The sequence below is a fragment of the Strix aluco genome, chromosome 5 (genome assembly GCF_031877795.1).
Source record: "Strix aluco isolate bStrAlu1 chromosome 5, bStrAlu1.hap1, whole genome shotgun sequence".
NCBI classification, from domain to species: Eukaryota; Metazoa; Chordata; class Aves; order Strigiformes; family Strigidae; genus Strix; species Strix aluco.
The window spans coordinates 36,860,941-36,931,971 of record NC_133935.1 but is presented as its reverse complement, the minus strand read 5'-3'; the positions used below and the strand labels follow the sequence as shown (position 1 = coordinate 36,931,971).

General features: G+C 42.5%; 3 protein-coding genes and 1 non-coding gene across 4 annotated transcripts in view; 2 read left to right on the top strand and 2 right to left on the bottom strand.

The window, feature by feature from the left end:
- The window catches only part of AMDHD1 (amidohydrolase domain containing 1), a 12,982-nt gene extending 5,271 nt beyond the window's left edge, over positions 1–7,711 (top strand). The window contains exons 5-9 of the mRNA XM_074825412.1: positions 2,652–2,877; positions 3,832–3,956; positions 6,337–6,430; positions 6,836–6,996; positions 7,450–7,711. Coding sequence (XP_074681513.1) covers positions 2,652–2,877; positions 3,832–3,956; positions 6,337–6,430; positions 6,836–6,996; positions 7,450–7,564 — 721 coding nt within the window. The 3' untranslated portion in view covers positions 7,565–7,711. The remainder of the gene's footprint in view (positions 1–2,651; positions 2,878–3,831; positions 3,957–6,336; positions 6,431–6,835; positions 6,997–7,449) is intronic.
- A 3,198-nt stretch (positions 7,712–10,909) lies between these two features.
- On the bottom strand, positions 10,910–25,847 carry HAL (histidine ammonia-lyase). The gene is made up of 20 exons (XM_074827019.1): positions 25,486–25,847; positions 24,978–25,038; positions 24,777–24,804; positions 24,409–24,483; positions 24,237–24,309; positions 24,083–24,149; positions 23,871–23,908; positions 23,665–23,790; positions 22,204–22,343; positions 20,665–20,712; positions 19,478–19,625; positions 19,303–19,398; positions 19,127–19,185; positions 18,269–18,349; positions 17,313–17,378; positions 17,050–17,215; positions 14,499–14,633; positions 12,916–13,024; positions 12,742–12,811; positions 10,910–11,692 (listed from the first exon to the last, which is right to left on the bottom strand). The coding sequence occupies exons 1-20, from the start codon at positions 25,730–25,732 to the stop codon at positions 11,543–11,545; spliced, it is 1,983 nt and encodes a 660-aa protein (XP_074683120.1). The 5' UTR covers positions 25,733–25,847; the 3' UTR covers positions 10,910–11,542.
- Positions 25,848–27,258: 1,411 nt separating this feature from the next.
- On the bottom strand, positions 27,259–45,176 carry LTA4H (leukotriene A4 hydrolase). Its single transcript, XM_074827018.1, has 19 exons — positions 44,981–45,176; positions 43,770–43,900; positions 41,557–41,677; positions 40,992–41,060; positions 40,229–40,333; positions 36,930–36,982; positions 36,216–36,288; positions 35,773–35,913; positions 35,548–35,571; positions 34,451–34,521; positions 34,226–34,337; positions 33,128–33,272; positions 32,944–33,047; positions 32,530–32,600; positions 31,904–31,958; positions 30,982–31,077; positions 30,384–30,466; positions 29,073–29,177; positions 27,259–28,919 (listed from the first exon to the last, which is right to left on the bottom strand). Exons 1-19 carry the CDS (start codon positions 45,125–45,127, stop codon positions 28,799–28,801), a joined length of 1,827 nt encoding a protein of 608 aa, XP_074683119.1. The 5' UTR covers positions 45,128–45,176; the 3' UTR covers positions 27,259–28,798.
- A 256-nt stretch (positions 45,177–45,432) lies between these two features.
- TRNAD-GUC (transfer RNA aspartic acid (anticodon GUC)) lies at positions 45,433–45,504 on the top strand. Its single transcript has one exon. It is a non-coding gene; the product is annotated as a tRNA-Asp (tRNA).
- Positions 45,505–71,031: the final 25,527 nt, after the last annotated feature.

Sequence of the window (71,031 nt, the reverse complement as noted above, 5' to 3'; positions counted from 1 at the left end):
TTTTCATTCAAATGTTCATGTCTAGAATATCTTGCATTAATTTTCTGCTACCCTTCAAACCTAGTCACTGCCTCAGGTTTTTATTTTGACCAGGAGGAATTCTGCAGCTCTTCCCTGATTTGTGGCCTGATGTTCAGAGCTGTGGTCCTCAGCCTTTGGCTGGCTCCTGAACGTCTGGGACAGTAACATGCTGAGGGAAGCATCCTGCTTTGTTGAGCTTCAGTTTTAAACTCTGAATTTCCTGCAGTTTCCGTAACAGTGGAGGATTGCAAAGGGAATATGTTGCCTGCAGGCTTGGGGCTAGGAATTGCTCTTTCATTTATGCAAATAAGATGATGATCTTGCGGATTCTAGAAGCTGTTAAACAGACATCTTCCAAGTCACTTAAGCTCATGCCAGTTTTCTTTCATCATTGTCTTCCATAAAACTGCCCTGTAGTTCAGTTATGCATAAATCATACAAACAAAAGAGTAAGATTGATTTAACTGTTTTTATTTAAATCTTCTTGATTTATGTAGATCTTAAAATGTAATGCCCTTTTTTGTTGTAGGTACTTCATGGCAACTCTCGATGAGATTGCCATTAAAAGTCTAATAACCTGATGATTTTGGAACGATCATAGTCATGCAAGTTTGTTACTGCTGATCTGCTAACACTGCATCAATTTAAAATAATTCTATTTAGTGTGAAACAAAAGAGCAGTGTTACACTTGCTGCTTAGACACCTGTGGAGCTGCTGCCTAGGAGCTTTGTTAAATTCTTGCTAAGCCACTTGCTTGCTTCTTACACTTGGCTTAATTTACTGTTGCAAGTCTGGCCTCTTAGAGCAGAAGCATCACCAGAAAGTTCATTTAATTGATAAAGGTGTCAACTCTTTCATATTGCCAAGTCTTGCAGTATGTGGCACGTCTTGTAAAGCTTCAGTATGTTGGGTCTTAAGAGGAGCCTACCTCCGGACTTGCCAGCACTGGTTTTTCTTTTTTCCCACTTGGAAATTAGCTTTGGGCAGATGTTGAGAACTTGCTGCGTGTATCCGTTTGTGATTTCTAGGTATATGGTAATTCAGTCTGATTTTCTGCTTCTAAAAGGTACCATTGACACATGATTCATACTGACCCTGCTCTGTACCAGGGGTTGGATCAGATGAGCTCCAGAGGTCCCTATAAACACAGTTATTCTGTGGGACTGTGATACGGTGTATTGGTAATAGGCAGTACTTCCTGAAGTATGTGCTGAATGGTGCAGGCTACTTTAGCCTGAGCCATCCTAGAGAAAAATAAGGCTGCTGTGTTTATACTGATCCTTGTTTCCATCCATTGCTTTTAAAAAATGTTTCCAGCCTTGGAACTTCCAGACTCGGAGTATCTACAGTTCTTTAGGAAATGAACCTAAAAAGCTCACAGCTCACAGCAGGGGGGGCAAAGAAATAACTGATGTGTCATCCCTCTAGTCATCATTTGGAATCAAATTCATGATTTTGGGGATGTCTGATTCTAATTTTGGGGTTTTCTTGATTGGCAAAGATTCACTGGGTCCTTTTCGTCTTTAGGAAGACATTTTCAAACTCTAGCATTAAAACAACAGCAGTTTTGCATTCTTGGGCATTATGTCCCCAAAAAAGTGAAACCAAGACTTACCTTTCCCTCTGTTTTGTCTTGGCTCTGATCCTAATCTTTCAGTCCAAATTTCTCCAAAGGCTGCTGAGTAAAAGAAGAAAAGGGAGAGGGCTTGGCATCATAAAAGCCCGACCAACCCCAATGACTGTTTCAGTGAGAGGTGAACAAAAGAAGGGCCATAAGCCAGGTGTTGCTCTGCTTTTTAACTGCACAACCTCGTTTACAAATCCAGGCAGAATTTGGCTTCTTGAATTTCCTGCTGCTGTAAACCCCCCAGCTCGCCCCCATGTGGCACTCATGCCGGGCTGTGCGTGCCTTACAGTGCCTGAAAAGACGATTGAGATGTCACATTTAGCTGCAGTAGGTCACTTATCTTTAGATCGTAAAATTGCAAAATACTAACCCAACTGCATGTTTTGGGATTGTTCTCTCTTTCAAAGGCATTTACTGATCTCTCCTGGGTTATCTTTGTGTAATAGGGGGTTCATAAATGGTTCTGACTTTGGCAAATTGAACCTCGGAGGCCCCTCTGATTTAGAAACAAGTTATCTAGCTATCAGTCTGAATGATATAAAAGGAGGAGAGGTAAATTTAAAATAATGATTTGTGCTGCACGTCCCCTTTGAGCTTTGATATTTGCATAAAAATATCGCATGAATACCATTTAACATATTTAAATAATCATTTACATATTTTAAATAGTTGTGTTTTAGGATAGAGTATAAGGAGGTCAGAGTATATGAATAAGAAAGCAGAAGAATTAGTTTTCAAATATCACATATCTTGGTTAGCATCCGAGATGCTAACCTTATAAAAATAGATATAGTAATACAATCTAATATTCTTTGAATGGAAAGTAACTCATGTTTGAGAGTACATGAATTATAGTAGTTTTACATTTTTTAATCTGAAGGTTTTTGGAGTGATTTGTATTTGCATCATTTTGTAAATAATCTTGTAATTGCATGGATCTGAATGTTTGCCAGACTTCAAGGATGTTATTCTTATGTCTCCATAACATTTTCTTTTCATTAGAGGGAAAACTGCTACTGAAGCCACAGATGACATTATCAATAACCATCTCCCTAAACTGAAAGAACTCAAACTAAGTGGTGAAATACATGTTAACAATATAGATGTGTTCTGTGAGAAGGGAGTCTTTGATCTGGAGTCTACTAGGAGAATTCTTCAAGCTGGAAAAGATATAGGGTTACAGATTAACTTCCATGGTGATGAACTCCATCCGATGAAATCTGCTGAGGTATGTCTTTCTTAACATTCAGTTAAGCAGTTTCTGCTCTTGCGAGAGCTAAATCTTTGAAAGGATTGCAGTTTTCAAAACCGAGGTTTTCTTTTCTAAGACTTTATAAAATAGACCATTCATAGGCATCTATTTCTGTCAGATGATAGAAAGTGCAGCCCTTATGCAGCACATGGGAGGAAGCCTTGACCTCTGGGACTAGCATGCACTGCCTAATCAAACATTGACTTTGCTTATCTTCCCCATGGGATACAGATGGGGAAGGTGGATATCTGTGAACCCAAGAATGACAAAAATATGGTTTCTATGCAACTTGAAAAATCTTTTTTCCTTAAATGTCCTGTTAGCAGCAACAAGTTAGATGTGCAGTGAGCTCACTCAGATGGATGGGTTAGTCAAGAATAGGCTCCCTAATATCTTGATAAAGAAAGTGAGTCTGAGACCATGTTTCACCATCATGTAAACATTACTTCCTTCCTGTGGGGTCTGCGCAAGTTATTCTCTGCTGTATTTGAAAAAAACCAAAAAAACAAAACAAAAACTTGATTGATCATAAAAGCCTTTTTGGTGCTTCACCATTGAAGGCAGCAGTTGCACTACTAGTTCTGCAACCAGTGTCAGTTTTGTCAACCATTTTCTGCTGTATACCTTGTAAATGGGATTTGATGATGGTTTTATCCATATCTGTCCCATAGTTTGCATGTTAATCTGTTAAAAACACCACTGAAGGTATGCTTCCACTCAGTGGATAGTTAATACCTTTTTGTGATCAACTTTTCCTGCAGTAAATGAGGAAATATTTTGTCTCTGTATTCCATTTGTTCTTTCAAGCATTCTTTTTCTTTTAGTACATTTTACATTAATAGTGAATTGTCTCCTCCAGTCATTTGAAAACAACATTGCTTTGCTGAATTAATTGAGAATGGTGAGTAGTTTTCTTGAAAATTTGTTTAGCTTGGAGCTGAGCTAGGAGCCCGGGCTATCAGCCACCTGGAAGAAGTTAGTGATGAAGGTATCACAGCGATGGCAAGAGCTAAGTGTGCCGCTGTCCTCTTACCAACAACTGCCTACATGCTGAGGTAAGGCTACCTGATTGGAGGAAACCTTTAATAACAGCAAAAATTTTTAGTTTTAGGGTCTTTTACTGTAAAAGTGTAAGCTTGTATCTATGCCTTAAGGATCAGGCTGGATCAGTGAAGACACAAATACAAAGAGCTAAATGAGCCTCCTTATGTCTTGTTTCTAGTGGAAATCCTCAAAAATAGGCAATACCCCAGTTCTGGCAAGTCTCACAGTAGATCTGGAGTGGTTCAGTCAACACTGGAATTTATGACAGGCTAAGGTAATTATCAGGCATTTATTTAAGAAGAAAACTGGACTGGTTTGCTTTAATCCATTTAGACTTTGAAAACTGAGTTGGCTTCTTTTCAGGCAAATTATATCTACAGTATATGTATTTACTCACTTGCAGAAGGTTTTACTGGGAAATGAATCCTTTGGTTATCATAAGAGCTGAAAGACCATGGGTAGCATTTTTAAAATCTCATCTGATTTTACCCAGGCAACACTGACCAGAATTGCCTTAAGAATGCTATTTTCCATATGCAGATATTAGAGATAAGTATAGATGGATCACCTGCTTACGCCTAATGCCAAAAATAAGCCAACTAGATGATGAGGACCATGACCCAATAATACCTTCCCTCCTGAAAAGAGAAGATCCTTGAGCTGATTTTGGTTTATTTTCAACAGCCGACTTTCCTGTGCATTGAGGCTTGTGCCACCGCCACCTGTCCTCGCTTCTATGTCTGCGCTTGTGTTTCTGTTTGTGGTTAGCTGTTCATGTCCTGCACCAGTGCTTTTCAACCACTGACTGATTGCAACTACTTGCACCGCCAAAATACAGATCTCGGGGGGATTGTGTGGTCCTGCAGACTGATCCCGGGCAGGGAGGTAGAGGAGACAACAGAGACGCAGCCACCTGTGGAAAAGGCTGCGGCTGTATCTCACGTCTTACTCCAGAGACTCCATGTGGTGGAAAGTTTATAACCTCAGGATAAGCCTAAGGTGGGGATAAGAACAAGCTGTAGGAAATGAGGCCTCGTTTGTTGCAGTGTCCAGTGCACTATTTACTGAACACAGGCCTCCCAGTCTAATACACTCTAAAAATGATGAAGCCATGAATGAGATAAAGGTTAAAAGAGTATTAGAGGGCTGAAAGCTGTGCAGTGTATGAGAACTTGCTATGAGGTGATGTGGTACATCCTTTGCTGGCATCCCTCAACTCTTTCAGTATCACTTACAAGAGCTGAGAACTCAGGAGGTTCTGCGCCTAGACTATCCCCTGGTTTTAAGAAAAGCAGTAGTGGCCAAGGATTCACCTGATGACCAGAGCTGGGCTGGAGAGTGCAGCTGGAGAGTTGCTTAATGGTAAACACACTCTCATTTTGGTCTTTGGTAACTATTGCCTGCAGTACTCCTTAGGAGTCTGGCAGCAGAGCACAGCAGGGGATGCAGAGGCTCGAAAGACATGTGAGGATGTGGAACGGCTCTTCAGACAAATCTTTTTAAACACAGTTAACTCCTGGAGCATCGTGTTGTGCATGGACGGGTGGTAGTTTTCTCATAAATCTGTGAAGAGGCTTCTATAGGGAGAGGATTGTCTTATACCAAATGTAAGCACTTCATTGAGATCTCGTTTATTGTTCTTTTCTGTTAACTGCAGTGCTTTTAATACTACTTTTTGAGCAGTAGTTGCTCTAATGTTTCATTTTTATTGTTACACTGGTTTATTTTCAGACACGATGTTTGGCGCTATTGGCTTTACAGCAGTTATGGCTAAAAATTCTTAAGAGCGTATTATTTCCTAGTGTCTACCCTTGCAAACACCTATCCAGATTAATCCAGTGTCTGAAAAATTTTGAAATGGCTATTCCAGATACTGAAGTTATTGAAGATATCTTTTGCATTAAGACTAAGTGAGAAAATCCTCTAATGCATACAAATGAAATTCACAGCCTCAACTTACTATTTCAAATTGCCAACAGAATCGGGAAAGGACTACTGCGTTGCTTGTGCCACTGCTCATACGTGGGAGCCTGTCTCTGAAGCTATAAGGGCTAGAAAATTACTTTTTTGAGAAATGAAGATTTTCACCTTGTAAATCCTTAAGTGGCTGAGGTGTGAATAAATACCAGAATTTCAGTGGCCTGGAGCCTGATGGTTGATACTGGCTGCTGCCACATGCTGTTACTGCAAAAGCAGTGGATCACACTTCCCATTTATGCTGTCCATAGGTGATATGTAGGGAGCCAAGAGAAGAGTTTGGGCTTTTGTCTCCAGAAGGATTACTCTAACTGAATGCATGAACGTAGCCAAACTGAGTGATGACTTCTGCTCCTGTAAATCGTCATATATTAACTAAGTGAATCGTACTGACAAGTGTCTTCTTCCCACCAGACTGAAGCAACCTCAAGCTAGAAAAATGTTAGAAGAAGGAGTTATAGTTGCTCTTGGCAGTGACTTTAATCCCAATGCATACTGTTTTTCAATGGTAAGCTATTCCTAATACTTATGACACTACAAAATTATGAAATCTCTTACTAGTACAACTTGTGTATAGATCTTGCACACTTGAAACAGTCTTCATAGCCACAAAGAGAGCTGTATGCCCTGCTCAGACAACTGCTTGTGCTTATTTATGTGTGTTGGTAGTTTTTGCCAGGAATTCTTGAAACCAGAAGGGGTTCTATTCTTCATATGCACTGAGAGGCTTATAAAGAAGGCTCTCAAAGTTCCTGATTTTAGAGTTCTCATTTTGGAGTGGGCAAGATTTACATTATGCAGGACAACTCCTTCTGTTGCACAAGGAGGGAGGAGAGTGCTTAGGGATTTGAGGCACGAACAGCTTTATTTGTATTACTGGTAACTCTCATTTTCTACTTAACTTGCCTACTAGCCTATGGTGATGCATCTGGCCTGCGTAAACATGAAGATGTCGATGAATGAAGCACTAGCAGCTGCCACCATTAATGCGGCTTATGCCCTGGGAAAATCAGACACACATGGCTCCATAGAGACCGGCAAGCAAGGGGATCTTGTTATCATAAATTCATCAAGGTTTGTTCTTCCACTGTTGTTTGAAATGTGATTTAACATAAGGGGCTTTGTTTTTCACCATGTTTGGATAGTGGAGAGGTTAGTGAATTCCTCGTGCTTCAGAAGTTATTTTAATCTGAAAAAAGGGACATTGCTAGCATTTTAGACCAGCTTTCATGCTCCATAATCACTCCAGTGGAAAATAAAGCCTCAGAATTTTGGGGCCAATATTACAAATAATCCATGCCTGATTACAAATTATCTAAAGATAATACCTGTTTATTTTGTGGAAGGAATTCTCTACTGATTTGTACGTTAACTCACTGTATTCATGCAACAAGAGATCAACATGTAGACATGGAATAGTGGTTGTCCATGGTTCAAGCAAATCTTTTATAATTGCCAGGTATAGGAGGTACATGACCTGCTTTTATGCAAGTCTGGCTATTCTTAAACATCTTGTTGTCTTTTTAGGTGGGAGCACTTGATTTACCAGTTTGGGGGACATGAAGCATTGATCAACTACGTTATAGTTAAAGGAAAAGTCGTCTATGAAAATGAGAAGTGTGAGACAATGAGCAGTTACTGAGAGAAGACAACAATTTAGGAAGCTACTATAATCAAATTAGCATGAAGTATTTCAGAGCAACAGACAAATCAGTTTTGTATTTAGCGGTAAATTGTTTGGTGCTCACCTTACCAGCCCTCTTATTCAAATAAACTTTACCAAGCATTACCCATTTGGTGCATCTTCATGTCCATTCTCCTTCTCTCCACCGCATGAAAATAATTTCTAATTGTATTCATTTGAAATAAGACAGTTTCCAAAAATGGTTTCCTATACCATTTTAATCTATAAAATTATTATATTTGAAAATAACCCAAACAAACCACCAGTGAATGAAAAGTTTGGATCCAGGTAAGATTTATTGGGAGGACTGGTGTTAAGTAACCTGTGATGGAGGGCTGGGGTTCAGGTGTGCACATTTGGAATGGCCTTTCATGGTGCTGGGAGGCCACAGCATCCCAAGGCAATGTTCATAGCTCCCAGGTCTGCTCAGTCTCGCACTCAGCAGATACCAGGAACCACAGTCATGGTGGCAAGCACAGTATCTTACCTCTCCAAAATAACAAGTCTCCTGGCTTCTGCAGCCTTGAAACTCAGTGGGAGTGAGCAGCCGGGAGCCCAGCAAGGTGCTGCTTATCAGCTGATCTGCAACATCTCCCTTGCTGAGGATCTCACAGCTCCTTCAGGGCTGTAGGGGCACCAAAAGAAGGAGGAGAGGAGAATGCAATCAGGTACACCACTCACTGGGCTGCTAAAAGTAGGAGTGCACTGTAAGTTAGAGGTTGAATCAGGCCTACCGTTGGAAATCAGTGATGCCAAAATCTTACAGTTCACTCTTAGAGGCAGTTAGCTCAGTGAGGTCTGGTGAGTACAGCAACCTCTCAAAATTTCAATTACCCTGACATTTAAAAGATCACATGCAGTGTTGTACAGATGTTCTAAAAAAAGACCTGATTTCATTTATTCTAGGCTGAATCTGAAATAACATGAGACATGTTTGTTTATGGAAGTTTGAATGTACTTCTGATGAGAAGTTGAGTGTGAGTATGACAACTCCTACTCAGAGCAATGTCACAACTTAAGATCCTGGGTTTGTTTAAAGTTCTTTTTTCTTTCAGCTACTGTCTTTTTTCTGGGGATTGTACCATTATTTGGGGATGTGGTATGTAGAAAAAAGGAGGACACAGTTCTGGAGAGTTCAAGCTGTTGCAGTGTTGTTTAAGCAGAGGGTCTGGGGTAGGGAGGGTGTCTGGATACACACCAATGGAGACTTTTCTCCAACTTTTCAAATGGATGGTCGCTGCAGAAACAAAAGGGCTTAACTTTCTGAAGTTGAAGTCATAAAACTACAGCTGACAAGCATGAAGAACTTATCATAAAAATAATTATTGATATAAGCAGGTACCATAACCTGCGGTACAGGGCAGAGTGCTTTAGTGAACCAGACCCCTGAGGAAAGACAACAGTCTCATTCTGATTAACAGATACTTGGAAGCCATCATCACAAACACACATGAGCTTTATTATGACCTGATCTCCCTGAGCCTTAGGCACATGTGTTAACATCCAAAATATGTAAGCCACCCCATAAAGTATCTTTGTTCATGCTTTATTTGAGCCAGGCTAGCCAAGTAAATCAGTTTTTAAAACAATTTAATGGCATTCCTGCCACTAGACGCATTTTTCTGCAAGCAGCTGTTGTACCAGATGTGGGTGTGGACCTTTGTTTTTATAGAGTTTGGAAGAACATCTGAAGTATGTGATCACACAGTCTATTCTGCCCAAGATAGCCTTCATAAATAACATTTATGCAGGCAGTTGGGGAAAGCTGTCAGGGTACGAGTGCAGGCATTTCTGAAATGCAGCATGTGGCCGGAGCAGTGCCTCTTGGCTTTGCACAGGCATGATGCAAAGCTGAGACCACCATGCTGCATCATGTGCTGGTGGTCCCTTGCTCCCAGGCAGCCAGAAGCAGATGTGAGTGGGAAGCAACGCCCAGCATCTCCTCTCTGAAGTGCCTAAGGCATTTGGGGGCCCACGATTGCATTGGGAAAACAAATATTCTCTTGCTGGACAGGAATAGGCATTCATGGCCTGAAACTACTGACGTGAGGGGATTCTGCTCTTACGCACACCTTAGCTCTGACAGGAACCTCAAACCACATGCTTGCCCAACCCACTTGGCTGAATCTAGTAGCCATTTGGGAGTATGCCCCAGGGCTGTGATTAGTGGCAGATTTGCAGTTAAAGGATGTGGTTATACTTTGGTGGCACAGCTGGCTTAAGTGGTTCCTGACAGCCGATTACGTGGTCCTGCCATTGCGCAGTTTGCAGCGCTGTTACGTGCAGCTGCCGGGGAAGGCACACCCCACTGAAGCACAGGAAGATTTTTGTTTATTTGTTTTAACGTGGCTCATTTCAGCAATGATGTTCACCATGCCGGCTCCTGCAGCGGCTGGGTGCAGGACGTAAGTAACAGTGCAGTGGGTAGGAACTTCTGCTGGCTTTGCTGCTGAAGGAACTGTATTGTTTAGCCATAACGTGAGGCTGCAGGCAAATGGTTGACCCTACAAGATATAAGCCTTGGCTGTTCTTACACTTGATTTTAATTAACACCTGATTTTATAGAAAATGGAACAGATTCAGGAGAAGATTGAGATACACCTGCTACAGAGAGCCTCGAGCTGAAAGGGTAGGGACTTGGCACAGGAAGGAGACAGAGGCTGGAGATGCTGCAAAGCATGTGCAGAAGGAAGGAGCTGAACTGGGAGCTCACACACCATGGCTGGGTACCCTAGTTTCCAGGTCTTCTGGCCAGGTTAGGTGTCTCCCTGATAGCCTGCCAACAGGCAGGAGTCCTCTCCTCAGGGCACATTTAACACAGCAGGTCTCAGACACCTGAGAGTAGCACCATACTAGTGCTTTGGGTGCCCCTTGCAGCACATCTGATGGCCTGGGAAGATTTCCAGCTCATGCTGAACACCCCAAAGCCATGGGTATCAGGCCAGCAGTGGTTGTTAACCAGCCTTTACATGTCATCACTGCACCATTATGTAAAGTCTAAATCCTGACTCTTCCCTTGCAAAATAAAGTCTGTGCCAGAGGTCAGCGTGCTCCATGTTACAACACTATGACACGAGCCCCTCTGTGGGGACAGGGCCCTTGGCAGCCAGGCAGATACCCGGTGAGCCACAGGAATGTAGATCTTGATGCTATTGCTTCAGCATGGGTTCACATCCATCACTCCTACATCTCCTCCTCCCCCTTTCCTGGCCCCTGTTCCACCCATCCTCTGTATTTCCAAATTAGGCTTTTGCTTTACATTTTCATCATCATACATGACAGGAAAATAGATTGCTACATCCATATGTGAAGCTTGAGTTTATTTATTGCAGGTGTGAACCCATATCTCTTGGAAAGCTGCATTAAGTGTAGTTCATCACCAGAATACAATATATTTCTTCCGGAGCAACGATCTCCATAGCATATTTTTATGCACACAGCTTTTCTGATTTATGAAGCACCTGCTCTAAAAATGCTCTTGTTACACATGATCCTGTACCTCACATATGATCTGCAAAAGAGAGGAGAATTAAGTGTAAAGATAATTTTACTTGTGGCAGAATGAATGGGACCACAGCAGTTACCCAAAGGAAAAAAGAAAAAAAAGGTGAAAATATTACACCTAGGCTGTTTGGTATCATTGGCACAGATGAAGACAAAACAAGCAAAGAGCTGACGAAACAAATACAGGAGGTCCTGTATAAAACATCCACTGGTTTCAGCAGGAGTCTGAATGTTTTGTGTTTGGAAGCTCGGGAAATTCAGTCAAAACCACACTATCATGACAAAGCTGTCTTTGCTATCTTGTATGTGCTCCTGAGCTAGACCATCATGTCCTTTAGGTCACCTGAAGAAATCACGTTGAAGTCAAGTAGAACAGCCACCCTCAGGCAAGGCCCTGGACAGGATCCGCTCTCTACCAGAGGACCACAACTCTCAAAGTTCATCCTCATGTCTGTGGTCATGACCAACACCCATATTCATTTCCAATGATCCCAGGGAGAAAGCTGTTGGGGAAATGGGTCTCGATTCAGGGATATGTTCTCTCCTGTACTTTTCAATGTAAGGTTTAGCCACTTCCCACACCTGTGAAACAAGAAAGTGAAACAGCAGAGTCAGAGGCAAAACAAAAGGTCAGGTAAGACATCAATGCACAAGTTCAGGAAACCCTGTAGAAAAGTTTCTGGGGCAGAGGCGAGAATTAGAGACCTACGTAAATATGCTGTACATGATCAGCGGAACCAGAGACACAGGCAGAGTGAGGTTTAGGGAAGAGCGTGTGGATGGAGTTGACAGGGGATGGGAAAAGATACAGCTCCAGGGGGACAAGGTGAAAGGATTCAAGGTGAAAACATTGCATCTTGTCACCAGGTTAATGCTTTGTGTGTAATAGTTGGGAGAGGATCGCTGTCACTTGCTAGAAAACCACGTGGTCATGAAGGAGATGGGGAAGCAAAATGGCAGCTGGCATGGACAGAGAAAAAGGAAAGGGACAGTGGCTGGGGTTTAAGGCAGAAAAGGAAAATGTTCTAGTCTCCTTTGTCTCTCCTCCTGTAAGGGTTGCAAGGCAAAAAAAAAACCCCAACCAATCCACAAATGGGATTTTCTTTTCCCATTTGCTTACTCTCCTCAATTCTGCTACTTATATTTTACAAACAAATAAAACAGATCCCAGAGCTGTACAAACACTTGGCCCAGGTTAACGCATTTCACCACACTATTCCCTCATCCACATCCCCTTATTGTTTCCAGACAACGCCCAAGGTCCTCAAGGCTGGAGAACACTCACTGCCCCAGGAACGAGGATCACCATCTGTAGAGACTGCCAACTTCTTTGGACATCTGTGGGGTTATAGGACCCTTTCCTCAAACAATTCAAAGTTGGACCTATGTCTGGACCCTGACAGATTTAATAGTGTAAGCTATTTATTACACAGGGCAAGTTTAGGAACTGATTTCTAAATCTATCCCACTAAAAATAAGAAAAACCAAATCTCAGAAAATCTGGTGGGTTCGCTCCAGGCAGAGGAATGGTTTTAGTGAGGCCATCCAGTGAATGGAGGGTATTTCCAAACCAGAACTGCAGCATGGTCCTCCAGACAGTCCTACTGCACGTGCTGAAAGTCAACACTTGCCTTCTGCTCCACAAGCAGCCTGTGAGCTGCTTCGATGTCTGGGGCCATGAAGCGATCCTTCATCCAAGGCCTGTATTGAGACACATTGCAAACATTGGCCAAACATTAACCATCACTGCCAGCAGCCGGTCTCCAGATGGGTAACCTCTGGGGGAGCCATTTATCTGATCTTACCTCACAACGGAGCGCACAAGGTCATAGACCTTCTCCAATGGCGTTGTCGTTCTCAGAGGGCGTAGGAATTCAATGCCCTGGCAGGCCGCGAGCAGCTCAATAGCCAGAACTAGGAAATCAGAACAGTAAAAGGGATTTTCGGCAGGTACAGCTCAAGGTGAGGTTTCCCTTATAAAGCTATCCCTGGCATTTGATCTGGCACAGCTCAAGGTGAGGTTTCCCTTATAAAGCGATCCCTGGCGTTTGTTCTGGCCAATATGATGTGGTTTCAGGCAATGTGAAAAGACCAGCGGATTCACACGCCCCAGAGAGGCAGCCCAGCAGCAGGATCGTTTCATGGATGGTGCTGAGGGTAGTATCCTGCACTTCAGCAAGCAGATTTTGGGTGCTCTGCCATACAGACATTTCAGTGTGCCAGGAACTCCTGGTCACCAGTCTTAAATCCACAGGAATCATTTCCAGGGTATCTTGAATACTCAAATTAATGGCCATCATAAATCAGAAAACCTCTTTAGGACTGAGAAGAAAGGGACCTGAGCTATAAAAGAAAATTCTGCCTATGAAGCTTGCAAGAGCCCATGTGAAAGCACTAGTAAAATTAGAGCTTTGGAAGAGTCTTCTGTCTGGTGAAGTTTGCCCCATATCTGCCTACCTGTCCTGGTTTAGCCAGGATAGGGTTAAGTTTCCCCAGCAGTGGGGGGAAGCTCTAGCCGGGTTATTCATATATCATGCTGATGTCACATCCTGGCGTGAGCGCGGGGAAGAATCGGTGGACGCATGGGTTGGCGCCGCCGGTTCTCTCACTGCTGTATCGGTATATACCTTGCTCTGTTCATTGTTATCACTGTTACTGTTATTGTTGTTGTTTGTTGTGTCGCTGTTGCACTGTTGTATTAAACCTCTCCTTATCTCAGTCTCAGGGCTTTGTACAAAAGGGAGTGGCAGCGGCCGCGTGGTCTCAGACCCCGGCAGGGATTAAACCACCACACTACCTCACATCTGATCATTATTAGCATTAGTTCCTCGTTTTCACGAGCCAATTCACCCAAGGAACTGGGTGAACCAACTGGATCTAGGACACACTGTTTCTCAGCATGTCGTTGAAACACACGGTTTCTCAAACTCATTTCTCTGCACATGAAAAATGTATTTCTATAGAACTAAGTCTTCAGAGCACTCAAATGTATAAACTTAAGTGGGCTAGTTCAGTATTTGTGTGCCGTGTATTATTCTGCTCTTCCACTAACAGCTGACACCTGTATCTAAGCATACTATCTGCTAAATAAATTTTAAAAAAGGTAAAGGAGCAATCTGTCCTTGTAAGCATGAGAGGAAAGTTTCGCTGAGTGTCCTGCAGTAAGCAGTTTTGTTTCACAAGAAACACTTAGTGCTAGATTTACCTCATTTCTGTTAGAAAGATCCAAATACTTGTAAAAGAATGTACTTAACACAGTATTTTTTAGATAGTTCTTTCAGCTGCATTAACTTCTTTTTTCTTAAAATATATCTATAAGGAATGGCACTAATATCTTAATCTAGTTACATACATAATGCCTGTCTGGAAATCAGCATTTTTATTTTACCTTGTTCCACATGTTCAATAACTCTCAAAGCTTTTCTTGCAGCCCATCCTCCCATGGACACGTGATCCTCCGTAGCAGCACTGGTTGAGAGGGAATCCACAGAAGACGGGTGGCACAAGGCTTTGTTCTCAGAAACTGAAAAAAAGCAGCACAGTGAATGTAGGACAGAATGGGCACTAGACAGCAGAAGCAATGGCCAACCTGGAGCAAAGAACCTGTCCACTACCTAAGGTCCAACTATTGCTCCCCTTTCGAGGACACATCAGTGTTTTACCTGGACTGAGTAATCTGTAATAAACATTTGAAAATTACCATTGTCTCAGAAAACAGTAACCAATATCAGTCTTTAGATGCAAATATTAACCAAATATAGAAAGACTGCTCACTCCTCCATCTCTGGGGTTGGGTTGCTCTGGCTCAAAGGCCTGATGGAAACTGAAGAAAAAGAGTGGACAGCATAACTGAAATACAAGCCTGGTCTTGCCTGTTACTTCAAGGCAACTCTTTGTAAAGAGCACTGGTTCCCTCTGGTTTTGGTCACAGATACTGCCCCCACCCTGGTTTCAAGAAGAGAGATAGAGATCAGCATCTGGTCTCTACTCATCAGAGCTGAGGCACTTGCAGAACTTGCTCCAGGAAGATGCTGCAGGAGCGTGGTACAAATTCTCAGGGGTGTGTGTGCCCAGAGAAGGGACGTGGGCAGCCTCATAGCGAGGCAAGGAAGGGTGGGAGTGCTCCCGCTTTGAAAGCCAGGTGCAAGACCTGGAGTAAGTCTCATGCTGCACCCAAAAGCAAGGAGAATTTGGCTTCAGGAAGGGCTGTAGGCACCACCTGACAACAATCTGAGGTTGAGAATTGCTCTTTAGAAGAGAAGAAACAAAGTCTGCATTCACAGTACTCTGGCTGCATGCAGACCTTTTCTCTCTGAAGCCCAGCAGGATGCTGTGTAACACCCTCACCAAATTAGAGGCTTCAGAAAAGCAACAAGAGCAGCAGAGAGGTGGTGATACCAATTGCAAATAGGCTCAGAGTGACACAGTCCAGGGCCAGAGCCCAGCTGGTGCATTCAGGCAGGCAACAGCAGGTCCCAGAGAGGCTGCATGTGGATACTGCAAACAGTTTGGTCTGGCAGGAACAGTGTTATCAGAGAGGAAGGGAGAGACCCATCCAGCAGCATTGTGAAACATCTGCAAAATTTTTGCAGCTTTATCTATTAACCCTGTGAACAGGGTTAATAGAAGTGAACAACATTAGCTGGTACACAAACACCTTAGAAACTGGCAGAGTGGCTTAAAAATATTAGTAATACCTTGTTAAAAAAAGAAAAAGAGCTCAAACTTCACTTTTAGATAAATTCCTGGCTATTTTGACCAGGGAAAGATGGTTTTAACTCATGGACTTGTGGTGTCAATGCAGCGATGAGTTAGAAGGCAGGGCTGTCATTTTAATTCCCTGCAGCAGAGACCACAAACGCCCTAGAATCTCTTGCTGCAGATTGCAGTAGTGAGCTGCAAAACCTGAAGCCAAGCAACAGCTAAGGCCTGGAGCCATCCTAAACTCTGCCCAGCCAAAAGGAAATGTTTTCAGCCTTCGAACAAGGGGACAAGCATTTCAGGTCTTTTTCCAGCTCCACTTCCCAAAATGGCCCCTAGGCAGGATTGTTTTATCACATCGATTTAGTTCATTGACTTTTTTTTCTGCAGGATGTTTATCTACACATTCATCTGACATCTTCTGTTCTTTTGTCTGTTTGTATCTCTACTCATAGCATGTTTATCTTTATGTTGGCTCATGCCTTCCTGAACCTATGAACTGTAATATCCCAGTGGTCAGCAGGCTCTTTGTTGCCTTAGTCATGAGTACTAGAGGAAAAATGCACTAATGCTTATTTTCAGTGTGTTCCTCCGATAACCAGCCCTGAGAACTCCAGTCTCCTGAGGACTATGGAGTCTGATATTGATGTACAGACCTGGCCATCAAATGGAGACACCGAGTACTAAGGGTATCAGGCCCAGCTTTGAGACAAGTGGTGTCCCTGTGCTAGTGAGAAGTGAGGAATAGAGGTATATCCTGCTTACTGTTCAAGCAGAGGTTCTAGGTTCAGCAGAGTGGGTCAGACAGATGTATGTTTGTTGCCTGCAGTGTTTGCTGTTAATTACAGCCCTATCTGAGCTGATTTGCAGGCTCCTGGATACACAGCTGTCACTGATTTCAACCAAAGCTCTTATGTTGGTGACTGTAAATCAGAGCACTCTCTGCCAGCTCCATAAAGATGCAAGCTGACAAGCAATCCCACCAAACTCCACCTAAGGGTTTGCATGCTCAGAGCACTAAACATGCCCATGGGTCAGTGGAGAATAAAGAATCCCAAGCTGAAATAATTGCAGCTGCACTCAACGCTCAAACTTTGCACCCAGACAGCACGAAGCACATGGAGAAGAGATGGAAAACAGGAGTGAGATGCCTTTGTATCTACTATCAAATTACAACTGCCTTGATATAAATTGGTCTTTCTAGCTTGCTCTCTTGATGATATTGCTCAAGCACTTACCGAGGGCAGCTGCTGTGCAGTGTGCAATCATGAAGCCAGAGTTCAGACCTCCTTCAGTAACTAAAAATGCAGGCAGTTCGCTGAGGGAGGGGTTGCAAAGCCTCTCAATTCTTCTTTCACTAATTGCAGCGAGTTCGTGCACACCAATTGCCAAATAGTCCAGAGCCTATAAAAGAAGATCTCATTAAACCAGATGACAGAAAAAACAAATTAAAAAACCAAACCAGAAACAAATTTTTTTTTTTCTCTAAATGCTTAATTACCTTTGCAGGATATTCACCATGAAAATTTCCTCCAGAAATGGTCTCTGCTCTTTCAGCAAACACCATCTTTAAGGAGAAGTTAAGGCACAAACATGGGTGAAATACAGTTTACATGACAGATATATGTCAGTAATCAGAATATCTTAAGTGAAGGAATGTTTGTGCTAATAGACTTTTATTTGCAAGCACATTATATTACATCTGCATGTTCACTTTTCAGAAAATGAAGACCCAACCTCAGTTCTCCAAACTTGTAGACCAGTTTTGACATGTATTTTTCCAAATAGACTACATAAAATGAGGTGTTTGATCAGGGGTGGGAAGGGGTGCAAACAAACACATGTGTTTGGATCCTAGCATAGCTTCTCAGTTCCTTGGTAGATTCTCTCCATGGCAGATAGCATTTTAGACACGTTGCAAGCAGTAATGCTTACCAGCTATTGAAATGATGTATGTATAGTATCATTATGCTGCTGAGGTGAATCCAGCTTTGCTCAGTGCCAGTGCAAGAACTGTGCACAGTTTACCAGGCTGAGCCATGGTGAGGCTTACCAGCCACATGTCTTTTGTCTGCCTTCCCTGACTGAGCACAAATCTTGCTCTATAGTGCAGGTTTCACACATGCTGCACCAACAGATGTTTCATATGACAAGTCACCATCTGACTACATCCGTTTGGTTGCCAAATCCCATCTATTCAGTGTATAGAATCTCATCTAGGCAACATTTAACATGCGCTAAACCATATGCACACGTGGTTTCCTTGCCCCAGCACACACTTGCGTGCACCAATGCAGACATGGGGAAAGGAAGAGAGGTTGCTGTTGCAACCAATGGTAGTTCTTGGCTAAAGCCACTTACGACTTTTTTGCCTCCTACGCAAATAATTATATAGAAGAAAAGCATAAAACAGGCCAAGCAAAGGTTTACATAGAAATGAAGTCATCAAAAAGATACAGGGTTGTCCGTGGCACTATTGATTTCAGTCATCATGATGTCCTTCACAAAAGCAATTGTATCATTTACAACGCCGTGGACCTAGAACAAAAGACATTAGCACCTGAGCTTGGTATCTACACTTCATCTTCAGGATGCTGACTGAGCTGCAGGCACCCTCTTTCCCATAATTTCCCACACATGGACATGGTCTTGGATTTGCTCTTAAAATCAAGAGCATCATTGTGGGACACTGCCCATCCTAGACACCTGAAAGACTATATTTACTAATATTATGGCAGTATGGCTAAAAGGGTAATCCGAATGTGGCATTCTTTACTTGTTTGGGTTGGTTTACCCTAAATGGAAGATACTCAGTGGCAGAAATATTATTAGCGAAAAAGTAGCCTTACAAAGCCCCCACAGAAAACAAAACCCCTCATTAATTAAATTCCATTCATTCCACTGATTTAATAGCTTTGATCATGTTAAAACTCATGGGATTGAGTTTTTCCAGTATATTTGAGATACTATACTCTGGCTGCTTCTGGAAACACTTCTCCCCAGCTCATGGTCTTAGCACCAATGCAGAAGAAATGCCCTACAAAGCCTGCAAGCACAGAAACCAGCACCTTCACCTTGCTTCCAACACTTGGCCTCTTCCAGATCTGAACACAACTTTCAGACACTGTCTGATGGGTGTGTGCATGGGATCAGCGAATTACATGTCTCCATTAACACTAACTTTGAAGTGAGGGAGAAGCAAAATAAAACCGCTTCCTCTAATGGAGTCAGACAGCACATAATTGACAGTATTTCTGAGGTGGGGACTGCATCATTTATCTATTGCTATGAAAGGAAATAAAAGTCAGTTTTTACCTGAGGGCAGCAGCGCATTGTGTACGCATCCTGAACTCGGTCACAGAATCTATGGCTCTCTGGAAGGAACAAGGGAGGGAAAAAACAAATATTCCTCACTCAGAAGTGTATGGGCTACTGTAGAAGGACTCAGCCTGTCCCAGTAACCTGAGAGGGTGAAGGTTAAGATTGTTGACCTGCTATTTCTGATGGATGATGGTCAGAATCTAGAAGGGACCTGAATCGAAATGCCACTTCAGCCTGCCCTCGATGTGGGCGCACTGCGTGGATATCTAGTAAAACAAGTTAGATTGTTAGGTTCTACCTCTCTTGTCAACAGTTGTTAAGCAAAAGGAAAGGCCCAGTACCCACCAGTGTCAAAGGCCCTTGTTGTACCCTTCAAGACTTCAAGTGTAAGGGCAGCGATTATGTCAGCTTGTCTAGCTATAGCACCAGCTCTTTCAACTGCTTCACATCCCAGTGAGGTGATCATTTGTGTCCCATTGATGAGAGCCAGACCCTTCAAAGGGAGAGCAGACATTAAGAAAAATTCATTGCAGCCATTTCATATGCTGTGATAATTCCCCATCTCTGTGATAACTCTCCTTCTCACATGAATGAGTTAAAGACCTTTGCTTCCTGGATCATCCTGAAATCATAAAATGCACAGCTTGACTGGACATCTTTGCTACATAAATTATTATGTTCATGACCTTACTAAGTCACTACAGACACCCTTGGAGCTCCAGTAGTTCCAAGCAAGAGGTTTATTTCACATTATTTCAAGCTTAAGCAAGAAAAGTACAGGAAATATTCTTTTTCAGTCCTTTAAAGTGGAATTCTATTTTTATTAATTTCTTCTTCAGTTATTAGTTAAACCAAAGAAGTTATGAGCATAGGAGGGTGAAAAATCCAATCATAATCAAGTGGAGAATTAAAATGGCATTAGAAGTTATAACTGCTTTAAAAGATTTGTTGAGTTCAGTTAAAACTAGCTTTAGGTTTGTTCTAAACAAACATGAGGCCCATGGGAGCCTTCCATTTGCCTTTAGGAGACACTGGATTTGGCTTCTTGCTCCTGGTGCTGTTTTACAGCTACTGAGGCCCCTTATTGGAGAGCTCCACAGCTCTCAAATCTGTTGTGTTCCCACATAAACTTACAGTGAGATTCATCTCACCTAGTTTTAATGATCTAGAAGTCAGATACCTGGTTCAAGTCAGTCATCTGAGCTCCTGTTATGGTCAAAGGGCAAATAGGTACATTGAGAGGGCTTCTTAGACAGCTGTTTCAGGATGATATAAAGTGTTTTCTGAAGCTGCCTGTCTCTCTCCACCAACCACAGAGCCAATCTTAACATCAAGCTTGGGTCTAACATTTCAAGTCAAGTAGGGTAACACTAGGAGAGGTGAATCACACTCCTGATCATACTTCATTAATACCCTTCTGGCACTTGATTTAAAATGACTGTTAATTATTTCATGCTTAAATTGTAAGTATGAAGCTACTAGTGATTGACTATGCTTGTTTTCCATCAGCTGGCATCATTATGCTTTATTACCTCTTTTGGTTTCAAGGTAATAGGTCTCAGACCATGGGCTTCCAGGACCTGTGAAAGCAATTAATAAAAAAGTAAATAATGAAAAATATTTTTCAGTAATTCAATCAATAAAACTTTTAAATCTTAAATGTTTCCATAAATAAAAAAATATAAAAATATTAACAAATTCCTTAAGTGATGGGAGAAAAAGAGCTTTATATCACAAACATTTAAAAATATTTTTTTTCTGCTGGGCTAAATAAAGAACAGCAGTTTTGGGCTTCCAAACTAGCACCTCATTTGCCAGTGCCAGTAAAAGAAGATAGTAGGAGCACTGAAGCGAGATACTGTCACAGCCCATTAACATCTACCATGTATTAGCTGATGGGAGAGAGTAATAGGAGAGAAGGCTGGAAACGTCTTGGGAAGGTAGTTCTGCCTCCCCCCTGCCTCACAGCAGGTTTGGTTTGGCATAAATTATTCCTTTATAAATGATTCCCTAACCCTTTCTATAGAAAATCTCCAATGGCAGGAGGAGTCTTACTCAGTTTATTCTATATGCCTATTCTATAGGGCATTCACTCTTGTGGGAATGGCATAACCTTGATTCTGATTAGAATCCTCCCAACCTCTCCAACTGAAGAGGTAATACACCTCAGAGGTGTACAACTGTAACTTCTGGTCCCGCAGGTCCAGGACACACTGGCCTGCTTCCTCCCTACTCTTCTCCCTGTGAGTTCTCAGTACTTCTCCAACCTACGGTGATGGTACAGCTATCAATCCATGAATAAATCTGGTGTTCAAATATTCATGGATAGGAGTGATAGGTGTAGCAGAACAAACTACCATGAAAGACTTTGGAGGGGCCAGACTTGGAGATATTCAACACTAGATCAATCTGCTGATGTATCAGTGACAGAGTAACAATTCATTAAAATTTAATTTCGTTGTAAAACTTCTATCTTGTAAAGGAAGATGCTCTAAAGGTTCCTTGTAACCCTAGTTAATTTATCAAAAATGAAATGTCCAGACCTGTGTATTCACTTAAAGCCATTTTAAAATCACTAGAAATTTTACTGATAATTTCCTGCCTCCAATAAATCTCCAGTTATTCTCAGCATTGAAGCTCTGAATCTGAGAGATGATCTTGGGTTTGTTGTAGCAGTTTGATGTTCATGGAGCTGAAGATGTAGTAATAGTTCTTTCATAGCTGGTATCATATCCCATCCCTCTCTCCCGGTCCTAAATGATGTCACTGTGGTAACTTGTGTTGCAATACTATGGCATGGTATTTCTTTAGGACTTAACAACATGCTGCATATTCACATCTGCTCCAGTGACGTGTGGGTCAGTTATTCCATTCTCATGGATCCACCTTCCTCAAGGTAGAGGATGAGTTGCTAAAAGCAACCTAATCCAAATGCCAACTGGTACAAAAAATCCAAAGACTTTTACATGTTATTAGTCTGAGCAAAAGCTCTCTTTCTCTCAATGTTACATGCAATTTGGCAAATGAGCCAGAAAGTAGAAAAAAAAGCAAATCAGTTGCACAAATCTTACATATTTAGCATCAGCCCAGCCACTCTTTGGGGACCACATCTTTCCCTCTCCAATTAATCCCAGAGCAAGATGAGAGAGGGGGGCCAAGTCTCCACTGGCTCCAACTGTTCCTTTCTCTGGGATATATGGAAGGCAGGATGCTAGAAAGAAAACAAAAATGACTTCTGTTAGAGCTTCCCCTTGATATACTCCTTGGAAAACAGAGAAGCCAGCACATGAGTGTGGTCACAATAACATCCTTCAACCACGGTCAATGGCACCAACAGGACTACTCTTGTTGCAGACTGGAATTTGTCCCTGCTTTCAGGCTAGCTGCAGTTTATAAAGACATAAATTCCCTTAGTTCTGCATTTAGTTTTGGAGTGGGGGGACCACAGCCCAGGGTGACTGCATCTACAGCCACACAGCCAGGCAGGTAGAACATCACTCTTCTCAGTTCTCCATCGCAGGGTGACCACCTGGTGTGGACAAAGCTACCTCTTCATTTCTCACTCCACTAAACATTGGATAACTCCTACAAACCATCTTTGGAGCCCTCTTCCCCCTACCCCAGCCCCCTGAGCACTGAACATGTAGAAATGAAGAAATGGAGCCCAGAGAACTGCAGAAAAAGCAAGGAAGGGACCAGTCTGTTTCATTTCTTTTGCAGAGTTAAACACTGAATTGCAGCTCCTTCATTTGCTGTGGGAGGAGAAGGAGGAGGGTGCAAAAGAGGGCAGCACTGCAGAGAGAGAGGTGCTCTTTGCTCATCACAGCCACACTGGCATGCTTCATCAGAGGGACCATTAACAGACATCAGCTAACGAACAGCACAGACACCCCTTTGGTTTCCCTGTCACAGCATCTGGCAAAGCCACCCAATTTTAACTGCTTTAACAGCCATGGCCTGCTGACCAGCCATGTTCTTCTGCGTGGCTGCCTTGTAGCCCTTGTTCATGAACACTTATGTAGGTCTTGGGAGGTCTACTCACAAAACAGGTGCTGCTCAAGCAGGTCTGCTTGACAAACACAAACATGTGCAGTTTTCTACGTGGTAATAGCTCCACCCAACAATCCTGGCGTCCCAAAAGATGGTGGCACATGTGACAGAACAAACATTAGACACCTGAGCCTTTGTATAAGAGCTTGCCCAGTCAGTCATGTTCTCAGTCAAGCTTAGCCTTGAACTAATTACTTGACCTCTTAAGGGCTCATTTCCCAAACTTCTACCTGTTGCATCCCTTTCTCTCAGCCTTTCCCGTCACTTCTGCTCACACCCATGTTCTTCAACAGAAGAATGGTCTCTAGCCATGATATTCTACAGGACTGGTCACAGCCAAGCTTTGGTCCTGATCTCTCACAACTACCAAGTCAGAAGATCAACATCCATAGCTTGATACATTGAGCTACACCCTTTAACGAAACAATTAAAAGAGGAAAAAAAGGGGGGGGAGGGGGAATTTTCTTTAAACATCTTTTTACCATTAAATGCTTCAATAACTTGCTGGAGCGTTTCTAGGGATATTCCACTGTATCCTTTTGCTAGGACATTGATCCTCAGTGCCAACAGCATGCGAGATCTCTCTGGGCTCAAAGGTTTCCCCACACCTGAAACAGTAACCCTCTCAGTTACCAACCCACTACCAACAGTGGCAGAAAAGGAAAAACACCAAGCAATTTCTTATTACCTGCAGAATGCGAACGAACCAAGTTCACTTGAAGCTCCCTATGGAAAAAAAAGGTAAAAACCCAAATAAGTTTTGTCAGGTTTTATTTTGCACAAAGCAAAGGGAAATAGTGAAGCAGCCCCTCTCATCTAACCACAGAGTACAGGGTTGAACTCCTCCCTCCTCTTCCTTTCCAAAAAGAAAGGATGGAGAAAGCCACACACACAACTTACCTCAGCTTACTGTTTGGAATGACAGTCCTGGCAAACTTCCCAAACCCTGTGGTGATTCCATAAACAACTGCAAGAAACATACACTGCTGGTTAAGGGGGGAACCCGATGAAGTTTTTTTTTAAATGATTAATAGTTAGAGGCAAAAATATTTACCTGTCTGTTCCTTTATGATCCTTTCAATCACTTCTCGTGATTGTTTGACTTTAGCTTCAGCTTCAGGTGTGAGCTGCGACATAGTTTAAATATAATTTTATCTATAATTATTTAAGTTTAATTGCAGAAAGATATATCCACATTTTTAGCTACGTTTGTTCAGGATCTTTACCTTTATCTTGTAGAGCCCCTTTCCTAAATTGACCAAGTCCTCCGTTGTTAGGCTGTTGCCATCTAAAGAAATATACTACACCAAAGAACCACCTTTTAGTTTGGGATATGTATAAAGTTGCTTAATAATCAGAAGAAATAAAAAAAAATACAGTCAAAACTCAGCAATGACAGGAAGCTCACTCACACTTATGCATAAGACAGGAACTTGCTAACAAAAACATAAGCAGCACATTATAATTTAGATTCCTAGACCCAGCCAGTCTAACACCCCCTGCTCTCTTGAATGCTGCAGTAGCTGAACTCTCAGCACATTCTAGTGAACAGCAGGATTTGTTACCGAGTTGTAAAATCACTGGTGATTCCTACCTGTTCTGGTTCTCGGTATTTGCTGTATCTGAAAGTTCTGTAAAGGAAAATAAAGGGCAGACAGGATTTCACATGTAGTGACCATTCAATTACAGCTGGTAATGTGTTTTAAGAATGAAGGAACACTAAAAGAACAGGGAAATCTAGAAAATTATAAATCTGGAGTTGTAATGAAGTTCACAAATGCTCAGAAAAGGATACAAATGAACTCCTTCTGGCTGAGATGGTATGAAATCTGGAGACATTATATCTCCTTCTATAACTAGAAGAAATATGGAAATAAACATGACCAATATTACATTGTATTCGATATACAAATTGATTTGTTATTCATTGTAATACACACCTGTAAGAATTCTAAGTTATCAGCCCCAAATATATTTGTATGCTTCTAGGAAAATAACAAGGGACTATGTAGTTTATTTAAGGTACTCTAAAGGCAAAAGAGCCACTCAACCCTTGGACACACGGTTCATATCCCATACAATCATATAGCACATATGATATCATATACAACTGACGTGTATAGAATCCTGTAGCTTCTATACCTTACATAGCTCTATACTTAAAAACTGGGTGGATTTTGGTATTTTTCCGTAAAAATCATTGACACTATCTCAGAAGCAGTTTTAGATAAACTAAATGACTGTTTGCTGACTCAGATGCCAACACAGTCACTCTGCGATGCATTGCTTAAGGTTTTACTTACCAACTTCAACAAATTCATTGTCCTCTAGAGCATCCTCCACTGTATCATCAAGATCCAGCAAGCCAAGTCCCTTGCACCTTCGAATGTAAAATTTTACTTCTTCCACTGAGGCAAATCCCCCGTTGTCAGGTTTGTTTTTCATGTACCGTCTCACAGCTTCCTTTCCCAGCCACCCGATCGTGTTTGTGCAGTTCAGGCATGGCACTGCCAGCCATTCCCCTCGGACATGCACCGTGTATCTCGGCATGCTTTCTCTCCAAAATTGTCCTTTGATTGAGAAGGGCTGCAGTGTGCAGCAGCCCTACATTTACCACGTGACAGCCTAAGAGCAGTGTCTAGCTGGAGTCCAGTGTCGCAATCAGATACAGGCAAAAATCCACCCCCAAAATCCCCACTTTTGTAAATAAGCAAGATCAAAACATCCACCTGACTCCATCCAATCAAACCAAAGCCTGGGAGCACACCCTTTTCATGGAAAGGCAAAAAATCCCAACCCTATTACCACAGGAATTTTTTTCCAAAGATCACATCAGGAATATAGAAACTAATATCTAGGAGCTGGAATTTATGTAGCAAGAATAGATAAATAAATCAGAATAAGCTGGAATGCAACTGTTCTAAAAACTTAAAAGGTTTAACAGAAGTTAATGGAGTAGTCACCTGGCAGAGGATCACACTAACAGAAACCTCCGCGAGGGACAGGGCTGGAAGACAGTCACCCTGTTATGGATTGGCCACGGCTGCTAGGATTGAAAGGAAACTGGATTATACCCATACGCTTCTATCCAGAGTAGGACGAGAGCAGGCAGGGTAGGAAGCAAGCCTGCTTTGCTCAGTCCAGGCTGAAGTTAGGGAACACAATTTTGTATCATAGGGGAGAAGATTAATGGGTTTCCCTCTGTTACCCCTTCACTTACGGTCTGGAAGATGTTGCTAGAACATGTAGCACAAATATAAGGCCACACCCGCCAGTACTGAGGCTGGTGATGTTACACCACACCTCTTTTGCAGGCAGATGCAAAGTGGAAAAGATGTGGAGAAATACCTGTTAAGGTGGTGCCAAAATAAAGTTTAGCAATGACCATGTCCACACAGAAACTGAAAATACCTGTCTTACAAAGACAAAACAGTAACAACACTTGTAGTCCACACTACCCACAATAGCATTCTCAGACAAAGGGACTACTATAAAGTGCACTTACCTGGGGTGAATTATTGTAGGGAATTTTACCCTGAGACCCATTGGTGTGACTCTCTAAGTGGGAGACGTTGCCCCGGCACAGCAGGACAACACTAGCAAAAGCCATGCCTGCCACCTTTTTTTTTTTTTTTTTCCCTTGGTCCAACAGCAAGGAATTCAGGATTAGCTGGCAGCATGAACTCCAACTGCCAAATCACTATATATGATATATGGGCTTTTATGACAAAATGTTACCCCAAAACTAGTAACATAAACCAGTTCTGAAGCAAAGAACAGTTCTCATTGCAGTCTGACAGCTTGAACCAGAACCTGTTAACACCAGATACCCCTCCTTCTACCAGAGCCTTGCCAAGAATCCCCACTCAGGTGATGCTGTAGCAGAAGCCTAATTGCATTTTGGGAGCCAATGAAAGGAACTGCCTAAATTTCTAATCTGAAATACAGAAAAATTCTTCTGTCTTTTCCAGCAGAGGTTATCACTCATTCCAAGGAGTAGCAAGAGAATAAGTGGCTCATTAGGTCCTTAACACAAGAAAGCCTGTAAGGTCTTTACACACAAGAAAATGACACTATTTTTGTTCCAAAAAAGCCAGTATTTTATTGCGTTTATTAAAAGCTGAGTGTCACAACATTCATAGAAAGAATTTGAACTGGTTTTTGAGCCTCAATCACCTAGGAATTAATTTTTCTCTCATTTTTATTTAAACTACTTAGACATATGTAGGATAAAGTTGAATGGAAGAACTCGGGATGCCTTGAATCAATAAAATCCAACAAGATGTGTTCATGCTTTAATTTATATTAGAGCTGCCAGCATGAAAAGATGAATCTCCTGGTAAAGTATGTAACGTCATCTACTTGAAAGCTTATACTGATCAAAATTCAGAACAGAAATAAACTGACTGATAGGCACTCCACTCCCACCCAAAGTGCTATTATTAAATCCAAGCCTTTTGCCACGACCTGTATCTGGTATCTTCCTTCTCTAAAACAGCACCTTTTTTTTTTTTTTTTTGTTACTCCTTGATATGGGGTTATCGCTATGTCAACAGATTAATTTATGCTGATTGTCTCCAGGAAAAGCAGTTATCAAACTCACTTCAAAAACCGATCTATAGATGGCAGTATTCACAACAGTTTCATCTAAACCACCGACTTGCACTGAAGTGCTGTAACAATTACAAGAAAAACAGCCCTTCAATTGTTTTTAAACTTCTCTAAGCTGTTACATTAGTGTAAGGGGTAGTGCCCAGAACTGGTTAAAAAATGCAAATATTAAAAAATTCAAACTGCAGAAGGAAAGACTTGGGCTTTAGTGCTGCCTGCAATTATGAAAAGTTTTAGAAATACACAGTGGGTTGAAATAATTTAAATAAGTTGCTAAAATTTGGTAAAAATCCCAGGTTTGTTAAAAAAAGAAAACAAGGAAGTATTTCAGACAACTATTAGAGCACAGCATAGGATCCAATAGGAATAACCAAGTAAGACCATCATATTGTGATTAACGTGAGGAATTGACTAACATAAAGCCATGACAAATACGGCTAGATGGAAATTCCACTCTAACACTAGAATGCTGTGATCCATTTAGGTCTTCATACTCCTCCTGGACCCAAAATAAAGATTTCTCCCACAACAAAGAAGAGCAAATGAAACAAAACTATTATTTCAAAACTTTTCATATGGATCAATACACAGACAAGTAGACAATGAAAAGATTTATTTCTTCATCTTCAGATACTTGGAAATTTCACCCACATTGCTATGAAAAAGAAAGCTGTGCACAAGGAGCCGTACCATCCACCAATTAATTTTCCATGTTTTTAAATTCCATGACTGACAACTAACTACATCTCAGAACAGCTTTTTTGTGTGTTCTAAAAATCACTTGTAACAAAACCATTCTCCCATTACCAGAGATTTAGCAATTTTGCTCTTTTATGTGGAAAGGCAAAACAAAGTACTGAACTTGTTGGAAAGTTCGTTTTAAGCTAAATTAGTACCAAAGCAGCAGAGCATTTTATGGCAATAATCAAGCACGTATATTAACTGTCTGTGGAATCAGTCTCTTCCTTCAGCAACAAGAAAATTTCAAAGAAATCAGTAAATCTGTCACTGATCCTGTTTCAAGTCTTTGCCCACAAGCATTGAAGTGACTGGGTGCATAGAGGCTCTGTGCTCCAGAAATGTCTTGACAGCCAGATCTCGACACTTGTCAAAACTGTAAAGGTCCCTGTAAAAGAAGGGGAGGGGAAAAAAAAATACAGAAAATTCTGTATTATATCACTTCAAAACATAAATACATGTACAACGTCAAGTATTATACATTCCATCATATAAAAAATATCAACAGCATGAGCTCCTATAATTTGGAGATTACTTTTACCTGAACAATGGTCGAGTAAACTTCATCCTGCCCTGATCTGTTGCCATTTTTAGAGCCAGAGGAATAGCTTCTTCCCACTTGGACTTGATGCAGAGGCGCAGCCATCTGGGGAGGGGGGGAAGTATGTTTTTATTTTCATTTGTGGTGGTTAGTTGTCTTACGATTCTATTCCTACAAACACTCTGGGCAGTGCTGTGTTATCATGAGAATGAGATTCTAGCTAAGTTCAACATAAAATATTTAGTGTCTGACTAGCACGTTACAAAATATTTGTATAAAATAGGAAAAAAATTGTTTCAAAGTTTCTCCAAAATGGTCTGATAATTTTCTGCAGCTGTATTTTTCTTTTATATTACAGTAGTTCCAGCTGCATCACTCAGAATTAGAGCTGAATTACACAGCGCTTATCGTATTTGACCAAGTGATTAAAAAGCCCAACCAAAAAACCCAAACAGGACATCACCAGCAACTGGCATGTGCTTGTTTTCTTTTAAAAATAAGAAAAAATTGATCTTGTTACAAGTAGAAACTGTGCCATATGTTTAAAATACTTAGGTTTCTTAATAAGGAACAAAGAACTCCAAGTTAGTTAAGGCAGAATAACCATCGCTATTGCAAATGTATCCAAGTACGTAACAGTAGCAAAATACACAATACTTCAAGATACTTGTGAAGATTACTTATGTTTAAAAAAAAAAAGGTATTGTTGAGGACAAGTGACATGTGTAAGCACAATATGCAAACACAAAATAGAAGAGATGAGGATGGTCAACAATCAAGTCATTTAGCTAGAAGCATTTCCTACTTGTTTAAAAACTTCCTTTGATAAGACAAAAGCTTTATGATAGCAAGCATTAAAATTGACAAAGAATTTCCAAGTTGTGTTGAAAAAAGCACCAGAACATCAACAGAAGAACTGATTAGGTAAGTCCAGAAGACCTGGCCCTGACTAACTACTGGAAAAATTTTTCAGGCATCTATCTCTGAGTCACAGAAAGGCTCACTATTGTATTGTTCAATACCACCCCCAAAATAAGTTATCAGGCTGCCGGGTTGCTTTGCTAGCATGACAGAGGAAAACAAAGCACAGCTAATCCACCGCTCACTTCTGGTTCTTCTAGTAGACTATATTTACCCAATTCCTAACTAATGGAATACCACTCTGGTAAGCATGCTTGCACATGCACTTATAAAAAAACCCCAAAACCCTGCACCGGTTCTGTACAACAGTATGTCTCAGAGCATTTACGAAGCAGGACACTGTTTTATGAAAGCATTTAAGATTAGAAAAATGCCCATGCTAGAACAAACCTGAATCTTATTTCAGAATTGTTTATAGCATTGAAGTCATATACTTGCTGCATTCGTTGGACATGTGACACTGGAAGAGGGGCCTGAAAAAGGAAAGTGCAGTCAGAATAAGCCAGAGGCAGACTTTAAACCATGTACTTCCAAAATAAACAGGTTCATTCAAGAATAATGATGCTACAAAGGAATTAGAAGTTTACCATGAGAAATATTTGTATTTGTTTCCTTTCACCTTCTCATAGTATTAGGAAAGAGGCAAGGAATAAAGGTTAGCAAATTCCCACATCCAGTACTACCGAAAAAAGTATTTTCATTCTGTTTTATTTATAGCTTATTTGCTATAACATCAAATACAGACAAATTCAAGCACCTTATAGTTTTGTTTTTACCTTTCAATCCAAAATGCTCTATATGTTGCTTGTTAGCTGAAGAGCCAGACATAATCAGGGAGGCGTGGCTGAAGGTTTTAGTAATTATGTATGAGAATGGATTATTTTAGCAAAACTTAAAAGAAAATGGACAGCTTAATTCCAAAGCACACTTGGGCTTCTGTATCTGCTTTTATGATACCAGAATCAAGTTGCCACAGGTGTGCATTTACCTCCAGAAGCAACAGTGCCAGGAACTCAATCAACTGATGAGACGACATTTCCTTCAGGTCTGCTGAGCTGAATGAGCCCAAATCACTCTCTTTTGCCTAAAAGAGAATAGTTACTTAAGTTTTTAATAGGTATTTCAATATACAATCAGGTATAATTTTTTGTTTGGACATCTGCATTCACTATTGAGCCATTCCACATAAAAAAAGATACTAATTTGTATTTGTGCATGATGTTACAAGAAGGGGAGTGAGGGAATTAAGCTACTGTCTGATGTTTGGTATTCTTCAATTTTCACTTGTTTTCTCTTCACTGATCTTTTTATCTCCACTGTCTTTCTGTTAAAGTGAAAAATCAAATACTTTTAATATAAAAAGTAACACTGAGAAGACGAAAGTTAAAGATAACATACAAGTATAGCGAAAAGCCATAGAGCTAACAAAAGGAAAGTATGCCGAATTCTGTTAGTTGTATGAGTCTTATGGTTAAAATTATGAGAAAATTGTCTGATATTAGTTACTTATTATGATCTATGTATTTCAGTTTTTGATGAGAAATGCATACTAGCTCCAGTATAATGTAGAGGAATCGGTAATGTACAGATACCTTGGCATTTGTTTTTAAATCAAGCTATAATACCAGGGTTTCAAAAAAAGTATTCTCAGTTTGGTTACTACATACATGTAACGAAAAGCTGGATGTGTGCCTTGTTAAAATGTACTGCACGTACAGAAGTCATGGCAAATCCACAGACTCTATGATGAAAGGCTCGTCTATGAAATGCAAAATCCCTGGCAGCCGTACTATCACCATAAATACACTCTCTCTCAGCAAATGGTAGATTTCAGAAGAGAATGGCTCACTTAGCACAAAGAGAACTAGCTTTTCAAGATACAGACACCTCATCGTTCTTTAACTACTCACTTTGATCCATCTTTGGCTCAAGGCAACACAAGCATTTGCTAGTGTCATATCATACCTGTCAAATATTAAAAACAAAGGATCACACTTTGGAAACACAAAAAGCTCCTGTAATATTTTTACAAGAATGCTTAGAAATTATTTTCAAATGGCTCCACATTTATTTGTTGCAGGTTCCAACTCAATATTGCAACACAAGTTACAAAAGATTTATTATGAAAAAATACATTTCAGTTTTAGTTAGAAGCACTTTGCGCATAGGTGACAGTATCCCTTGATCCCATACACTCCTGAAATGATAATACTTCTAAGCATGTATGCTTGTACATGTATTACAGCTTATAGCTGAAAAGAGAACACTGTTGTAACAAATGGTCAGAAAAAATAATCCTTCCTGGCAACTTTTAAAGCAAAATAAATTTCCACCAGAATAAAAAACTGAAAGTATTAACAGCAATGTTTTTTTCTGCTAAATACACCTATATCAATCTCTACACAGTACTAGGACATTTTTTAATAAAACACTGTGGGAAGACTTTCACCCTGTTGACAAACTGCTTTATGACTGTTTGGAAAATCATGTGCAATCTGGAGAAGGAAAAGATGAACTATAAAATAATGCAGCTTACGTAGGCTTCACTGGTGGCATTCCTGGAGCATGAAACCACAAGTTCCAATCAACTTTATCAAGAACATCTACCTACAAAGCAACACAAATTCTTATTCAATTTTAAGTGTAATTTTTAGAGAAAAGTATATCCTACGAAAGCTAAATTCAATCTTTTTTTTTTTTAACATCCATCCAATTAACCTGGAGAATCCTATACAGATTACTTCAAAACAAAATATTCCCTTCTAGAAAGAAAAAAAAAAAAAGCATCATAATGCAAAACCATCTTCCTAAGATTCCAGACTATATCATATTAAGATCTTGAGATGAATAAAGATAAAGAACTGGTCCTTAAAGAAGGTAATTCTTGAGCTATGCCATAGTTTCACATAATTAAAAGGTTTTAAGTAATTAGTTTTAAATACCACCCAACCTTATCCTTGAAGTAGGAGTACAAAAACTTCTTCCAGTCCTTGGTTACTATGCTCTTGTAAGCAAACTGCTGAATGTAAGCCTTCAGGAAGCCAATGAAAACATCTAACAGTTAAAAAACAAACGTTTTAGTGTTTGAAATTACAATAGGAAACAACAATATATAAAGTCTAACTAACACTTACCTGGTCCTCCAAGAAGTTGTTCAAGGTGAAAAAGCAAAGCAAAGCCTTTCTCATAGGGAACAGATGAATAGGCAACATCAGGATCTACTTCATTCAGATTAGGGATAAGGTTAGTTACAGGATTTTTATCTCCAAGAGTATTTATCTGTGACAAAGACACAAGAAAATACATTCATCTAGGAAAACTAGCATTCTTGCAAATCACTACTCATCCCATCCTATTTACAAAGGTATAATCCATCCAAAACTAAGATGACCTCATTTCAAAGCATTCTTCCTCATTCTTCTTCCTGAAGTTCTGAATCTACACGAGTTCCCTAAACTTTTTTCTCATTTTGTTTTATCAGTGTCTGACAGTGTATCAAACAGAAAGATGTTAGGATCAATCACCCTGTGCTCCAGTCATCTCAAAGCAGTTAATTACCGTCATGTCTGTCATAATCATGAGCACCTAGTAAACTATATTTATCCCTTTATTAACAAACTATTTAAACTACTTGATTTAAATAGGCCGTATAAAGCATAAAATACAACAAGGAAATATTCATAGCAAACCAGGTAAACTGCATCACTAAACTGAACTAGAAGGAGATCTACTATCACAGGCTGGAAATTGAAAACTAAACTATGCTACCTAAATACAAATCTAAAGAACCATCCTAGACAGTAACAGATTAGGAATATCCTCAATTATAACGCAGTACACAGGAAAAAGAGCAATCAGTTACTTGCACGAGGCATTGGAAATTCTGGTCATGCTTGAAGATAATTTCAACAAGCTTTCAGCTGCCTACTGGTATGCTAACAGGTAATGCTGCAGCTTAGCCATACCCAGAACAACTTAGAGAGTCTGTAAAGATGTTCATCCTTACAGAACAGCTTAAAAAAGTTCAAAGCTTTATCTATTCTCCGAGTATATTAAGTAATTACCTTGGGAAGAGAACATATACCTTGGAATCAAAGTTGTTCATCCTCTAATAAGCAAGTGTTAGGAAAGCTGACTAGACAAGTCTTATTAGTGTGAAACACATGAAATCAGCTTTATTTTATTTAGGTATATGCTTAAACATGAGTTATTGTAATTTTAAAAATATTTACCGTATTCTGCAGGTCCCTCCAACCGCCTAGGGCTTGAAAGTGCCTGAACTGCTCACCAAACAACCGACCACCAATCCTGCGTTCCAGGTATACAGTATGTCCCTCATTCAGCCTGGAAATGCATTGATAAAGTCAGCACTGGTAGGATGGCAAAATTAATTTAGTTGGTGTCTTTACAGACTAATTTAAAGATATGAATTGCATTGCACTGAACATCACACCTACCAAAAATGCTCCCATGTTTTGTTTGTTACCAAGTTTCCTGTCCAGCTGTGAGAGATTTCATGAGCAATAACCTAAAACACAGAAAACAATGACAGAACTAGTGTTTAGACTCTTCTGGAAAATGAACATCAAATCCCAACAGAAATAAAAAGTCCTAATGGGATCTCACTTACTGCATTACCTTCCCAAAGCCAGTCAGCATTCACAGCTCTGTAAATTTATCCAAATAAATTCTATTTAGAGGACTAACACTATCCTACCAAACCTCCTCCAGAAGTAATTTTGAATGTGCAGCCTGCAAGTCATAGAGTCACACTGATCAACCAAAATAATTCCTCTAGTAGCACGGTCAGGTACTTGTTTATGAAATCACATTTCAGAGTACTGGATCCACGTCAAGTGATGGACTAGTACTACTTTCCCACCTCAGCAACTGCTGCAGTGCTGGGAAGTTCTAAAATATCAAACAGGAAGAAAACAGTCACCCCTAGAAGGATAATGATGCATGATACTTTTTAATGTATCCATGTCAAATACTTCAGTGTTGTCAGGAAAAGACAATCATATTCTTCTTTGGGCTTTTTTTAGCAGTGTATCGGTCTAGCAGAAAGGCAAACGAGGTAAAACAGCATCCAGAGTACTCAACTTCCCAGAAAAAATAGAATTTACTCAAATCATACTCATGATTTCCACTTTAAAAGAAAATAGTACACAATGAGAGTTCTAGTGTGTATACAGACATAGAGAGGAATAAGTTTCCTACAGTTTCAGTGAGATCAATTCAGTTCTGGTTTTTAAACATATCTATACACAGGACAGGAAAAGAGCTATTGAGCAGCTAAATTCAGTCAGTCCTCTATGCATACAGGCACCCCTGTATTTTCATCTGTTCATTATTCAAAATAGATATGTCACCATTTTTTCTAGAGTTTACTTAGAACTAAAATGCACTTTGTAAGACTTCTTGAGTTATTGTCATAACTTTTAATTCCCCCAATGAATAAAAGACCAAGTTTTCGGGTATCTATTACAAAGGAAGTTAACATGCAACTTCAAGTTGTGTTCTACTTGAAGACATGAAACTATTTTGCACTTACATTTGATAGAGATCGATCACCTGCCTAAAAACAAAACAAAAAAAAGGCAGTTGTCAGTTCAAATAAACCTCAAAATATACCACTTAATGCAGTTTCATATATGATACCTAACTTGAAAGCAGCAGGAATATTTACAGTTCTTTCTAGGGGGAAGATTAATCCAATTTGTGGATTAATATAAGCAAGCCCTAAGGGAAATCTGCCTTTTGTCAGTGTTGCACTTACCAACAGTGTTGGAGTTACAAAAGTAAGACAGGGATTCTCCATACCACCATAAGGAAAAGAAGGTGGTAAGACTAACAAATCATACTGTCCCCATATATAGGGTCCTGCTAAATCTTCTGCTGTTTTCAGCATAGCTTCAGCCTGAAACAAGAATTCACATTAGTTTCTAACATGGCTTCTGACTACAAACACTGAACAAATTATAAGCTATTGATCCCACACTTCATTCTCTCTCACCTTGGGATGTCCCACATGCAAAATGATTACAAGACTGTATCAATATTTATGTTCAGTAGTAGTTTTGTGTTGTGATAAAAGAACAGCATTTTTTGGGGTGGAAGGTAGAGAAAGGAGGACTACAGGTGAACAAAACACTGAACTACAATCTGTTCCTTTCCCAAAACTATGTGAAACAGTTTACAAAACATTTTTTCATTACCCACCTCAGCAAATTCATAGGCTGATTTATCCACTAGCTCCTTTTCAGCCCACACCAGTGTCCTTGGGCCAATCTTTCTGTTTAAAGTAAAAATGCCACTAATGACACCATGAACTGGAAAGAATTCTATGAAAAACTAATTGAGAGAGGATATGTTTAAATGTGCTCGTGAGTAACCCATGTTGGTGAAGAAACTCAAGAGAGTCTTCCTCTATTTTTCCTCTCCACTGCTACAGCAACACTACAAAAAGCTTTAGACAAACCAAGCACACGCACATCCACCGTTCAGGACAAATAACAGGAAACATATTTACGGATTTTAAAACACTGTAAAGTCCTAATATAAAATCATTATTACGGGGCAGATTAACACAACCTTGTGCAGATGAGCAACGAGGCTGAAGCTATCATTTTCTGTCTTTTGTACATTATCTGTTACTGAAGAAAAAAAATATTGCCAGAGGTAGAAAAAGCCCTTAGTGGTTCCAATCAATTTCAAACTCTTCATGGTATTTCTTTAGCTTACAGCAAAAGTATATGCTATAGAAAAATGATGCAAGAGTGATTCAAGATACATGCAGTTGGATACAAATAAACAGGCTCATTGAAGCTTTAAGACCTTTTTAAACTAGAAACAAGACCAAGAAACAAACAAAAAAGGTAAGTCTGAAAATTTATTATGATTATTAATACATATACTCTGTGCAGATTCACTCACCTGCTTTCTAAAGCTCCAACCACTAAAGCAATCAAGTAGCAAGGTATGGGAACCTAATGGAAAACATGAGAAAAAAAATCTTATTTGTAATGCAAGCTATCAACACCACTGATTCAGTCAAAAACAAAAGCACGTAAGTAGGGTACACATTTCCTCCATAGATTCCTGCCTTATGTTATAACAAATGCATTGTTTTTTCTCCCCAAATGATATTCCTTTATCTACAAAAACTACTTGTTTCATGGATCTCTTATGCAATCGCCACGAAATTGCAATATCCTCTCTGTCTGAAAAAAAAAAATCTGTGCATCTAAGAACATACAGAAATGCCACTGCTTTGGTTACTGTTCAAAAGATAGTTTTCCATATTCGCTTGAGTACCATTAACTTTTACGAAAGGAGAAGTTAAAGAGATACTGCTCAGGTAACAGTTGTATCACACAAAAAGATGCACGAAAAGCTTTAATGTATTCAAGTGAACAAAGAATATTTATGGATAAAAAAGATTCAGCAAAATCAAAATGTATATATTTGATTTCTGTATTTGGAATTAAAATAAATTCTAAATATTTGGTTTTTTAATGAAAAAAATCCAAAGCTACAGTGTCTTTATAGAGAAATTTTTTCTCACAGTGCTCTGGAAACAAAAGGGGATAATGCAGCCATTCCTGTCAAAGTTCCATTTTATCTGACTAAACACTGTTAAATAAGTAAGGCTTTAAACCATAATTAGTTGGAGACAACATTTCAGATAATTTTATTCCACTATTTATTATTCCCAAACTATTTCAATATAATTTATTAAAATATCCATATCATCATGTGTGTTTCAATTTTAAGTATTAGCCCACAGAACATATTCTTGAAGTCCACTGACTTGTGTTATAGACAGGTTATCAAAAGATTGTCAATATATCCCTACATTTTGATGCTCAATTTGCTAATCTGAAATTTTAAAGTTACTTCAAAGCTCAATGGCTGTTGGGCAATAAATTCATTTTTTACAGAGGCTGGTCTCCACTACACTTCTTACCAGTCTGGCCATGCAGGAGCAAAAAAAAGTAGTTTTAGGTAAGCTCAGCACACATACATATTCAAGAGTTTGATGCATTTGTCTTTTTTGTCTAATGAAACACAGGCCTTTTCTAACAAATCAGTCTTGTGGTATGTTAGATGATGCATATGTCTTTTTTAATGCATTTGTCTTTTTTCATTTATATCTTTTATGATTAACAAATAAGATATTTTTTTGTTTAATGAAACAATGCCTTTTCTAACAAATTAATGGTTTTCTATACTAGAAAGCGTGGTATAATTTCAGTTAGACTAAATGCTATTCCTTGTACAGGTCCAGCAAACTTATCAACAGTGTATTTCTAGATAACAGACAGCTCTGGATTAACATACAACATAGAAGCCTTATGCGCTTATGTTTTGGCTCCACAGAGAAGGCAGAACACTGCACATTGAAGAGCTCACAGATAATGTGACAATTTTTTTTTTTTTTTCCTCTCTCAGGTTTCACATAGCAGCCAAATAACCCAACAGCTGCTACAGTTCAGGGCAGGTTCCCCTCCTCTCCTCCAGTCACATGATTCCATCCCTCCTTGCACACATTCAGTCCCTCAACTGCCCAGATCAGCTTACTAAAACAATTTTTTTAAACTTTTTTTATCTGCTTGCTCAGCAAAATGAACTAGAATCACCAAGAGATACCATAAACATCAGAACTGTAACCCAAAAAAGCTGCGAGAACAAAAAAGCCAGGAGAGTAAACAGAGACTGCTATTTTAGGAGCAGTGGAATCATTAAACTAGCTGCACCACCTAATAAAATCTTTAATTAGCTGGAGATGCTTTCTATAAAAGTCACATTTTCACCTTTTAAGAAATCTGTTGCCAGAATTTGCTTACACTCAAGTTGAAATTGGTTCCAATGCTCAGCTTCACTAAGATCTTGGCAAAATTAGAATTTGCAGGATCTGTTTTTCAAAACTCACTCCCACATTATTCAAAACCACACATTATTTCCCAAGAACCAGTGCAGAAAGGGTTTTGACTGTACTACCTTTGAGTATACTAAGCATTCTCAGAACTTGACAGCCTTTTCTGGGAATGCCAAAATGATGAGTAAACGCCACCAGCACCTACTGACTTAGAGGTGGAAATTCATAATACCCCATATTTTATAGTGGCAAAGAAACACTGTCAAGTCACATGACTGAGTTGTGGTGAACAGAGTTAAATCCAGTTGGCGGCTGGTCACAGGTGGTGTTCCCCAGGGCTCAGTACGGGGGCCACTTCTGTTTCTTATCAATGATCTCTATGAGGGGATCGAGTGCACCCTCAGTAAGTTTGCAGATGACACCAAGCTGGGTGGGAGTGTTGATCTGCTTGAGGGTGGGGAGGGTCTGCAGAGAGACCTGGACAGGCTGGAGCAATGGACCAAGGCCAACTGTATGAGGTTCAACAAGGCTGAGTGCCGGGTCCTGCACTTGGGTCACAACACCACCCAGCAGTGCTACAGGCTTGGGGAGGAGTGGCTGGAGAGCTGCCTGGCAGAAAAGGACCTGGGGATGTTGGTCAACAGCCAGCTGAATATGAGCTGGCCATGTGCCCAAGTGGCCAAGAAGGCCAATAGAATCCTGGCTTGTATCAGAAATAGCGTGGCCAGCAGGGACAGGGAAGTGATCTTACCCCTGTACTCGGCACTGGTGAGGCCGCACCTCGATTACTGTGTTCAGTTTTGGGTGTCTCACTACAAGAAAGACATTGAGGTGCTGGAGTATGTCCAAAGAAGAGCAATGAAGCTGGTGAAGGGTCTAGAGAACAAGTCTTATGAGAAGTGGCTGAAGGGAACTGGGGTTGTTCAGCCTGGACAAAAGGAGGCTGAGGGAAGACCTTATCGCTCTCTACAACTACCTGAAAGAAGATTGTAGCCAGCTGGGTGTTGGTCTCTTCTCCCACAGGGCAAGAGGAAATGGCCTCAGGTTGCACCAGGGGAGGTTTAGATTGGGTATTGGGAAAAATTTCTTCACTGAAATGGTTGTCAAGCATTGGAACAGGCTGCCTAGGGTTAAGTCACCATCCCTGGAGGTATTTAAAAGACACAGCACTTAGGGACACGGTTTAGTAGTGGACTTGGCAGTGTTAGGTTAACAGTTGGACTCAATGATCTTAAAGGTCTTTTTCAACCTAATGATTCTATGACTCATCAATGATATCAAAACCATATCTGAAGTGAACTGCACAAGTTAAAGTAAGACCTTAAGCATCTGTTTACTAGCCTGTAGCACTTACATTCTGACTGAAACGGTATATCTTCCGACTGCCGTCCTCTGGGTCAGGAATCTCTCCATCACGATTAGCACTCATAAGAGCCACCAACTCTTTAGGAACAGATATCTGAAAGAAGGTCATCCAACTATGAGGAATTCAGATGGCACACAGGATTATATAATATACTAGAAGCAGCGACAGTAAAAAGAGTAGCCCAGATTTGTTCTGTTGTAAAGTTCTCCCCCTCAAGTAGAATACAAGGCATAAAGAAAATTTTGACTTAAATGCTGGCAATATTTATTAAACCAAAAGGACTACCTTTGACAGAAATTGAAAGTTTTACTTTCTTCAGACTACTGAACTGTAATGTCACATTGGCCATCTTGTTTTCTACTTCCTTAAACTAATCAGACTATTTATGCCAGGACTGCAAAGATCCTCCAACTATGTACCAGAGCACATTACTCAAGGCATATATGAGAGTAACTTGAAGTAATTTTACTTTAAAGCACTCTTTGTTGTTTTACTGTCAGCTTTTCCTGATTTAAGAATATTTTTCTTTCCTATTACAGCATTTTTTTTTCTTTTCGAAATAAAGATACATGTGAATGAAAAAAGGGATGATATATATATAAATGAAAATGGTAAATCTAGAGAAATGCCACAGAGTTTGGTTCTTATGTTAAGCTAGAAGTCAATATTCTTTGTTTTTATTTTAGACAAAAAAAAATTTCACCCATTGTAGTAGTTGTCTTTTAGACACACATGACTTAGGTTCATCTACCTCTGCATAGTATGTTAGTTTCACAGCAGGTGTGTCTTGGCATGGAAGGATGGCTCTGCAGTGGGTAGCCTGGAGAAGAGGAAAAAAAGAAAAAGCTAAAGCATAACAATCTTTCTAATGCAGAGGACTAGAAATAAATCAAACTAATATATTAGATTGGAAACCTATGCAGCTCCTCTGAAGAATTCATTACCTACAAACCAATACTCCCTATCGTTTATAGCTTATAGTAGTTTTCACAGTTAAGGCTTTTCTAAAAGAAATAATGGTAAGTAAGACAAATCAATAGTCATATATTGATTGCAAAGGACTGCATGTTCTTCAGCAAGAATACTGGAGAGGGTAAAGCAGTTGCGGAATTATTAAATTGCAAATATATAATAAGTCAGGATATTGCTGAGATGCTATTGTTTTCATTTAGGACCTTTGACACACACCGCTGGAAGTTATGGGCTACTGTACTTTTGCCTACCTGCCTTCCTCTCCAACTCTCTGGAAACCAGGGGGAATTACAGTGGTAGGTAAACAACAAGTTTAAAAACGAAATAAAATTAATCCACTCAACCTGACACTGGCTGAAGAGAAATGGATGTTTCTTTCCAGAAGTTTGCTCTGGAGAAAACCACTGGAGAGCTGAAGACTTTGGAGAGCTTTCAAAGGAGATTTCGACAATTGCTTCTTGTCCCCTGTGTAATAAAAAATATAGTCAGACTGTTTCGATGCAACTCCTGATCACTACTGAAATTCCTCTACAAAGTCTTCTGGAAAACAGGTCTGCAGCACTTTTTCAAAAGCATTAAAAGCAAGAACAAGTAGCATATTAAAAACTTTTCCCTTTCAATTAGGATAGTAAAAATTAGCCAGTCTGTTTCAACTTTCATGTCTCAAGACACTTCTATTGTTGTTTTTAGTAACCAGAAACTCTTTCTCTCCTTTCTTCAAGCAGAACATGGACTTTTTCTTTAGACTATTTGGATGAGCCACATACATATAGTTTTGTCACAAGTATCTAACATTGTACACATAAGTATAAAAAAAAACCCCACTGCAATGAACAGCAAAGTGTATAAAGTCTATATAAGAACATACATGCCTTAATGACACAGGATTTGTGCAGTCTGTAAATAAAAAAATTCAGATTTTGCAGCTGATGTTATGTCTGTACGTATGATCCTTAAGCAGACAAAAAGTACTGAAAATAGTAATTACTGAAAAACCCTATTAACAGTAGGGTTAACAATAAAAAATGTTCAAATTTTATTCAGGGTTTCAGAACTGGTGTAAAGCAAAAACTAATGGCTCTGTGCAAGACAGGTACTAGCTTGCTAACAAGAGAACACACACACAAACCTGACACATTCATACTCCTATCTTTTAAAAGCATATCAAAACCATCACTGACACCAAACGCACACAGAAGTACTTGCTTCTGTTATCTGGAAGTTCCAGGTTATACATGCAACTCTCTGGAATTAACCACCCAACCATAAATTGGAACAAACTTCAGCTAATCAGAGGAGTTGGACTAGATAAGCTGACCAGGTATACGTATGTGGTTTATAACCAGTATTCCAAAGTACATATTTGACAAGAAAAGAGAAAATAATTTGTATTACCATAAGGCACATGGCTTACTGAACAGTCAGACTTTCAGTTGTAACTCCTACCCCTTCCTATTACTGTTTTATTGCTACTTACATGGGGGACTATATCTCACACAAGATTATAAATTCTTATGATCACAACTCATAACTCCCTCTTTGTAGACTTTTTTCTTACAAGGAAATCTAGCAAAAAAAAAAAAAAGCTGAAAGTCAAACGAAAGAAACAGGCCTATGTTTCTGCTGTGCCCTATTTAAGTACTTAATTTGTTTAGTTTCATATCAGATCATGTTTCCCCAGAAGGGACAACTATTGTATGACATTCCTTTCTCTTCCACATTATGTGTGTTTCTAAACTGCACTAATTCAGGGAACAAAAAAGTAGTAATTAGAAACCAGACATGAGTTTGTAGAGGTAATAACCAGTTTTGAAAACAAAACAATAAGGAACTTAGTACACAATTTTATTCAAACAAGGGAACCTCCTTCCTTACAATCCTTACAATCACAGCTTCAGCTTTGCCATGTGAGATACTATGGAGTTACAACATACAAAGCAAATGGCCAAAACCCACACTAATTTGGCAACAGCTTTTTATTTCATGAAACTTAAGAGGTAGATTATGGCTAGTTTATTCTCCATCATGCTGCCAAAACTCAACTTCCCGTTTTCAGGGACTTGGGCTTAGCGTAATCAATACAATAAGAATTTTATTTGAAAACATGTTTCCATCTAATCATAGTGCTAACCTGCAGTTCTACAGAAATGCAGGATCAGTCCTTGTATAAAAGAAAAGAAAACAGGGTCTGTAACTCCATACATACGCCATACTGTAGCAATTCTGAACATGTCAAAATTCAGGTAGTTGAAGCAGAAAGAACATTACTGATAAGAAGCACTGGAAAAAATGTGATATATTACACATCATTTTGCTACTTAAGTTTGGCAAGTCATTTTGCACATAATGTAAGACCTGGAAACAGGTACAGAGACTCCCAAAGTTTTGGCTGTCTGATGAAAGGCAAATATTAATCTACAAGATCATATACCAAATAAATGCAACACCCTCATTTACAAGTCCCTTTGCAAGCTTTACACAACCACCCTACAGGCAGACAAGCAGTTTATACAGTGCATTTTGGAAACTACCTAACAGGACAGGCAAAAGCGTGTACCTTCTTAGTTCATAAGGAAGCGTGATTTCCAGGGGGGTCCCCTTGAAACTGTGTTTTTCTCCAAAAACAAATTTTGCATCCTGTCCATTTACAGTCACTTTAAATACCTGTAGGTCTTTTGTATCCAAGACCTGTAATGAAGCAAATACTTGTTAAATAGTGTAGTAATTAACGTAGCGCTCATCACATGTTAAAACAGGTCTCTCTGAAAGAAAAAGCATTTACTAAGTAAAATCAGAAAAATTGAGCAACTATGTTGAATACTGGGAACCAGCATTTTAAGAGAGCAGCACTGAACTTGCAAAACCGGAGGGGGGGAGGAAAAAAATCCCAACTTCTGACCATAAAAGTGTAAACAGGAGTTTACTAACTAAACTACAGAGGTAAAAGGCTTCACAGTGCCGCTATGAAATGAGAATGATAGAAAAGCCCCTGCCAAGGCTTCCATCCTGGAACTAGTCACTACGAATCTAGACGTTCATGCAACACAAGACGAATTAAGTAATGCAGCACTTCCATATGCAGCATGAGCGAAGTTTTACTCTTTAACAGGATGGATTTTTTTCTAAAAAATAAGCGCCAATCACAAAAGGATTTTATGGACCTACCAGAAAAATCCCACAAAGCCAAAACTTCATTTTGCATATGGAGTAAAGCTAAAGAGGTTTACACGTTTATTTGCATAGCTGAGAAAGTCGCTAGCGTAATAAAACACACACGTGAAAAAGCCACGAACGCCGCTTTCCAATGGTTTATTCCCATCTTTTCGGCAACAGGCTCTTCGCCATTTTAATGGGAAAATACATATTTCTAGCCCTCCGTCGCACAACGCGCCGGCTCTAGGCGCGACCAGCGGGAAAGCTGGGCCGCCCAGAGGCCGCAAGGCGCCGTTAGCCCGGGGGCGACGCGCACGCTGGGGCCGCAGGCGAGCCCGCCCAGCGCGGAGGCTCCAGCCGAGCAGGCGGCAGGGTCGGAGGAGCCCGAGAGGCGGTTGCGGCGGGAGGCGGCCGAGGGGAAGGACGGGAGAGACAGCCGAGGAGAGGAGACGGGGTGTCCCGCAGCGCAGCCCCTGGCGCCGCGCCGCTCCCCCTCAGACGGGGGCTCCGCGGTCGCCCCTCACAAGCCGCCCCCCAGCGCGGGCCCGGCCGCCGCCGCCTCCCCGCCGCGGGCAGCGCGAGGGTCGCGCCTCCACCCCCGCTCCCCGCCGTTACCAGGCAACGCAGCGCCTCGCGCTCGGCGCGCGCGGTGAAGGCCGCCGTGCCCCGCAGCGCCCGCGCGCCGAAGTCCACGCGGCAGCGCAGGTAGAGGTGCCGCGTGAGGCAGCAGGAGGGCGAGGCGAAGGAGCTGGGGTCCGCCATCGCGCGCGCACTGCCCGCCCTGTGCCGCGCGCCCGCCGGCGGCGCCGCAGCCGCCCCGCCCACAGCGGGGCGGGAGGGGAGGGGCCCGCGCACTCGCCGGCCCTTGGGAGGTGTAGTCCCGCCCCGGCGGGAAGGGCCAAGACGGCGCGTGGGGAACAGCGGCCCCCGTGGTGCATTGCGGGAGGGGGCGTGGCGTGGCGGGGCGGGGCGTGCGCGGGGCAGAGCGGTTGGCCGGGGCCAGCCTACCGCCGACTGCGAGGGGAGACACCATCTGGTGGTTGCCGGAGGAGGAGTAGTTGTACGGTTCCTCGTTAGTATAGTGGTAAGTATCCCCGCCTGTCACGCGGGAGACCGGGGTTCGATTCCCCGACGGGGAGGTACACGTATTTTTCTTCACTTTTCTTTCTCGAACGCTTCCTAATGTGGCCTCTACCCTGGAGGCAAAAAGTAATTCTTTGCGAAATTAAAGCTGCTGCCAGACAGCCGTTGGAAGATTTAGCACGACTTTAAAACAGGAAGCGCAGAAGAAAAACAGCCGGGGCCTGGCTGCCTACCTGCTTCAGGGCTGAGGCAGCCTGGGGGCCGGCGGTGTGGCTGAAGGGATTTACAAACTCAGCTGCTGAACAGAGAGAACATGTGGGGAAAGTATTTTCATATTTAAATGGCTCAAACAGCTGAACAGGGAACTTAATTAAGCCTTCCTTAAACATTCACCTTTTTTCTTAAATCAAGATGGGGAAAAAAAACCCTCCTCACCAAAACCCATCAGGTAGAAACAATGGGAAGAGGGAGAGGTCAAACAGACATGGCAGATGAGGGAAGGTGGAAGACTGAAGGCCATTTCCTGGCCTGTGGTGATGCAGCTCCTCATTTTAATCCTCAAAGTGAGAACTTTGGAGACCGGGAAGCCCCGAGGCTGCACCAGATCCCGGCCCCAGCTCATACTTCCAGCCAGCAGGGCGGTGCCATCTGCTGCACTAGACAACATTGCAAAACAACCGTGAGACTCACATCCCTGCTTGCATTTACTTAGTACCGTTGGAAATGCTTTTTTAGGCACACCCCTTTTTCTTTTTTTTTAAATCCTTCTGCCAAAATGCATGATTTATTTATTTATTTATTAAAATTTTAGCACAAGGATACTAAAAGAGATCTCCCTTCTGTGGGAGGTCAGCAGATGCCAAGCAGTAAATGCCATTGCCCAAATTTCTCTTTCTCCGAGTGAGGAAAGAGCACCACGGCCGATCACATGTGAAAAGGGTAAGGAATTAAGACCTGAGACAAGAGGCCAAGGCACCTAGCTGCGAGGGGTGCGGGCTGTGTGTGCCTGGTGTTCAGCACGGGAGGCCTGGAGGGCGCTGCCCTGGCCCCAGCTTTGTGTACACAAGACAGTTTCAATAAAACTAATTTGACACCATGACGCGGGCAACGAAAGCAAATTTTTCTGTACCACCGGTGACCTTGCATCAACCACACAAACACAGCAGCAAGCACTCAAGTGAGGACATACACAAGAAAAATGATTTCTGTGCAGTAAGAGCTGAGATCCAATTTGACAGCAAAGTTTGGGAGCAAAGTGTGATTACTCTTGACAAAACATTGCTGGAAGCCATGGATGTAATGCAAATGCAGAACCTAACTTTTGTCACCCTTAGAAATCAGTTCCCAAAACAGCATGTTTTCAGCCTGTGTGCACACAGCCGCAGGAGAAGCACACCAGAAGCTGTGGGGAGCTGCAGGCACAGGAGGAATGCAAGGCTTGAGGTACAGTGCAAGACCAAGAGGTGCTTTACATGGGCTCACCAGCTGGTGGCAAAGCCCATGGGCCTCCCAAAAGCATTCCACTGCCTCAGCTGTCCCATCTGGATGTGAGAAGCACATGAAGAAGAGGGGATGTGACATGGAGTGTCATCAACAGTGACACTCTGGAGCTTTGTATAAACCAGCCACATGCAGGCAAACCCAGACAGGAGAGGAAGGAAATTTCAGTAGATCTATTGATGCATATATTATAGAAAGAAGAAATAACCGCAACATTTTTCCTTTTGCAATTTCTGAATTTCCTCCCATGCCCACTTCCCTTTCTCAAAACCCACATATATGTCATCGGAAACACAAGGAAGATTATTTTGTTTAGTAGGCAGTTTATTTCAAAACAGAGGATGGACCATAAAATAAGATGTAAGAACCGTTTAGTAGTTCATATGTGTTGGCATCCAGTCAGGCAATTTCAGCTGTCATAAAACAATAAGGTATCAGAAAAGCAATTCATTCAAAACAGGAATACGCTGACAGTGCTTTGCAGGTGTAAAAAAGAGTCTTGCAAGCAACTCCATACCTGCTTAGTCAGGATTCCTGTTTTCAGATTAAGCTTTCACAGTGCACAGGCAAACTACCCAAGAGGCAAAGTTTTGCTATAGAGGTGCAGCTTCTAGAGTCCTGGGAAGTCACTCTAATTTGTGCTCAGGGCATTGAGGAGCGTTTTACAAGGTCAGCCTTTCTCTCCCTCCAGGGTACTTTGTTCTCACCTAAGTCTCCCTCAGGTCAGCTCAACCTTTCCCCTCTCCCGTGGTACGGAATCGTTCCCATGCACACCCACGGTGCTGTCACAGCCCACCTGCCAGCGTGGAGCCAGCACTGCTGGAACACCAGCAGCAATGCCAGCAAGCTCAACCCCAGCAGCCCACACCACCTCGGACCACTGTGAGAATTCTGGTGCAGTTCTGGTTGGCTTCCCTGTGGGCAAAGTCCACAGGAGGCACAAGGCTAGAGAGCCCTGTCAGGAAGCCTCCTGCACTGTTTGGCATTAATGAAATCTGGAGGAACAAACACTGTTGTATTGCTAGCAGAAATCTTGCCCTGATTTTGTCTTCAAATGCCTACTGAATTATCCACATACAGCTTTCATCCGCATCTCTTTTGATGTTTCTAGTCATCCCACTTGGCTTGCCATCATGTTTGTGTTTTATTATCCTCATCTTATCAAAAGCTCAGGGAGAGCTTGTATCACCTTATGGCTGGGAGAGAAAGCTGTGGCCAAAGCTGCAGGGCAAGAGTGGGCTGGGAAGTCAGCTACTGCTTGCAGCCTTGCTAATCACACAGTGTGGTAGCAAAGCAGCGCTGAGGGGAGGTCTGGGCTGGAGGTTCAGCCTGAGCATGTTAACAGCATCTTGTTAAAGTGTCTTGTTTAAGCATGTTCAAGCCCTGGGTACTGTGTAACTCTGTGTATTCTGTCCTCTGTGTGTTGTATCCACATGTGTGTTTAACTATGTGTGTTTTATGTATGCTTAACTCTGCTAAACATTTTAATTAACCTTTGTCAGGAAGATTTTTGGAAGGCAAACAATTGCTTGCAAATGTTGGAAACTGCTTTATATCATTAGTAATGAGGAAACACAAAGTTATGAGCACTGAGAATCTTGGAAGTTTTATGTTGTTGGCTACTCTAAGGGCAAGGAAAAGAAGAGAGGACCCCCTTCTTAAACTTAATAACTATAGCAATGAATTAATGTTTTAAGCCTAGTTAAAAATAAGTTCTTGGCAGTTGTTCTAGGCAGTCACAATGGGGAAACTTAAACAGAACCAGCTACTGAAAATATGCTAATTGTGTTCTCACTTAGAAGGAAACTAATCAATAAATAGGTAGATCAGGTAGAGCAGAGTAAAAAAAATGTTGTTATAAGTACTCAGCAAGGGCTAATAGCAGGAATAGACAACGGCAAATTGTTCACAAGCTTTCTTGCAGGTAAGGATATCCAATGTAAGTGGGATGAACTGACAATTTAGGAAGATACAAGCTCTCTATTCCACCTTGATTCTTCTGCAGAGACTCCTTGGTGCTAAACCTTTTGGCTGGTAAGAGGAAAGGGGAATGTGGTTGCTCCTCAGAAGGTGCTGAAACAATTTGCATCAGTAGCTGCTATATGCTTCTGATCCCTACACATGGTGAACCAGCTGATCAAATAAATTAAAAAAGCATCCTGGAAGAATTTAATCTTCATTCAAGATGTTTTAGCCTGTCATCATTAGTATCCACTAACAGTTCGCCTCAAGGACCCCAGCAAGCTCTGCAGTCTTCTCTCTGCACTGAGGAATCTGGCTGCCAGTGCCCCCGACAAGCTCTGTGATGGCGCCAGCCTTCGATCAGTTCCTAGGAAAAGAGCTGCGTGAGGATGACAATGGGGCCATGGCTGTTCCCGGCCGCTGCCACCATCCCAGCCCTGCTCACCTTGTGTGCACGCTTGCGGGGCTGTGCCCTTGTTGGTGGCAGCACGGCCCCACCAGCCCCCAGGGAGCGGCCCACTCCTGCAGCTCCTTGGAACACCAACTGTCGCAGAGCAGGATGCAGGTCTGTGAGCACATCGTGCCACCAAGGAGCTGGTGGTGGGGTCCTTTCACTGACATTTCCAATCTCTTTACACAGGTCTGGGTCTTCAGGTGCTACGTGTTGCTGCAGCCCAACTTGGGTCAGTGGAGCAACGCTAATCTAAGCCAGATGGGATGCCGACCTACCCGCCAATTAAAAAATACCCAGGCCACCATCAGGCATTTGATCGCAATGCATGCTGTGGTTTTATGACTCCTCCAGAATAGCCTGGCATCTTTCCATGTTATCTTATAATAAGGGTAAATTAGATGTCCATTTTTTCCCCAGTAGCTCTTAACATATTGAACACTTAATACTCGAGCATAATGATTTACAAGGAACTGTTCAGTTTTGTACATGAATGACCAGTAATGGATCCAGTTTCCTTGGACAAATAGGGTGAAAAATATTTAAAAGCAATATCTTATTGATAGTTTATCCTGCATTTATTTTTGAGCAGCTTTAGAACATCTATTCTATTTCTGTTTTTCTGAGACACTTTCTCAGTCCTGTCTTCCCTGCAGAAGCCAACAACCATTTCATACAGCTGTATTTCTACATGTCAAATGATCTGTTAAATATAATTTCCATCATCCTTCTTTTCATTTAGAGGGAATTATTTTGTAATTTTTTCAGTTCCTCATTTTTTTCTGATTTTTAAAATACTTTTGCACAGGCAGTCATTTTTTTTTTAACTTCCATGTTGTTAGACATGCAAACGGCTTACACCACCAGAATGATTAGCCTCAGCTTTTAGGTGCTACGTTTAAGGTATCATAGAAACCTGATGTTCAGAGCCACTATATTATTTCAAAACTAATGCACTCAAAATCACAATACACATTTGAAACTGTTAATCTACAACTTTGGGATACAGTATTAAGTAACTAACCTTAAAATTGCCACTTTTACTGCCTGTATTTGCATTTCCAGTTATGACACTATTCAATTTTACTACTTCAAGGTGTGCAGTGTGTTTTCTTCTACAAGAGGGTGTTATATAACTGTATGCAGAGGTCTGGCAACCTCAGGATGTCATCATGACAGGCTCAGGTAAGGACAATTCCTGCCTCAACAATGAAAATCCAGATCATGAAGAGTTAACTCTCCTGTTAATTTGATGCGAAATGTCTATTACACCACTTAGCTTGCTCAGCATTTTGGTTTTTCTCAGATATTTTCTTTGTTAAAGCTTTTGAAATATGGATGGCAACACTTCCTCTTTCTGGTCACATTATTCACATTTACCAACAGTGGGCTGCAGCATCCTTTTCCATCTGAGAAGCCTAGCACACACAAAACTTTATTATACAGTCAGAATTGCAGTATTTGAAGAAATCATCTAAGTTTTCTATGTATCTATACCTATTATTAGCTTCATAATCTTCTCAATTATCAATTTTTAAAACAATCTGGGTGATTGGGTCCTTTCTGTTCCATGAGATACCAAACAAAGAAGTTTGTACTAATTTTTAAGCATCCAATAATGCGCACTGAAACAAAAGGGGTGGTATATATGTTTCACACAAAGCATGTTCATAAGCACTTTGCTTGAATAGGATGCAGATACTCATCTTCTTGCAGAATAAACTCACAAAGGGATTTTTGTCTCTGTTGTCTGATATCTAAAGGTTTCCAAGATGAGGTTTCATGTCTGTTTTCATAGGGTTCAGCTTTAAGTGACCTTTTCCCTGGAGATCAGTACAAACTAACCTTCGGATAAACTCAGGGCATTGTTTTAGGGGTAGGAGTGCTATTGAATTGTGCCTAGATATAGTCTTGACTTTCACCAACAGATGACAGAAATACATCCATCTCCTCTGTCTTTCACTTGAGGCAATGGCTTCTGGTCAGTGTAACATGCAGTAATTAGGCTGCTTTTGAGCTCATTGTTGGGCCAATAGTTTTCATCTGTAGATCGGTAGGTTGGATTTCCCTTAGCTAGACTTGATGGTTTTTTAGTTAGATATGCTTCTTCAAGCCATTTTTGATTCTTCAGGGAGGTGGTGCAGAGCTTTTGCATGCAATTATCTGGATATTTATCCCTCATGTCCAAGTTCAGAGCAGGAATGGAAACCAGAGCAAGAACACAAGTAGAAATGAAATAATTGTGCAGGAAAATACCATATTACCCAAAAGCTTCAGCAAAAAGCTGAAGTCTCATACATGTCAACTACAGGTGTCTTTACTCAAGAATGGGAGCAGAGAAGAAATATTTACTAAACAGCAAAAGCTTCTATTACAATTTTGGAAGAAAAACTTAGTCATGTGCTTTCCTCTGGTTCTGCTGTTAAAGGAAATTTTCGCAAACCATTTGATTTTACATTTCTGCCCCCTCTTATGTGTAGACTTGGAGTGTGATCTGAAGACTTCAAGCATTAGAGCAGTGTTTATATTACTACACATGCTTACGTGGTGTTGCCAGTCCCTCCAAATTTCAAAGGCTTTGTGTCTGGCACAGAAGAATCTCATGTTTTTAAATTGGAATTTGCCTCTGTGACCCTTCTCCTAGACTTTGCCTGGCAGCAGCATTGGCTTCAACTTGTAGAGGTCAAGCTGGGAAAATTTCATGCCAGTACTTAACAAATTCTGCTTTTTCACAATAAGCAATGAAAGAAGTTTAGTCAAACAATACTGTATGATTGAGGAGGAAAAAATGAGAAAGGAAGAAAAAGAATTATCAAAAGAGACAAAGAGAAATACTTTCTCCAAAATCACTGGATGATAATGTGAGACTTCATCACTTCGCAGTGAAGGGCTGTAAGGGTGTGAACAGCAACCGCTTGTTCACGGTTTGTTGTCCTCTTTATTTCTCAAACCCAGGTATGCCTTCACTTATCCTCATTTAGGCTACTGGTTGACAAGTCCCACCATTTACTCTGCAGTGATGAGCTGCTCCCCGCAGTGTTCTTCATTGGTTGTCTCTGTTTGTTATTCCTTTGCCCCCAAGATCTCAGCCCCTTTGCAGGAATACCCACAAAGCTCACACAGTGTTCTTGCCATAAAGGGAAGACTCCCTAGAAAGATGTACTAGTAGATTTCCCCCTTTGTCTATGTTGGGGATGCTCCAAGCCTGAGAACAACTGGAGACAATTACCACAGGCATAGTCAGGTTTTCACAACACAGGCAGTAGCTTCCTGATTTCTCTCATAGTTGTTTTTGACATGGCTATTTCATAAGGCAGAATTGCCTTCCTGCCTCTCCTGCAACTTGTCGCATAACATGCAACATAACATTCAAACTGATTTAGGTCTGCTATTCAGGTGACATTCTCTTCACTAGAAACCTGTGGAGCACACCACCCATCCAGGTTTCCATACCTGTGGTGCTCCCAGCAGCGGGATTGATCTTCTCCTCTTGGCCCGCCATGCGTAACCTCAGCCAGGTGATGATGCTACACCAGGCTGCCTGTAGCCCTGCCCTTTCTGTGCAGGGATAGCTCCAAAACTGTGAAGCAGGACCTTCTTGGGAAAGGCCATGCACCCAGAGGAAAGGGCTCCTGTGGAGGTTTGTGCAGAGCTGTTCTGGACCGTGAACTGTAGACCTTTCCCCCTTTCTCCCTCAGCTTCCCTGCTGAAATAGGTGGGACACATCCCCAGTCCGAGGGAAAACCTTGGGGCTGCATCCTTACTGCCTGAGACTGGTTGTGTTCAGAGAGCTGACTGAGATGATTTTCCATTGTACTCAGCACATGACCTCAGGAAGGTCTTTGCTGAGTTGTCTGGGACCATCTTCAGCAGACAAAAAGGTTCAAGAAATCCCAAATGATCAGAGCTGAAAATTCCAACTGAACAAGAATAGCATCAAGGTACAGGCAGGCCCTCAGGCCTGTTAAGAAATACTGCTTGTAACTGGTTGGACTCCTCTGACGTGGGATCCTCTCATCCTGGGTGCTCATCAGGATGCCTGGGCAGACATTGCACAGCCTGGACTGAAGAAATAGCATAGATGGCTCTAGCAATAGCATAGATGCTCATAGATGGCAGGAGCTGATGTCATTTTGGCTCAAATGGTCTTACTAAGGAGAAATTATAAGTTTGAGAGACTTCTTCAGAAGACATGCTCAAATACATTTATTTTTTAAGTGCCTGACTTCTGCAGATCTCTGGCTGAAGTCCCAGGCAGCCCATTTACCTGTCTGGAATCTGGTTTCTGGCACTCCAGGGTGGCCAAGGGGGCTGCATCCCCTCCATAGCTTTTGGAATTTGGATGTGTTAGGACCAGCAGTGAGACCTTCCTTCACTTATGCCTTCTGTAAGCCAGGAGAGTAAACAGTGAGCAACAAAGGATTTGGACTTTTGTGAGGAAAAGAGCATGCACCCCAGCTCCCCAGACTGGCACCTTTTACCCTCCTGCCCCTGTTAAGACAGGGCTGGGCTGCGGGGAGCACTGTGAGGGGCTGGCAGGGGATACCCCAGCCACCCTCCAAGGAGCCCATGACCCCACTGATCTTTGGTCATCCCCACTGAGGTAGGTCTCAGGAGCAGTGCAGACAGACCACGGGGAGTCTTGTGCCAAAACCAGGTATAACCCCTTAAAGCCACCCCAGCATCCCTCCCCACCTGTTTTTTATGAAGCACAGCACAAAGCCTTCTCATTGTTCTTCCACTCCCAGAATATAAAACCGAATATTTCTACTGAGAGTCAATAGATTTATCTTTTCAGTGGTGTTGTTTTGGTTTTGTTTTTTTCTTTTTTTCTAGCTGATTCCCCTCATTAGCTTACCAGCACCTCCTGGCAGGGTAAGTTTTACACCAATGTATGGGCTGCCAGAGGGAGACTAAAAGTCCACCAAACACCTTAAAGAAATGAACAAACAAGCAGGCACAGACATGCTGGGTAGCCCCTGTTTCCTCTGGGACAGCAACCTATGTCTTATCAAAAGGAAATCCTGCATATGACCTTTCACACTGCAGAGCCTCACTCCTGAATTTATTAGAAATAAGCAGCTACACCTAGATTTGACTTCAGCTTGCATTTAATATGTAATTGTACCCCATGCCTATTCCCAGCTGGCAGCAAACCTCAAAACACGGGGCAAATCCCCATGCACACAAAGAGGTGCTGGAAGTTAAATTGCTGGTTTGGGACTCGCACCCACCGGCAAGTGAGATTTTCCAGCCATCAGTCCAGATCATGGGGCATGCAGCACTTGCCCTTCTTGCACTGCCAATATCCCTCTGCGATTTTCCTCCAGTTAAGGTCTGGAGCACTCTGAGTGTCTGAGAGAGTCCAATGAGGGAAGTATTCATCCAGTCTCACTTTTAAATAAATACTTCCTACCAAACTCTAAAAAGGAAGAAGCATTATTGCTAGGCAAATATGCAAAACAATGCAAGAGGCTTGGCTGGACATATTTACTTCTGTTGCTAAAATATGTAGCTGGACAATAGCCATGGCAGGCTTCAACCCAAGTAATATAAAACAGGTTATATGTTTACGTGAAGACATTGATAAAAGGTCAGGGAATGTATTTTTAAATGTGTTTTAATATAGATGTCTATAAAATCACAAGTGGCCTGGAGAAGATGAACTGGGAATGGTTATTTATTGTTCCTCATAAAAGGAGAACTAGGAGGAACTCAGTGAAATCTTTGGCAAGCAGGCAAGCAAAAGAAAGCTCTTTTTCATGCAGTTAAATGAGTTAAATGCAGCCATGTAAACTATGAAACTCATTGCAGGATGTTGTGGACACTGGGAATATAAACAGATTCAAGAGTTAAACAGTCATAAAGCCTAGATCTGACAGTGCCTTTAAAACATTTTTGAGTGGATGCAGCTTCCAACTCCTGAAATCTATAAAGTGCTGATTTCTATAACCTGGGAGATTATATCAGGGGAAAAATCACTCCATACTCCATCTTTCTTAAACTGTTATCCTTAAACAGGGAAAAGATACGAGTGAGTTGGGCCTTTGGTTTGGTCTGCTTCTGGAGGCTCTTAATCAGATATGTTCTTAATTAGATATATTGCTTTTGTCCCTGTCAGGCCGTATGTCCTACAAGGTGCTCATTTGGACTCAGAAGTGTAGTCTCTGGCTGGAAGGACATAGGAATGTTCAGCATGGGTCTTGTCACAGACACCAACTAGGATTTTGGAGAATGCTGTGCACGTTCAGGCTCTGCCACAGACTCCTTGTATGGCTGATTTAGAAATTTTTGCTAAATGAGAGTAGTTTCCCCTTTGTCTATGTTGTGATTTTGACTACAAAATGTTGTGAGGAAGGCGTGTGTACTATACGCAGAACCTAACATTGTGGGGCCTCTTCAGTCTCTTTGGATACAACTAATTTAAGAAGCAAGAGAACATTGCAAGGAAAGAAACCACTCTAGCTTCCTCCCCTGATGGGACTAGGGTGGAAGGTAGGAAAAAAAGATTATTGCCCCAGGGCCCTCACACTTTGTTAGGTTGGTGTTGCTGTCCCAACTGTATGGAAGAAGTTGCCACATCAGAGAAACAAGTTTGCACAGTTTCAGGCCAAAATGAGCTCGTCAGCAGAAGTTAGTGTGACAGGGTGCTCGTCCGTTAGCAAAGATTACAAATATTTTTAATTCCACATTGTGACTCATGTTCTGTCCTTCAGTCACTTGTTTATGTTGCTAAGTAAATGTCAGTTACAAGAGGAAATTTTAATCTTGAATTCTCAGAGAATTCTTGTTTTTTTAAGATATTGAATTAATTGGACAGACATTGCAGGTTACAGTCTGGCAATTCATCCCCCTGCCCTGGCCACTGTGCTCAGGGGGCTGGACCTCTCCCAGCTTTCAGGCAGTTGGGTCAGGCAGCCGTGCCAGAAGCCAAAGACTTACAGGGTTTGCTTGAGGTTTTGTTAGGAAGCCAAGCTTGCGCATACCTAATCTGGCTGATCTAGACATTTTGGCCATTGTTTCCAGTTTATGATGAAAACTTCCACGTAAGGAGTTATTTAGCTCCACGCAGGAATTACTGATCATCCTGATAATGGTGACCAGTTAACAAATATTGCTGTAATTTCAAAAATCTGTTTTGTCAAGCAGATGACATTTGCTTTTCCCAATAGTGGTTTTGTACTAACAATGTTTAACTCCCTGTAGTACAGTCTCATCTCATAGGGAAGCTGTAGAGCATTATGGTACATGAGACAGAGAAGAGAGAACACAATTCAAGTTGTGTTTTCCACATGAAACAAAACTATCTGTGTTAACCCCACTCATTTTGTGCCTGTGAATCCACAACTAGACTAGTGGTCTGTCAGATGATGTGAAATCAAGTTGCACCATATGCAGGCTGATCACCCATTGGGGGCAGCAACAAAGGCTCAGTCCCAGCCATAAGTGGAGGATGAGCCAAGGAGCAAGGCGAGTGAGGCACCCTGAAGGCCAGGCAAAAGCCTTGCTTTGCAGTGCTGAGGCTGAATGTACCCAGAAGTTAAAACCTCAGTATGAAGAGCCTGAAACCAAACCATTCCAGAAATGGCAGAAGCTTTTGTGATCTGCCCAGTCTCATCCAGTACCACAAACTTAACTTGTTACCAGGAAGATCGTTTTGTAGGTAGCCTGGGAAACCTTAAGAAATACCGCATTTGCAATGTTAGACTAGATTTTCTAGATTTATCTCCTCGGAAATCTACTGCTGTGGAGTGGTGACACCTAATGGTAGGGACACAATGCAAGACACATACAGCAGTGGTGCAAATGAGCTAAAAGAACTGTGTCACTCTTCATGGATATGAAGTAAATGTTGGGATATCTTATATGACTTACACCTCCAACTGTGCAGAATTTTAATGCAATGTCTCCTTTTCAGTCTTTGCTATGTCAGTGTAATGTATTATTAAGATTTGCTCATGGAGACTTCATTTAATGTTCTGATATTATCCTAGTCCTTTCCCCCTCCCATCCCCTCCTGTGTTATCCTCTGCTCTGCCTACTCTAGCCTACCCTTTTTTTATAAAACCTTGCAATTTTTAGCTTGTCTCAGAGCAGCTTGTTCAGATTAAACTTGCCTAGGGGATAGTTTAAATTGCTCACATGACTTCTTGTAAGAAACATTACACACATGTTAAATTCATGAGCCAAAGTAGGATTGTGTGTGGAGCACTCTCCATTTCCCTTTGCCCTTTCCAGGTGGCTTTTTCCTCATCTATCCACACCTTTCCCACATTCCCCTTTGCCTCCCCCCACCCCCCTTCCATGCCTTTGTATGGATACAAAGAGAATCTCATCTCAGTACAACAAGATACAGCAATCCAGTCTGACTATTTAAATATTCAGAATTGGAATCTCTCCCTATAATACCTGTTTGTAGATAACTGTAATACAGTATGCAAACATAGCTGAAATGTGGAAAGAGAGCAGAAGGAGCCATTCACATATCCAGTGCATTAATACACGAAGGAGGCATTTTTGCCTCTGGTTCTGGAAAGCACAAAGCAAGAGCTGTTGTTCCCACTTAAATTTTGTTTCAGATTGCCCTGTACAGCTCTCAGTGCAGAGAATAGCAGCTTTCTGCAGTCCTACTCTCAGTATGACCCCAACGTGTCTTCCAGAGCTGAGAGCAGGACTCCCGCAACTTTGGTTAGTGGGATACCTTTCCTACAAAGAGTATCCCTGGAGGGTCAAAAACACCCACTTATGTCTCTGTTACTCTGCTATGTCAGGAATACGGCCTTCTTCTAACTTTGGCTTATTCTAGCTCTTCGCTGGGAGGCTAGAAGGTGGTCAGTATGCTGGTGTGGGCAGACAGGTTTGTTTGGTTTGGAGGTGGGCAATTATGAAACAAAATCACTCTCAGTGTGTCTGAGACTAGTTACAAATAGAGGGGTAACAACCAGCTATGCTTAGTCCAGCTACTGTGAACCGAAGAAATGATGCTCAGTAAGGTTAAATGAAAATTAATAATGGGAAGAAAAATCCTACTAGTGCCTGTATTGAGGGGAAGGCTGTGACATTTTGCCATCTTTAGGCATCATGGAGGAGAGCCATTATGAACCATTTTTTCTCAACAAGAGGAAAGTCATCTGCTAGAGTTTACACCTCCTTTGTTGCCAGATAGTTCAAATGTGAGAGACTACCAGGCCTTCCTAGTTCCATCTCACACAAAACTACTCCTCCTGCTTCTAGTTACTTGACAGACTGTAGTTATTGCATGTGCAAGTGGCAATATGGCAATGCAATTAAGCCAGTCATCTGTTCCAGCTAGCAGAGCATGGGCAGAGTATGTTTCCACGATGGGGAGAACTGGCTGAAGGAATGACACAGCCACACCATTTTCCTATTTGGTTGTAATCTGAGCTGTTAGTGCTATGTAAAACTGGATGGTAAATGGTTTAGAGGCTGGTCTTGAGGACCACATCTTCCTCCACAGACCTCCATGGAAACTCAGATAATCAGAGGTATTTTTCCTGAAAGTCTATAAATGTGCACCCAGGATGTGAGTAATTTTCAGCAGAAGGACTTCAGCTGTGCAGCACCCTCCTCTCAGCAGCCTGCTGGACCTCATTGGTCTGCAGTAACGTTTACCTAGCTGATATCATGCCTTGACTCCTCAGCTGAATAACCTGCCCTAAGCAGGCTGGGAAGCTGATTTTGTGCTTTTTGGACCTTTGGTCTAAAGCTCTTCCAAACTTAAAATTCAACTACAGGGAGTTCCCCTCCTGCGAACATTCCTGCCCCATTCCCAGTGCTGGAAGCTATGCCAGCCTCAGACCTAGACCCCAGACCTGCCAGCCCCCCTGTACCCTGTACTCTCCTGCTCTTTCAGTCTCCTTGCTGACCTAGGGTATTTCCCCAGCACTTCAAGTAATGTAGTCCAGAAGAAATCCCCATCCTTCCCACAACAGACTGCCAGCTGTGCAGTGCAGTACTCCACACCTCTTTTTGTTTCCTGTGGCCTCCAGACTTCCCTGTGATCTTTTCTGTAACCCCATCAGGGTCAAAGGCTTCCATTTACTGAACTGTTGAAAAACCTTCACCTGTTCTGATAACTGTTCCCATAAATGACCATAATGAATGACTATTCACTCCCTGGGCACCCCCACTCCCATTGTTTTCCACTTTATTGAACATCTCCTTTTAAATTAATTACTGGGAATTATGGAAAGTTCTTTTTCATACAACCAGCAAAGGACAAACGTGTCCCAAAGCAACTTGCTGTCAAAGACCAGGCGCTCTTGATTTAGGGCAGCAAAGGTTCTTCCTACAAATTTTTCAGTGCTTGGTTATGCGTATTAAACCAGTAAAGTCACAAGGTCTTTCCTTAAATGTCATATGATATGATGTCATCAGACAATGAGAACCTGGGTATGCACATAACTGCTGACAGTAAATATCTACTTACCATTAGTGTGCCTGAAAAATACATGTATTTGCTTTGCCTGCACACCCCCTGGGAGTCCTGGGGTGCTTAGCCACAGCACCAACAGTAGAGCAGCGGGTTGGAACAATTGCATAGTAGATAGAGAGCTACTAATACTGAAGGAGCATAGCTGAATTTCTTCAAGGAAGACAGTTCAATTTAAGGCTTTAATTTTAATCAAAAACATTGTGGTGGTTTGACCTTGGCTAAATGCCAGGTACCCACCAAGTCGCTCTATCACTTCCCCCCCCTTCCCCTTTTTTTCTCAATAGGGCAAAGAAGGGAAAGAAAATAAGATAGGAAAACAAAACAACCCTTGTGGGTAAAACAACAGCAGTTTTAATATAAGCAAAGCGAAGCAAAGGTCCGCGCGCGGAAGCAAAAAAAAGAAAACAGATTTATTCTCTACTTCCCATTAACAGGCGATGTCAGGCCTTCTCAGGAAGCAGGGCTCTGATATGCGTAGCGGTTGCCTCGGAGGACCAAGGGTGACCCCACCCCCTTCCTCCTTTCTCCCAGCTTTATACTGAGCAGACGTCATATGGTATGGAATATCTCTTTGGTCAGTTCGGGTCAGCTGTCCTGGTTGTGTCCCCTCCCAAGATCTTGCCCACCCCGTCCCACTGTGGGGGGGGAAATGTCAGAAAGGGCCTTGGTGCTGTGTAAGCACTACTCAGCAGTAGCCACAACACCAGTGTGCTATCAACACCCTGCCAGCTCCCAGCATAAAACACAGCACCATGAGGGCTGCTACAGGGGAAAACCAATTCTGGCTCAGCCAGACCCGATACAGTCTCCACCCCTTATTCCATACCATTTACGTCATGCCCAGGTCCCACATAACACTCATTTATTCATTCCGTAAGCTTTCTTCACTCCTCTAGATGTTCAGTGACTTGGCTGCTATCTGTCAAGGTGGATGTTCAGGACAGGAGCAGTATGTTTGACTGTTGGACTCCAGCACCGGCTAGGTTTGGGTCATCATCGCATGTATCTGGTTCACTCTTCGTCGTTCCTACTTCCTCCATCACTTCCTGCAACATACAACTCAGCTCACAGATTATTTCCCCCCCAAGGTTAAATCTCCTTGAGGCACACACTGAGTAGCCCCATTCTCCCGCATTACCCACCAAGTACATCCAGGTCCCTGAGCAAAAACAATCCCACGAGTGGGCTTGCCTTTTCCCAAGGGAGGAGCAATCCATACTGCCTTCCCCAGCCATTTCCCTGTGTGTACTACAGGGACCTTATCTCCTCCCACAGTATGAAGGGGTTTTGTTTGGGCAGGACCAGGACGGTTAACAGATCCTCTGGTATTAATTAGCCAAGTGGCTTCTGCTAAATTTATATCCCAGTGTTTCCATCCCCCATTGTCCAATGCTCTCAACATAGTCTTCAACAGTCCATTGTATCTTTCAATCTTTCCAGACGCTTGTGGGTAATAAGGGATGTGATACACCCACTCAATGCCATGTTTCTTTGCCCAGGAGTTTATGAGATTATTTCGAAAATGGGTTCCATTGTCTGATTCGATTCTTTCAGGAGTACCATGTCGCCATAAAATTTGCCTTTCAAGACCTAAGATGGTATTTCGGGCAGTGGCATGATTTACAGGGTACGTCTCAAGCCAACCAGTAGTTGCTTCCACCATAGTGAGTATGTAGCGCTTGCCTTGGCGTGTTCGTGGCAATGGTCCAATATAGTCAATTTGCCAGGCCTCACCATATCGAAAACTCAGCCATCGCCCTCTGTTCCAGGGAGACTTTACTCGTGTGGCTCGCTTGATTGCAGCACATGTTTCGCATTCATGAGTGACCTGTGAGATGGCCTCCATGGTCAGGTCCACCCCTCGATCACGAGCCCATCTGTACGTTGCATCTCTCCCGAGATGCCCGGATGTTTCATGGGCCCATCGAGCTACAAATAGCTCACCCTTGCGCTCCCAGTCCAGGTCCAGCTGAGCTACTTCAATTTTAGCAGCCTTGTCTACTTGCTCATTGTTTTGATGTTCTTCGGTGGCACGGCTTTTGGGCACGTGGGCATCTACATGACGTACCTTTAGAGCCACGTTTTCCACTCGGGCAGCGATGTCCTGCCACAGTGCAGCAGCCCAGATGGGTTTACCTCTGCGCTGCCAATTGGTCTTCTTCCACTCCTGTAGCCACCCCCACAGGGCATTAGCCACCATCCAGGAGTCAGTGTAGAGATACAGTACTGGCCACTTTTCTCGTTCAGCAATCTTTAGGGCTAGTTGGATCGCTTTTACTTCTGCAAACTGACTTGACTCGCCCTCTCCTTCAGTGGCCTCAACGACTTGTCTTGTGGGGCTCCACACAGCAGCTTTCCACTTTCGATGGTTTCCTACCACACGACAGGATCCATCAGTAAACAAAGCATACCGCCTTTCATCTTCTGGTAATTCGTTATATGGTGGTGCTTCTTGGGCACGAGCCACCTCCTCAGGCAGTGCTCCAAAATCTCTACCTTCTGGCCAGTCCATGATCTCTTCCAGGATTCCTGGACGGTTGGGTTTTCCCAGTCGAGCTCGTTGCGTGATTAACGCTACCCATTTACTCCAGGTAGCACTGGTTGCATGGTGTGTAGAAGGGATGTTTCCTTTGAACATCCAATGTAGTACAGGCAATCGCGGTGCCAAGAGGAGCTGTGCTTCTGTACCAACAACTTCGGAAGCGGCTCGAATCCCCTCATATGCTGCCAGAATCTCCTTTTCAGTTGGAGTGTAGTGGGCTTCTGATCCTCGATATCCCCGGCTCCAAAATCCTAATGGTCGACCCCGAGTTTCACCTGCTACCTTCTGCCAGAGGCTCCATGTGAGGCCATGCTCCCCAGTTGATGTGTAAAGTACATTTTGCACATCTGGTCCTGTCCGAACAGGCCCAAGAGCTACCGCCCGAGCTATCTCCTGTTTGATGTGCTCAAAGGCTTGTTGTTGCTCAAGACCCCACTCAAAATTGTTCTTCTTTCGGGTTACTTGATAGAGAGGGCTCACCAGCTGACTGTAACCTGGAATGTGCATCCTCCAAAATCCCACAAGTCCTAAGAAAGCTTGTGTTTCCTTCTTGTTGGTCGGTGGAGACATAGCTGCTATCTTGTTGACAACCTCCATAGGCACATGGCGGCGTCCATCTTGCCATTTTATTCCCAAGAACTGAATCTCCTGTGCTGGTCCCTTGACCTTGCTTTTCTTTATGGCAAACCCAGCTCTCAGAAGAATCTCAATTACTTTTTGTCCTTTCTTGAACACTTCTTCTGCCTTGTTGCCCCACACAATGATGTCATCGATGTACTGTAGATGTTCAGGGGCATCACCCTTTTCCAGTGCAGTTTGAATTAGTCCATGACAAATAGTGGGGCTGTGCTTCCACCCCTGGGGTAGTCGATTCCAGGTATATTGGACACCCCTCCACGTGAAAGCAAACTGTGGCCTGCACTCTTCTGCCAAAGGAATTGAAAAGAATGCATTGGCGATGTCGATTGTGGCGTACCACTTGGCTGCCTTTGACTCTAGCTCATACTGGAGCTCTAACATATCTGGTACAGCAGCACTCAGTGGTGGCGTCACTTCGTTCAGGCCACGATAGTCTACTGTCAACCTCCACCCTCCGTCAGACTTTCGCACTGGCCATATTGGGCTATTAAAAGGCGAATGTGTCTTACTGATGACACCTTGGGTCTCCAGTTGACGGATCAGTTCTTGGACGGGAGCCAGAGAGTCTCGGTTCGTGCGATACTGCCGTCGGTGCACGGTCCTCATGGCAATTGGCACCTGTTGTTCTTTAACTCGCAACAGTCCTACAACAAAAGGATCTCCTGAGAGGCCAGGCAGATTAGACAACTGTTTGACCTTCTCTGTGTTCACACTGGCCACACCAAAAGCCCATCGGTATCCTTTTGGGTCTTTGAAATACCCCCTCTTGAGGTAGTCAATGCCCAAGATACAAGGGGCTTCTGGGCCAGTTACAATGGGATGTTTTTCCCACTTATCCCCGGTCAAGCTAACCTCGGCCTCCAGTACTGACAGTTCTTGACATCCGCCTGTCACTCCTGAGATCCAGATAGGTTCTGCCCCTCTATAACTTGATGGCATTAATGTACACTGTGCCCCGGTATCGATTAAAGCCTGGTACTTCTGTGGATTTGATGTGCCAGGCCATCGAATCCACACTGTCCAATACACCCGATCATCCCTTTCCTCCTCCTGGCTGGAGGCAGGGGCCCTCTATTCCTGTTCTTGGTCAGAGTATTCACTGTCTGACCCTTGCTGTGCCAGGCCGGAAACTCCTTCATCAGGGCCAAGGGAGGTGATCTCAGTCTTCCTGTATCTGGGAGATCGCTGATTACTTTCTTGCGGTTTCACGCCAGCTACATTAACAACCTTCTTGGATGTTGTCTTCTTGGCAGGGGTCTTTCCTCGCAATTCATGTACACGAGCTTCCAATTTGAAGGTGGGTTGACCATCCCACTTCCTCATGTCCTCCCCCTGGTCACGCAGGAAGAACCAAAGTTCGCCACGTGTCATGCGCCTAGGTTTCCCTTTCCCTCTGACTGGGGTGGAAGAGAACCGATTTCTTGGGGTGCTCCTGACATCTAAGGCACTCGCCCGTAGAGATGAGGAGGTTCCAAGACTCTCTTCAAAGTTCTGAAGCCAGGAAGAGACTGCCTCCACAGTTGGCGTACATCTTAGTCCTTCTCCCATATCCATTTCTGGATAGTACATCGCAGCCAAGCCCGCAGAATACGAGGATGGTGCACCTTTAATCACCTTCCTCCACATGGCCCGTGTGCACAGGACATCCTCTGGATTTTTAGGGGCTTCATCATTATTTGGATCACTATAGATGACTTCCAGCACTGCTAGTTCTCTCAGGTACTGGACACCTTCATCCGCAGTAGCCCACTTCCCTGGGGAGTTATCCGTAAGATCTTCCTTGAAAGGATATCTTGCTTTAACACTTGAAAGGAGCCGTCTCCACAGACTGCAAATTCCTGTTTCTTTTCCAATTCCCCTTTCAATTCCTCGATCTCTAGCAAGGGAACCCAGCTGTTGGGCTTCCTTACCTTCCAGCTGCTGAGCATCAGCCCCATTATCCCAGCATCGAAGCAGCCAGGCAGCAATCCGCTCACCCGGCTGGCGGCTATAGTCTTTCCGCAGATCTCGCAGTTCTGATGATGTCAGGGACCGGGTAGTTTCTGCCTCCTGTTTGAGCTCTGTTATTCCCTCTTCTGACCCCTTTGCTGAAGGACCCGCTTCTTCCTCCTCTTTTTCGTCCCTTATTAATCGAGGGTATGGACCTGTTGTTCTCCTTGTCCACTGTTTCTTTTTTACTACTGGGGCAATCTCTGCTGTTACTGTTTTTGTTTGAGTTCCCATTTCCACCACAGTCCTTTGAGAGCACTGAACTGCAGCTCGATAAGCATAGGCCAGGCCCCAGTACAGCGCTAGGAGTTGCTGATTTTCATCGGGATAGACAAGGCACCCTTCTATCAGGTGTTGTGTCAGTTTTGCGGGGTTGCTTGCCTGTTCAGGGGTAAGATCCCAGGCTACAGGAGGTGATAACCGTCCTAGGAATCTGCCCAAATCCTTCCACTCCCCCTGCCACCCAGGGACAGGCCGCCTCAGGGCACATTTTGGTATTCTCTCACCCAAAATTTGCTTTCTCTTACACCAAAAACCTAACGAGCTCCACACAGCCCACAATAGGCGAATAGCATTAATGAACAGTATCAAAGAGCTAACATAAGGATTAATAAGTACTTCGGGAGCTTGCAGAATAAAACCACTCATGATGTTCCCAATTTCTTCCAGCATGTTCCCGAGCTTAGCAAAATAAAGATAAGCAGAGCAATAAACAAACCCGTGACCAGCACAAGAGCTTGTCGCTTACTAACTGCTATAGCTATAGCACAATTAATATAAAACTGCCGTTGTCCCGCCCCACGTTGGGCGCCAAAATAGACTGTGGTGGTTTGACCTTGGCTAAATGCCAGGTACCCACCAAGTCGCTCTATCACTTCCCCCCCCTTCCCCTTTTTTTCTCAATAGGGCAAAGAAGGGAAAGAAAATAAGATAGGAAAACAAAACAACCCTTGTGGGTAAAACAACAGCAGTTTTAATATAAGCAAAGCGAAGCAAAGGTCCGCGCGCGGAAGCAAAAAAAAGAAAACAGATTTATTCTCTACTTCCCATTAACAGGCGATGTCAGGCCTTCTCAGGAAGCAGGGCTCTGATATGCGTAGCGGTTGCCTCGGAGGACCAAGGGTGACCCCACCCCCTTCCTCCTTTCTCCCAGCTTTATACTGAGCAGACGTCATATGGTATGGAATATCTCTTTGGTCAGTTCGGGTCAGCTGTCCTGGTTGTGTCCCCTCCCAAGATCTTGCCCACCCCGTCCCACTGTGGGGGGGGAAATGTCAGAAAGGGCCTTGGTGCTGTGTAAGCACTACTCAGCAGTAGCCACAACACCAGTGTGCTATCAACACCCTGCCAGCTCCCAGCATAAAACACAGCACCATGAGGGCTGCTACAGGGGAAAACCAATTCTGGCTCAGCCAGACCCGATACAAACATATAAACCATATTCACCTGGAATGGGACATTATTTATTAGTGAATACGAGTAAACAATATCTTAATGCAGCTGAGGCAGTAGAGTGCATGCTTTCCTGGCATGCTTGGTTATAAAAGAAATCTGGTGTCTTGCATTGCAATGTATTCAGAAATGTCTTTATTATTTATTGTTGTATTAATGTTTTTTATCTGGACTACACAAAGCTACTACACAACTATACAGAGAAGACCAACTTCTCTGATAATATAAATCATGTTAGAAGGAGATAATTTCCATCTTCTGACACCCTGCCCAGTCCAGCATCAACCAAGACTTCCTGATGATAGCTATGTAGATGTGGTGGTTCCTGGCTATATTTGGTGTTAGTTGAATATTTCATAGAAAATGGTGACTGCATTTGCAAAATGGCCGAAGGAACTTTTTAAGAGTTTAGGTTTCCAGATTATACACAAAAGCTGATTGAGAATTCATAAATACAGTCAGCAACTATGTGGAAAGAAGACAGTCTTCAATGAGCTGTACATCTTGTACTGAAGTACAGGCAGAGATATTCTTAATGTCTTTAATGTGTTATTATTAGATGCCCCTTTAATTCACGTTCATGAACATGTACAATGCAAGTTATTTTACTTAGATTTTTTTTACTATATGACTATTGCACAAGTTACAGAATCCTTCCCACACACACTTTTCCTTATGGACGTCTCTCTGGAGAGACACACTGTTATAATTTCCAATCCAGTACATATTGTTCTGTGCATCCAAAAGGTTTATATTCTAGTCATGTTTTTATTGGGTGTACTGACTTACAGAATCACAGAATCACAGCATCATCTAGGTTGGAAAAGACCTTGAAGATCATCCAGTCCAACCATCAACCCAACATTAACAGTTCCCAACTACACCATATCCCTCAGCGCTAAGTCGACCCGACTCTTAAACACCTCCAGGGATGGGGACTCCACCACTGCCCTGGGCAGCCCATTCCAACGCCTAACAACCTGTTCTGTAAAGAAATACTTCCTAATATCCAGTCTAAACCTTCCCTGGCGCAACTTGAGGCTATTCCCTCTTGTCCTATCGCTTGTTACTTGGTTAAAGAGACTCATCCCCAGCTCTCTGCAACCTCCTTTCAGGTAGTTGTAGAGGGCGATGAGGTCTCCCCTCAGCCTCCTCTTCTCCAGACTAAACAACCCCAGTTCCCTCAGCCGCTCCTCGTACGACATGTGCTCCAGACCCTTCACCAGCTTCGTTGCCCTTCTTTGGACATGCTCGAGTAATTCAATGTCTTTCTTGTAGTGAGGGGCCCAAAACTGAACACAGTAATCGAGGTGCGGCCTCACCAGTGCCGAGTACAGGGGTAAGATCACTTCCCTGTCCCTGCTGGCCACGCTATTGCTGATGCAAGCCAGGATACCATTGGCCTTCTTGGCCACCTGGGCACACTGCTGGCTCATGTTCAGCCGGCTGTCAATCAACACCCCCAGGTCCCTCTCTGACTGGCAGCTCTCCAGCCACTCCTCCCCAAGCCTGTATTGTTGCTGGGGGTTGTTGTGGCCAAAGTGCAGGACCCGGCATTTGGCCTTATTGAAACTCCTACAGTTGGCCTGAGCCCATCGCTCCAGCCTGTCCAGGTCTCTCTGCAGAGCCTCCCTACCCTCGAGCAGATCAACACTCCCACCCAACTTGGTGTCATCTGCAAACTTACTGAGGTTGCACTCGATCCCCTCGTCTAGATCATCAATAAATATGTTAAACAGGAGTGGCCCCAAAACCGAGCCCTGGGGGACACCACTTGTGACCGGATGCCAACTGGATTTAACTCCGTTCACCACAACTCTTTGGGCCCGGCCATCCAGCCAGTTTTTTACCCAGCAAAGCGTGTGCCCATCCAAGCCACGAGCAGCCAGTTTCGCCAGGAGAATGCTGTGGGAAACGGTGTCAAAGGCGTTACTGAAGTCAAGGTAGACAACATCCACAGCCTTTCCCTCATCCAATAAGCAGGTCGCCCTGTCGTAGAAGGAGATCATGTTTGTCAAGCAGTACCTACCTTTCATAAACCCATGCTGACTGGGCCTGATCATCTGGTTGTCCCGCACATGTTGTATGATGGTACTCAGGATGAGTTATTTGGCCTTGATGCTGTGTTCTGTATAAAAAAGTATATTTTGATGTCCTGATGGTGGCAGTAGGAGCTTTTACAACAGAGTTTGCAGAAAAAAATTATCCAGCAGTAAACACCCTCATTATGTCTTAGAGAGGAAAAGCTGTCTAACACATTGTACCATTACTTATTTTGCTATCTCCATTCAAACACAACTCAAGTGACACATTCTCATTTACACTCATCAGATAAATAACCAGGAATCATGAGCTCTTCAAGAAGCACTGATAGAAGTGAGTGATTGCCTGAAACACAGAAATCTCCCTGTGTAAAGTTTTCTTAAGAGGAGAAAGGAAGAAGCATAAAGGAAGAGGAAAGCTGCAGACAGGGGACTCCTATCCGTGCCCTTCAGACAGCAGAAAACACCACACACCAATCACCTCCATGAGCATTTCATCACCGTGTCAGGGTATTCATCCTGCCCATCCTTGGGGAACGAAAGGAGGTTGTACTCATGATGATCAGAGGCTGTCTGTTGGTGGCAGCGGGCGAACTGTGACCACACAGGATTTGTGTGGGAGGCAGGAGCAAACCTGTTGTGTTGCAGACATGCAGCACCAAGCACTTGCCTGCCCAATGTTTTCACCTGCTTCACAGCTTGCTGCAGCCAAGCAGTATGAAAATAAGACTTTTTTCCCCTCTGTCTCCTCTTGCTGTGTGCTCTGTGCTCTGGCACTGCATCTAACTTTGCTCACTTGACCCCCTGTCCATCGGGGACATGAGATGGCTGGGACATCCATAGCCTGGACTGGGTCAGACCTAGTGCCCAGCAACACCAGCCCTGCTCAGAGATGGGAGATGAAACACACTGGGTCCTTTACCACCCAGCAGAGGCAGCAAGGGTGGCTATGAGCTGTGCTGGTGACTGTGGCAGTGTGAGGGTGACAGGTAGCAAGGGGCACTACAGCTGGCCATGTTGGGGGCCTGGTGTCCTGACATACCACCAGCAGAGGCAAAGACTGTCTTGGTCCTGTAGACCTTACAGTGCCAATGTGTTCATGATGTAATTAGAGAAGGACTAAAAAGACAGAAGAGCAGGAAAGCACAGGTACAAACATGCCACAAAGTGACATGAGTGGGTAGATGCATAGTTCCAGCCTCTGCTGCCCTCTCCTTCATTCAGCCTGCGGCTGACACTGTGGCCGTGTTAACTAGGAGTGATTAATGAGAGACTTAAGCAGCTCAACAAGTCTGCCAGATTTTTTGACCTTAAAAATTAAACAGTGATAATTAAAAGTGGTAATAGGGCTTTAAGAGAGATTAAAAAGAGAGAAAAAAAAATCTCTTTCCACGGAAAGGCCAGAGACTCCTTAAAAATTATGTTACAGGAAATGAATGCCTGGAAGTGGAGCAGAATGGATATATTCACTACCCATATCACAGAGGCAGACTCTGCTGCATGGATCCTTGGGAAGAGAAGTTGCGAATGCCAATAGCCTGATTCTTATCCTGCACTTACCCTGGTGTAAAGGAGGAGCAGCTCTGCAGGGAGCTCAGGGCGTTAAACCCACTCTAAAACTGATTTGCATGAGACCTGAATCACCCCATCTTGTGCCCAGAATAGTGAGCTGAGATTGATAAAACTGTTGCTGTGGCTCTTGTTAAAAAAGTGACCTCAAACAAAATGGAGATACTACTGAAAATTAAACAAAAAAATGTAGTAGGACCTTAATAACTGGGAACATGCACCAGCTATTGTTTTGCAGACTGAAATCATAAACCTGTATTAAGGCTATCAGAAAATGAGTTTGGAGCATTAAAAATTTATAAAGCCTTTTGAGTCCCTAGAAAGATCATTACTAGGCAACATATTGCTGTAGTTCCCATCACAAGGCGCTGAGACGGTACAGACCCGGCTTCGTATCAGCCCAGCTCCCTCCACCCTTGTGGTGCAGAAGAGGGAGCCTACTGAACACTTCAGTACCATAAAGTGCCTTCGTGCGAGATGTTTGCTGCTGTGAGGAGCATCAAGTCAGCAGGAGTCTGCTGAGGCATGCGGAGTTGGAGGACCGAGGTCTCCAGTTATCAGCATCCCTTGGGTTGAACTATAGACAGACTGGTTATTTCCCACATTTGCTAATCAGTGTAGCTTTGACCTTTCCCTTAATGCGAGTTAGCACTTTTTCCCTCTATTTAGCAGGTTGAATCTGACTTAAAATGCCCCGCAGGAAATACTTCAAATGAACAGTTTTCATAAAAATTCTTTGACTCTAAAATGGCTTAGTATTTCATAGGTACTGCTACTGACTTCATCCAGTGCAACCACCCTTTTTATGGTGTGTACAGTTTTCTCATTTACTGCTGGGTGGTTTTGTGGCAAAAGCACTCAAGGGGCTCACAGTCTCCTCAAGGCTCTGCCTTTCTCTTTCAGCCATAGCACTGAATCTGACACTTTCTCTACAATAGCTTCTGTAGTTTTGAATAGGGAAAATAATACACTGCCTCTCAG

What these genes read in the sequence shown, in the direction of transcription:
- HAL (XM_074827019.1), bottom strand. Translation starts at nt 25,732, where the DNA reads ATGCCGAGATACACGGTGCATGTCCGAGGGGAATGGCTGGCAGTGCCA. An exon ending in CTGCACAGCAGCTGCCCTCG is followed by an intron (nt 14,634 to 17,049) that starts GTAAGTGCTTGA and finishes GCTTTTTTTCAG; the next exon opens with TTTCTGAGAACAAAGCCTTG. An exon ending in TATTGAACATGTGGAACAAG is followed by an intron (nt 13,025 to 14,498) that starts GTAAAATAAAAA and finishes CTGATTTCCTAG; the next exon opens with TTCTGGCTATTGAGCTGCTC.
- LTA4H (XM_074827018.1), bottom strand. Translation starts at nt 45,127, where the DNA reads ATGGCGGACCCCAGCTCCTTCGCCTCGCCCTCCTGCTGCCTCACGCGG. An exon ending in AACTAACATACTATGCAGAG is followed by an intron (nt 40,334 to 40,991) that starts GTAGATGAACCT and finishes ACCTTCTTTCAG; the next exon opens with ATATCTGTTCCTAAAGAGTT. An exon ending in TATACCGTTTCAGTCAGAAT is followed by an intron (nt 36,983 to 40,228) that starts GTAAGTGCTACA and finishes GTTTTCCATTAG; the next exon opens with GTTCCCATACCTTGCTACTT.